We start from the raw sequence: 72,089 nt of genomic DNA on the forward strand, positions 1-72,089 counted from the left end.
CCAAATGAGCCAATTGCCATAGACTTGCCTAAGCATGATGTAGAAACTCAAATACTGAGCCTGACTGTGCACTCCATACCTAGATCCCTGCACGTCAAGGCCTTTTGGAAAGGCACATAAATGCATGCAGTCCTTCCAGTCCTAGCACTGGGAGACATCACTAGAAAGGGGATTGTGGACACAGGGACAGGAGTGAGTGTACTAAGCCATGCGATAATCCAAACTTGGGGCAACCCACCGGTCAAGACTACTAGATTTAACATCACACTAGCAAATAGAATGAAGGTGAAGCCATTCCGAGTGTTGAAAAACTAGCTAGTAAAGATCCCAGGGATCCGGTTCTTTGTTGACTTCATAGTCATGAAGGGAGTGGACCACGACATCTTGCTAGGCCGACCCTAGAAGCACAACGCGAGAGTCATAGAAGACTAGGGTAACGGTCTTATCATCTTGGGCAATTGAACATAAGCTGTGAGAGTGGAGATGGACACTTGGAAGACTACCCCAGTTGACATGGATGCCATCTCCACCATGCAAAAGGGCGATGGACAACCAGACTAGGGGATCCTATGGAGCCCTTACCAAGTATATCCTATGCCCTGAGGATGAACGAGACTGGATGCACGTTTTGGCTACCATTGACCTACCGTTCTCAGATACTGAGGAGTACGAACAAGCCATGAAGGCGATTGATCAGTTCACGGACACACCTTCATTACCAGTGTGCATGATGACCAAGAGTCTACATGGAAGACCCACTCATGCTGCATTTTGAGTCCCAAGCAATAGATGCAAGCTCTAGGAGGTCCTAGGATACTTAACCAACAAGTTGGATGGCAATCCAATGACGACCCTTAAACCACTCTGAGATCTCTTGGATGAGCCTGAATGGCAATGGTCCAAGGTATATGATTTGAACTGGAATTACAATTGGGCCTTACTTCTCGACCAACAAGAATGGAGTAGTTAGAACCAAGAGAATCAGAAGCAACCTAACAAAGACAAATTTGACGACAAGTATGAGGATTGTTGTTTCTTTAGTAGTGAGGGCAAAAAGAAAATCAATATCCTAGAGTACGACACTGGGGGGCATGTAATTAAACAAATACAAGCAGACCCTAGACTAGGCAAGCAAAGTGCACTTGGAGATTGAGTCAGATGTGAGAGCTACAATCGAACTTGGTTGGAGCACACAAGTGCAATTGATTATGAGTGGGCAGGCCTAGTCCAAACCAAGTGATACATCACTACTGCAAACGGACTCACCTTCAGAGCTACGACAACTAGGAGAGAGCCCCTCTTCTAGCGAAAATAGAGAGTTTGATTGTGAATTGGAAGTCAGCTCAGATAGTGATCCTGAAATACCTCGGCCTCCCAAGACTAGATGCACTAAGGGGGACCTACCCGTTCACCTATGATGTCGACGATCAAGGGAGGAATGAAAAATGCTAAGCAGAGAAACGCGGATAGAGGAACAACAAAAACCGCAAGACCTACCAAAACGGTTCATGAAGTTCAAAAAGGGAGATATGGTGATCTTGCGGGGAGCCAAACGACAAGGGTAAGAAAGTGAACCCATTGGAGAACCTGCCAAGGTCAAGGAGGGCAACTTAGCTAGGGAGGGGGAGACCCCATGACCTGTCTTTATAGTTGATGACTTGGCTGAGCAAGATGAGGCAAGTCTCATTACTCTATTGCAAGAGTATGTAGGCATCTTTTCTTGGTCCCTAGAAGAGCTGAAAGGGGTAGATCCGAGTGTAGTGACTCACAACATACCCATGACACCCAATGCAATACCGGTCAAATAGTGACCATATCCCATGAATCCAAAACATGCTCACGCTGTTAAGGAAGAAATTGACAAATTGGTGAGAGTGGGATTCATCTACGAAATTGAACACACAGACTGGGTCTCGCCCATAATCATCGTCCTAAAGAAAAATGGGAAGATTCGAGCGTGTGTCAATTACAAGAAGGTAAATGAAGCTACAAAAAGAGATAATTACCCACTGCCTTACACCGAGCACATGTTAGAGAACTTCTTACACCAATTACCCTTTACGCACTTCTTTTGCTTTTGGAATTTGACTTCTTTGTGGTAGTGCGTAAAGGGAAGCAGCATTACATGGCTGACCATCAGTCTCCCTACGGGAGAAGTTTCTGGACAAGGCATTGAAGATGAACTGCCAATTCCGCTTATCTAGCGAAAAAGATTTGTTTAAAGCTGACTTGATGCCGTATTGGACAGACGACATAGTTCAAGTGTTGCAGTATGGGCTAGTGGAATGACTGATAGAAAATGCTTGTCTTAGGCGGCTTATCTTGAAAATCCAACCCTATCAGTTCATAGCTAGCCAACTTTACAAGCTGGGGCAAGATGGGTTGCTATGGAGATGTGTGTGTGAGCATGAGATGCATGACATATTGATGGAGGCATACGGTGGAATTTCAGAAGGACATTTTAGCGGAGATGCGACAGCTCGCAAGATGCTGCAGTCCCAGATGTGGTGGCCTACCCTCTCTTTCGAGATGTGACACGATTCATGAAGCATTGTGATGAGTGCCAACGAACTAAAGTATGTATCCGTAAAGATCGCATGGAGCTAATCCCAATTATCGCATGACAACCCTTCGAGAAATGGGGGATTGACTTCATTATACCCATTAGTCCTGCAACACAATATTCACAAGCTAAGTACATCATTGTGGCCATCGACTATCTAATTGAATGGGCAGAATTACGAGCTACGAGAAAGAATGACGCTAGGACCACTGCTAAGTTCCTATGGGAGCAAGTGATCTCATGATTTGGCTACCCCATTGAATTAGTTAGCGACCAAGGCACACACTTCATCAAAGAAGATCGAAAATCCTCGCCTTACTACCCTTAGGCAAATGGTCAAGCCAAGTCAACAAATAAAATCTTGGTAAACGTCCTGACCAAGGTCGTCTCTATGACATGCAATGATTGGGATAACAAATTGATGGTGGCCTTGTGGGCCTACCGCATGGCTCACAATATGGCGGTAGGACAGACCCCCTTTAGATTAACATATGAATCCTTCCCTTGGAATTATTCATACCAAGTCTCATGATAGCCCTTCAAGAAAGATGGGATGGGAAGGGGGCATGGACAGAATGCTTGATTGAACTCGAACGCTTAATGGAAACTCAACTTCTAGCCACCCATGCGCTCATATATGAGAAGGTAAGATGCAAAAGTTGGTTGGACAAGCATGTCAAGCAGCACAACTTCAAACAGGGTGACTTATTACTACTATACTCAGTCAAGGGACATAAGCAAAAGCTTAAGTTTTGAGGGCTAGGAACTTTTAAGGTTCAAACCATCAGTTGAACTAGCAACATCGAACTGGAAACTCTAGATGGTGAGGGCATAGGCTTCTTCAATAGCATCCACATAAAGAAGTATTTCCCTCCCACGATCCCATTGTATGAGCCCCTAATACTAGCACCCCCATCCACATACGAGTAGCCACTATCATTGAGGTGGACGGTGAGGATGAGGAATCAGTACCACTAGCTTACCTTATGACGGCCATTTCTAAACACACATGCATCATCAATGCATTAATCGATGGGGGAGCCGATTTTAACATCTTGACTCATGACCGTTGGACCCGAATTGGCAAACTACAGCTGCAGTCCACTAATCTCACCCCTTATGGAGGCCAACCCTACACACTTTTGAGAAAGTGCAAGCTTGCAGTTTCTATCGAGTGTGAAAGCATGCCAATAATCTTCTATGTGTTGCCCAACATTAAGAATGTAGGCATAGAATTGCTGCTAGGACAAACTTTCAAGAAGCAAGCCTCTTGCCATGTTGACTATGAGTCACAGCATATCCACCTAGCCGTGGGCAATGTCTACATAGTTACAGCTTTTAGCAAGGGTAGTATGACTCTTCTAAGTTCATAGAGCCATTGGTAGTGAAACCCACCGCCAAGTATTAGGAGAGGGGTCGAGACTTGTCACAACCTACCTAGCCTTGAGGCCAAAAACGCACTAGAACCAACACTAAAGCTCATGAACCTCAATGGGTTCCTAAGTAGAGAGCACAACCTAGGAATAGAAACCCATGGCCTCACAAGGCTAAGGATCCATACCTGAAACTCAGGAGACCGAGACGAAATTATAAACATTGGCGTATGGTCAAGCCACAATGGGTCCCTAAGGCCTTGTTGCAAGCGCAAGGCTACTATGCGGATAACACCTAGATTTGGTTGCCTAAAGCCCAAACATTCAAAGGCACTACTAAACGCCATCCTCAAGCTTTCCCACATGAAATGTTTCATCAGAACCACTCAAACCACAAGCGACTCAAGCTGCTAAATCCATGGAACCTCTAAATCCTAGCTCAGCAGGGCATAAGCCAATATATTGGTCAAAACCGCAACATGTTAGTAACAAACTGACCCCATCTAGTCCTAGTGATGCTCCCCTAAACTCTCAAACACACCAAGTAGTGCATCACCTATAGCCACAACCATGCCCATCAAACATAAGGCCAAACTACAAACTCATGAGCAAACCAAGTGACAACAATTAGCTACTAACCTCTCTAGATGCTGTCAAACCTCAACCACCTATCGGGGCTTAGACCCTCTTATGAGCGGCACTCAATTCTAACCTTGGCCGCATATTTAGCTGCAAATAGTAGGGATGACTTAGTTGCTTGCCTCCGACACTTGGATGCTACTTTCATGGCATTGGCTAAAAGCTACGATCGACTAGATCGAGGACTCTTGGAAGAACCTATAGCGACGGAAGTGCGAACACTCCCTTGATCTTGGGAGGAGTCGAAATTCATATTCGTTAAAGCTTTCGAAGCAGCTGCAAAGTTAATTGCAACCGAGGTATCCAAGGAACAAGCAACCAAATAATGTCTCATCATGTTTTATAACAAGAGCACGATCATGGCCAACAAACCAAGAAATCGAGAAGTTGCAACGGCTTGTCGACAATAATTTCCTCTTCTTGCAAAAATGGTATGCTCTATGATTGCAATGGGAGCTAGAGGGATGCCAAATAATGACCAATTCTTAACAATGACGTAAAATCAAAGAATTTGAATATGACCCAACCTATGTCACTGCAACTTCATATAGGGTGTTGACTACTCTCCATAATTGACCCATGGAAGACCACATTAAAGAACACCCTTATCTAGATCTCATCCTCGCCGAGGAGAGTTGCATGTTGCCAGCAAAGTGACCTCTAGTGACTTCTTACTTGATGTCCTCACTTACATTACACATGTGGGCATTTGCACTTTCGATATGGACCACTATGCTCAGTTAGAATATAGTCCAAGTTTCTATGCCTGGCTCATGCGAAAGTAGAACACTAAGATTGTGCACTAAAGGCCATTCATCCTCTAACCATTTCATCCTAGGAAGGATTCTTTTCATTGCGAAGGGGGAAGGGGTAAGATGAATCAAACCAAACACATAAAGAAAACAATAAAGAAAAATCACACACTGCAAGGGTAAAATGCAACGACTTGTGATCAAGGAAAAGGTCGGTAAAAGTCAAAATCAATAGACTAATGGGAGGAAAAGTCTACTTTTTCACGCAAGCATTTCAGCTCAACAAGCATGTAGTTGTTTCCTATTGCTTAGTTCGAAAACCACTAATGGTTAATATGGCTTCATGACAGGCACCCATCATGGCAGACCAAGACAAGGCTAGTAAATTTCCTTTTTCAGAGGGAAGAACAAGCAAAGTATGGACTTTTGGTGGAAACACGAGCCTTCAACCAGTTCAAATTCTGGCATATCTTCAACCTAGATAATGTGGCCATTGAAGAAAGGGTGGTAAGATAGATCATCAAGCAATGAAATTTGCATAAATACGTGGAAGCAGTGAGTCGAGGGGTGGACTACTTCCATTGTGTAGAGTTTCTGAGGACTTTCCACAGAAATTGTGGCACCATAACCGTGCATGAGGGGGAGGGAACTCGCCAAGTGTAGATTGAATTGACCTCGGAGCTGATGGAAAAGGCATTGGGCCTAGCAAAAAAAGTAGAAAGGAAGCCACAAAGAGACACATATGCCTTGCTAGGGATGGACAAGGTAAAAGTCTACACCAATGACAGTTGGCTAACATTCATAATCCCTAAATCCAACTCCATGCCAAGATGGTGCACGTGCTATTTTCTAGCCAAAGATACAACTCCATCATGAGCCGCATCAACCTCCCCCTATTAGAGAGTGTCGCACCAAAGTCACTCAATGAGGTCAACCTCAAGGGGTTTGTGAGAAAGACTATTGAGACCTCAGCAAAAGCCTTGGCAACAAGAGAGCAGCTCGTTGAAGGAGAATATCCTACCACCAAAGAGAAAAGAAAAGCTTCATCTTCAAAGGCTACAACCATTCGATTTGCTGGGGTCCTCACTGCAATCATTAGGGAAGCCTTGGGATAGGGGCATGAAGAAGGAGGAGAGGGGGTGGATGAAATACCAAGCAAGTCACCACCTCACTAGGAACGGGAGGCACATTCCAATGAGAGGACACTGAGCGAAGAAGAGGAAAGAAAAGAACAAGAAGAGAAAATTAGCCAGGGAAAGGCTAGGAAAACGAAAAAGACAATTGCACAAGAACAACAAGAATAGGAGACAAGAAAATGCGAACTTGCAAAAGGCCCGCAGGGAGTCCAGAAAGACTGAGGAGGAAAGGAAAAGAAAGTAGGAAGAGGAGGAGGAGCAGCTAAGAAAAAAAGAGGAGGAAGACATGGCCCTCACCGCCGCGCGCAGGTCCATTGAGTAGTAGTCCACGCACGATGGGCTGGAACCCACAAGCCCCATCAGAGACAAAGGGCCTAGCTCAAGAACTTGTGTGCCTGAGTTCGTGCCACTTGCAGTACAAGAAGGCAAGGGCAAGGCCTCGATCACCCCCATACCCACCCTCCTGACGCCCGCCATTACCACTGCCATCTCCACTCCTAGTTCTACGACCTAGGTGGATGCGAGCAACCTAATGACTTGGGTCCAAATAAGGAAATGGGCCAAGGAGAAAGAGAAGGAACCCCCCTAGTAGAGACCAAAAGACCAGATATGGCAGACACTGAGTCAAGGCGAGACCCTAAGAATCAAAAGGTGGTAGGCTCTACAATCTCTGTCCCCGCAACAAAGAGGCCACCCAAAGAATACGATGAGTACGGCTCGTTCTTTGGTGTGTGGCAAAGTGGACTCTTCTTCTTCTCTCCTTCTATTCTCTTTGCTTGCTTGTGTGTGCTTGAGGGAGGGAGTGTGAGAGTCTAAGGGAGTGAGTGTGTGAGGGTAAGGCATCAAGGAGGTGAAGCTCTCCACCATCCTCTCTCTTCTCTTCTCTTCTCCTCTCTTGTTTTGCGCGTGGCTATGGAGGATGGATCTTGGAGGTGGAGGCTTGAGGATGCTTGAGATTGCATCAAGAATCGTGGAGCTATTAAAGCGCATGAGAGAGGAAGTAACTCAATCGGGCATCAAGGTAAGCTCACTACACTTATAGAGAGGGATAGCATGTCGGCTATGTGACAAGTAGCCATTAGTGCTTGCTTGGAACACTTGAACAATAAGCAGTTCGTGGGTCTTGGAGGTTGAGCTTGTGCTTGCGCCTCTACAGAGGGAAATCCGAGCAAGAGGGGAGAGGCCCTTCTCAGGAATATAGAGCAAGAGGGAGTGAGGCAAGAGAAGTGTGAGCATGGGAATTTCTCATCATGAAGATAAGAAGGATACTCTGCGAGCTCTTGAACTCAAATCCTTCATATCTTCTATCTTATTTCTTTGTGGAATTAAGACTCTTCTCGATTTTTCTAAATTCTTGGTCATCATCTTCCCCCTAGTCAATCAAAAATCTGTCAATCTAATTACCCCCAAGGTCCTTCACCAAAATCCCCTTTTGCAATCTCGAAATTAAAGACCATGGCCTCGAAGAAGAAAGTTATGAAGGTCAGGAAAACATGAGTTCCCAATAACGATGTAGACACAATTACTACAAACGGAATGGCGAGTATAGGGATTACAAACGAAGATGCGAATACCATAAACCAAGCACCCATCATGGATCCTCAAGTACTATTTAAAAAAAAAAAACAACTAGCAGGCCTTCATTCCATGAATAGGCAACAAAAGCTGCATTCGTAAAATAAGATTTTATTTGATTCCTACATATAATCTCTATAAAGAATTCTTAATTGTAATTCGAAGGGGTAACTTGGGTCTATACAAGATGAACCTAAGCAAGTATAAGAAATGTACAGTGTCCCTAAAAGATTTAATATTTTAGATTTTGTGTTGATCGAACAAAATATTTGATGGGACGTTAGTCCTCAGTATATAAGAGACCTTGAGATGAAATTGCCAAAGGATATTATTTGTAATTAAACTAAACAAGATTTTCTTTTATTGCAGGCAAGGACCCATGAAACTCCAAGGGATTTATTCTCAAGAATGAAATTCTTGTTTAGATTGAGTCCAAACTAGTCCCCAAGGAAGAGGGAATTGAGGAAGACTATTGGATTAAGGCATTGTCACTTACACTAATTTTATCACTTATGCTAATTTGTCTCGATGTCATTAATTTTTGGAAAGAAACGATTTTTCTTGGAAATAAATTTGTTGAAATTTTATGTATAATGCATTCGAAATAAGATGTTTGTGATTTCAAGCTAGGTACTAATCTTTTCTAAAATCATCATGCTAAAAGATGGATGACTGAGTATAGATTCCTGACTGAGGCAGTATTTTGGTGAGTAGAGAACATTGACTATGGCAGTGTTCTTAATGGTGCTAGCCCTTCCCAAGGCGTTGACATAAATAAAACCTACTCCAAGGGGTTTTACTTTTTGTTTTGTGTTAGTGAGTATAGACCAATCATGACGCAAAAGGTCTTATCATAGAGAACTCTAGTTGGTAGGAGGGGTTAAGGATACTAGGGGGCTCTGATCATAAACTCCTTAGGTTCTTATGAACTGCCAACTACCCTTCGATTTTCAGATTGTGTCCTGGAAGTTCCAATACTAGTTGGGGAACGGAACTTGGAGAGAATAATACCCTTGAACAAGAAAATATTTGTAAAAGGTCATTTTTTAAAATGAACTATTAAGAAGGAATTGCTAAAGGGATGTAACGAATTTATATCAAGAGATAATTAAAATAAGCTATTTTTATATGTTGAACCTAAAGTGGTAGGTAATTAGGTAACTAAAACTACTCTCTCGAGGGAAGTGGGTGGATGGACCGGATCCAGACCTATGGCCGGGTGGTCTCGGTAAATGAAGAGATTTCTTAAGAAGGAATAAAAATCACACATGATGGTCCATTAGAAACTAGAAAGTGTGACTCAAATCACTTTAGAACCCTAGGAATAGTAGAAGGGATTTAAAATGTCATACTTCTCCCATTCACTTTAAACCCAACACAACGTAAGTCCATTTCAATCAATAATTTCTATATGGAATGGAATTTTGATCCGCTAATACTAATCAACTGTTAATAATTGAATTGACCAAAAAGACCTAGGTCGACCCTCGTGGGAATGGCCAAAACTTCCATTGTGGGGGTAGACTCGAGTGAGCCTAGTTGGCAAACTCTGAGGGTTTTCACAAAATCCCAAATAAGGCTTCCTAGGATATCTCTTGATGGACTACTAAGAACGTACCACCAAGGAAACCTTGAGCAGCACGTTATAGTTGGTATAGAGCACACGTTGATGTAGGACATGACACAAGTAAATAAAACTAGTTATATTTACAACATAAAATATCTTTCCCTTGAATAGTAAAATATTCTCTTGTTGATATATGTTCTTGATTTCTGGCAGAAAGACGAACCTTGGAAACTATTCTTGATTTTCCAAGTTATGTTTATGTCTGCAATGTACTTCTCTAGCTTAAGTTGGAAAAACTAGATGATGCAGATACCAGATCAGATATACAATCCGTTACCCTTGTATTACAAAAGGCGATGGATGATAAGCGGAGGGTATTGTTACATTGATGCAAACCGTCTTGCTTACCTCTAGAATAATTTAAAGATGTTAAGGTGGATGGAAGCCATTAAGGTTGCCAAGATTTAACTCTTCTACGAGGCCAGAGTAAACTCAAACATGTTCATTAGAGGGTGACATGTCAAGCATAATTCCTTAGAACGTTACCTTGAATCGCAATACTATGGAAGCTCAAGAGAAGAAATTTCTTCTCAAGCAGTACAAGCCACCGGAGTTTGATGGTAAAGGGAGGGACATTCCAACTGAAGTAGAAACATGGATAGAATCTATGGAAGACTATTTCACTACTACAAGAACTGCACCATCAAATCAAGCCACGATCACCAAACTAAAACTCACAGGAGATGCTCGTCTTTGGTGAAAACAATGGTGCAAGGACCAAAGAACGTCTGAAAGCGCTATCACTTGGGGCAAGATTAAGGATGCAGTATGTGGGAGATATCTTCTACCCACATATCAAGCCGCCCAGAAGATGAATGAGTTCTTCAATCTAAAGCAGTTAAGCCTAAGCCTAAAAGCCTTCTACTCCAAATTTGTATCACTTCTAAAATATGCATCTATGATGGATGTTTCATAGCAAGTATCCAAATTTTGCAATGGTCTAAATCTGCCCTTGAATACGTGTCTTGAATCAATGAGACCATTGGATTTACAAGATGCATTGATTCAAGCAGCTCCAGTAGTTTAGGATATTGAACGAAGGAAATGCATAAATTTGGAATAGAAACAATTAGGGTAAGGGCAACTTGCAAGGTTATGCAAAAAGAGCCCAAGGACAATACCAACCAAACAAGACGATGAAGGCCAAATCAAATGTAGTGGGAAGCTTTATACCCACAAGAAGGAGCAATGAGACTCCAAGGTGCTTCTATTGCAAGGAACCAGAACATTTCAAGAGGTAGTGCCCGAAGCTTGACCAAGGTTAGTTTTGCGGGCAAAGCTAAGATGCCAAGGGAAAGATCCTTGGAATAAACCTAAAGTAGGTCAATAATCACAAAGATCCCACATTGGAATTCGATATGGAAAGAGCCCGAGTACATGCCACTCTCAATAAGAAGTATGTAAGAAGGACATTCAGTAGCCTATGCTTCAAGAAAATTAAAGATCCACGAAAGAAACTATGCCACACATGATCTAGAATTACTTGTTGTAATTCATGCCTTTAAACTATGGAGACATTATCTGCTTGGTAACAGGTTTTCTCTAGTCACTGATCATAAAAGCCTAAAGTGGATTTTTACTCAGCCGGATCTCAATATGAGACAATGCCGATGGATTGAGAGCTTGCAACAAATTGAATTTGAAATCAAGTATAGACTAGGCAAGGAAAATGTGATTGCAGATGTCCTAAGCCGTAAATCATTTCTTAATGCTCTAATCCTAGAAGAGCCCTCTAGGGCTGGAACTCTTGCTACAATGATTTCAATGCCTAGTAACCCTCTCATAGAAACGGCTAAAGAAGAGGTAGTGAAGGATCCAAGCTATCAGAACTTGTTAAGAGAAATTTCTATCAAGGATTCAAATCCAAAACTCAAGACTAAGTATCAAGATTTTTCCATAAACGAGGAGCTTGCCTATTACATGACAAGACTATGTATTCCTACAAGTCAGGAACTCAAAAGGAAAATACTCTAGCTCTACTCTGGGAAGTTCATGATTCCCCATTTTTGGGTCATCCTGGTTATGCTAAGACTCTTAATATAGTCAGAAGAAGCTTCTACTAGGAAAGACTCAAGGGTGATGTACTCAAGTGTGTCATTGAATGCCTAAACTGCCAAGGAATTAAGGCCGAGCATGTCAAGTTGCCAGGAAAGCTCCAGCCACTTGACATCCCTCAAATGAAATGGGAGTATATCAGCATGGACTTCATAGTTGGATTACCCTCAATACAAGGAAGATATAACTCCATAATGGTAGTCATTGATATGTTAACAAAAGTTGCACACCTTATTCCTATAAAAACCAATTACAAGGCTTTCGATATCGCCAGTAGGCTTTTCATTAAGGAAATTTTCAGGTTGCATGGATTACCCCAAAGAATCATTAGTGACTGCAATTCTCTCTTCACCTCAAACTTTTGGAAGAGTTTGTTTGAAGCTATCGGAACCTAGCTCTGCTTCAGTACTTCTTACCATCCCCAAACCGATGGTCAAGCAGAGTGGGTCAACCAAGTTATTGAGGACATATAGAGAGCTTATTGTAATAGGGAACCCAAACGGTGGATCCAATACCTACCCTTAACAATGCATCATTCCATCAAAGTATTCAAATGACTCATTTTTAGGCACTATATGGGAAATATTATCTTACACCATTAAACTTTTTCGATCCAACCCTATGGGTAGAAGCATCTAGGCAAATGTTGGAAGAAATGGATTAGCAAAAGTGAAAGCTATAAGACAAGATATTCAAGCCACCAAGGATCGATTGAAGGCATATGCTGAACAAAGGCAAGAACGTGTTTTCAAACAAGGTGACATGGTTTTTCTACGAGTTTGTCCAAAGAAAACTTCCTTATCTTTGGGGAAATTCAAGAAGCTAAGTCCCAGGTATTGTGGACTATATAAGGTGCTAAAGCATCTAGGACCAAATGCCTACAAGGTGCAACTCTCTAATAACTTGAAAGTACATAATGTATTTCATGTCGGTCTATTGAAAGCATATGTTCCTAACCCAGACCATGTACTTAACGACCAACAAATTGTAATGCCCAATCAAGGAGTCCTTGAACTTCAACCAGAAAAGGTACTTGACATGCGAGAGAAGACTCTAAGAAGCAAAACCCTTAGAGAATATCTCGTCCAGTGGAAAGACTACCCTAAAGAGAATGCCACTTGGATTGACCATGAGTCACTATGTAACCAATATCCCTAGTTTCATTTGAGATGAGGATATCTCAATTCCTCTAAGGGGGAGAGGATGTGATATCCTAACTTTAATTTAAAATCTTCCCAACTTTTTGGACTTGAAGAACTCTAAATCATTAAATAGACAATATTTTGAGAAAAATAACGCGAGGATCGTAGTTCAAAATTTTCTCGGGTTAACAAGGAATATAGCCATTTATCACGGAAGTTATAGCATGAACAAAAGTCGTGAGCCATAAGTCAAAGTTGACCAAGCACATTTAAAACTTGGCAAGTAAGTTAAGTCACAAAAGCTTTAAGCTTTAAAGCTTAATGCTTTATAAAAAAGAAGAAGATTGAGAGGGAGATGATGATGAATAAGTTGTTGCCCCCCTCCCCCCCTTTTTATGAAAAAAATGGTCCACTATTTTTTCCAGTTTTGGCATCTTTGATTTTTTGAGCCAAAATTCCTGAATTCACCTTCAGTAATTCTGCAATATCTCCCCCTCTTCTCAGTTTGACAGGAGGCTTGGATTGAAGCAAGATCATCTGAGAGCCAGGTGAATCAACCATGGCATCTCTACTAGAAGCCTCTTTGGACCTCAAAGATCAAATCACCACCATTGGATTGCATCTTGAAAGCTTCAGATTGTTGATTTTGCCAAGGTCCCTTCCATAAAGAGCTCTTCTTCTTGGCTATAATCCTTTCTCTTCAATTTGGCTAAATATGAGGCATGGGGAGCTATTGAGGGCAGTCCGAGAAGAAAGAGGGGAGAGGCCCTTCTCAGGAGTATAAAGCAAGAGGGAATGGGGCAAGAGAAGTGCCTCAGAAGTGCAAGCACTAGAATTTCTAGTCACCAAGACAAGAAGGATACTCTGCGAGCTCTTGAATTCAAATCCTCCATCCCTTCTATCCTATTTCTCTGTGGAATCAACATTCTTCTCGATTTTTCTAAATTCTTCGTGATCGCCTTCCCCCCTCCCCCATCAATCAAAATTCTGTCAATCTAATTACCCCCAAGCTCCTTTTGCCAAAACCCCCTTTTGTGATCTCGCAATTAAAGACCATGGCCCCGAATAAGAAAGTTATGAAGGTTGGGGAAGTAGGAGTTGCCTATAACACTACAAACACAATTATTACAAACAGAATGGCAAGTATGGGGATTACAAATGAACCTGTGAATACCATCAATCCTTAGGTACAATTTTTAAAAAATAAAAATAGCTAGCAAGCCTTTATTCCATGAACAGGCAACAAAAGTTGCATTTGCAAAGTAAGATTTTATTCGATTCCTGCATATAATCTCTTTAAAGAATTCTTAACCGTAAATTCCAAGGGGTAACTTTGGTCTGTACACAAGAAGATGAACCTAAGCGAGTATAAGGAAGGTACTGTTTTCCTAAAAGATTTAATGTTTTTGATTTTTGTGTTGATCGAACGAAATCTCTAATGGGTAATCACATAGACTCTAATCCTTGGTATGCAAGAGACCTTAAGATGAAATTGCCAAAGGATACTATTCGTAATTAAACTAAATAGAATTTTCTTTTATTGCAGGAAAGAACCCATGAAACTTCAAGGGAGTTATTTTCAAGTATGAAATTCTTGTTTAGATTCAGTCCAAACTAGTCTCGAGGGAAGGTGAAATCGAGGAAGACTATTGCAAGGTATTGCCACTTACGCTAAATTTGCCACTTATGCTAATTTGTCTCAATGTTATTAAGGTATTGTCACTTACGCTAATTTTTCCACTTATGCTAATTTGTCTCGATGTTTGGAAATAAACTTGTTAAAAGTTTATGTATAATACATTCAAAATAAGATGTTTGTGATTGCAAGCTAGGTGTTGATCTTTTCTAAAATCATCAGGCTAAAAAAGATGAATGACTGAGTACAGATTCCTGATTGAGGCAGTATTCCAGTGAGTAGAGAACACTGCAACTAAGGCAGTGTTCTTAATGGCACTAGACCTTCCCAAGGCTAGCGTGAATAAAACCTACTGTAAGGGGTTTTACTTTTTGTTTCGTGTTAGTGAGTATAGACCAATCATGACGTGAAAGGTCTTGTCATAGGGAACTCTAGTAGGCTGGAGGGGATAAGGGTACCAAGGGGCTCTGGTCATAAACTCCTTAGGCTCTTACAAACTTCCAACTACCCTTCAATTTCCAGACTGTGTCCTGGAAGTTCCAATACTAGTTGGGGAACAGAGCTTGGAGAGAATAATACCCTCAAACAAGAAAATATTTGTAAAAGGTCATTTTTTTTGGAAGGAACTATTAAGAAGGAATTGCTTTACTCTATTTTTGTGTCATGAATTAAAGGCGTAAAATGAATTTGTATCAGGAGATAATTCAAAGAAGCTATTTTTATATGTTGAACCTAAAGTGGTAGGTAATTAGGTAACTAAAACTTCTCTCTCAAGGGAAGTGGGAGTACTCGACAAGGATCCAGACCTATGGCCGGGTGGTTTTCGTAAATGAAGAGCTTTCCTATGAAGGAACAAAAATTGCACATGATGGTCCATTAGAAACTAGAAATCTTGACTTGCATCACTTTAGAACCCTGGGGCAGAAGGGATTTAAAATGTTATACTTCTCCCATTCACTTTAATCCCAACACAACGTAAGTTTTTTTTGGTCAACAGTTCCTATAGGGAATGGAATCTCGAGTCGCTAATACTAATCAACCGTTAGTAATTGAATTGACTAGAATGACTCAGGTTGGTCCTCATGGGAATGGTCGGATCTTCCATTGCAGGGTAGACTCGAGCATGCCTCGTTAGCAAACTTCGAGGGTTTTCATAAAATCTTAGACAATGCTTCCTAGGATATCTCTTGATGGGCTACTAAGAACGTACTGCCAAGGAAAGCTTGGGCACATTACAAACTCTAATACATCGTCTACTTGCCTTGTGCTATTTTTTCCTTTTTTTTTTGGATTCCTCAACCTATCAATCCATGGGCTATAACTCCCATTACTCTCTTCAAGGACTTGAGAACCTGACATGTCCTCAATATGTTGATTTCTTTTACTATTATTTGTTGCAATTTTCTTTCCATTATCATCACCATCACTACTCTCATAAGTATCCATCTCAATTGTAGCTGCAAGTCTATACGATGAATAGCAACACCATTGTGCTATGGTGTATATCCATATGTAACATGTCTCTTGATCCCATCATATCTCTCAAACAATCAAAGAACTCATTTAACATATACTCACCCCCATTATCCAATCTCAAGTACTTTATATAGCTTCCAAACCACTTTTCTCCCATATCTTTGAATTCCAAAAACTTTTCAAAAGCCTCACCTTTATGTTGCAAGTAATAAAATCATGTCATCTTGCTGAAATCATAAATAAAAGCAATGTAAAATCTGCATCTTTCACTCAATGAAACATTTTGACATGGATTCCATGTATCCAAATGTACCATTTCCAAGGAGCTAACTCTCCTCCTATTTAGAAATCAGAATCTAGGTTCCTTGCCAAACTATATGTCTTGAACACATGATCATAGTTGACATAACCAAACTACAAGAGACCACAAAAAACCTATCTAGATTGCATTTATTTCAATCTTTGCAAATTAAACACCCAATTCTTCTATGCCATAACTCAACATCCTTGTCTTGTCCATGTCAAGGTCCACATACATAGAACTTTGTATGATAGGATTACCTACATCTAATGCAAATAGCATGCCTTTCTTTGACCACAAGCAATCAACTTGCTTGGTTTTCCATTTCTAAAATCTTCAATGATGCAACCATATTTATTGAACCTGACTGCGGATTTTAGGCATCGAAACGTGCCTAAAAATAGCGGAAAAATGTGGAAAAGCTGGGAAAAATATTTGATCGCGAAGGCGGCAGCTCGATCCAGGACGATTTTAAGCGTCAAGTGCTTGACGGGCGCCCGTGAGATGCTCTGTGAATTTTTGTAATTTTTTCAAGTGCCTGTGGTGGTCACTGAAGATGCCAGGCAGTGCGGGACGCGAAGAGGAAGCCACATAAATTTTCAGAACGCAGTTCGGAGTTCGCACGCGAGAGTTGGCCCAAAACCGGCCGGCCAGGACCTAATATGGCCAAATATGAAAAGGCATGAAGTAGGGGGGCCATTGGGGGTGCCCTTTGGCCCCCCCCCCCCCCCCCCCCCCCCCCCCCGCCCCCCCCCCCCCCCAAATTTTTTTTTTCGTGGCCATTCAAGGAAGTGCCATGGCGGCCGCGCGCAGGGAAAAAACGGGCCCCCCTCCCCCCCCCCCCCCCCCCCCCCCCCCAAATGCCAATTCTATGATGAGAGAGACAGGAAGAGATGAAGACACAGCCCGATTTCTGATTTTTTTCGCCTCCAATCGCTTGTCTTCGCGCACGAAATGGCTGCCCGTGGAAGAAGAGGGGAAACCAGTATTTCTCTCTCCTCCCTCTCTCTCCTCTTAAGCCTAGTTCGCGTATGCAAGAAGGAGATGAAGAATGCTTGATGGATGACGGCCCGGATGAAGGGGGATCGCTCCAACACCCATGATGAAGATAATTTACTGATTTTGGGCTGAAGGCATGGCTGGAAATCAGTCTCGGTGTGCGCAATTGAAAACCCGCAACCCGAAAAAAAAATCGGTAATAAGAATTTTATGAAGAAAATGATGGTTTTTATGCAAAATGCTTTGCCAAAATGTGTTCCTATGGAGTATGATTGGAAGATAAATTTGGTTTTTGCTGTTTTCTTGCTGTTCATAAAAGGAAAAAAAAATCAGAGAAATACGCATTTTATAGTCGTAAATATTCAAACAATACACGCAAAAGCATAGAAAAATGGGAAAAATGGGATTTTTTGAGCATATAAATGGGGAAAACCGTCGATACACATCAACTAATCTTTCAATTTTGTTGCAAATGAACTAAGGGCCACAGCCCACAAACTGGTTTTCATTTTCAGCAATTTAAAAAATACAAGAAAATGAAGAAAATGGCGGAAAAATGATAAAAACACCTTCGGAAAATAGGGGAAAAATACATTTGGGGCTACGGAAAATATAGAAAAATAGGATTTATGTTTGTTGATGTATAGCAAGGCTGGGGCATGAAGTTATGCTTCAGTTCAGCCTTGTTTATATGTTTTAGTGCGTGTTTCCTTCCTTTCTCCACATAAAATGACAAGGAAACCCTAAAAGAAATGAATGCAACGATGCACTATCAAAACGGGGAAGGGTAGAGTTGTGGAAAAAATGGTTAAATGCCGCTGAGCATGATGAATAATTTGCTGATTTTATATGCATCGCATCTAGGACGGAATAATAATGATAAAAATTAAAACCTAGCAGCACGAAGATCACTTCGGTGCTAGGTGTTGCAGCGACGCACAAAGCGATTAGAAAGAAAAGCATGAAAGAGATGTTTTGCACTTGCACGCTGCTGGTTTTTTAAAATGTTTGAGCACTAGGCATCCACCTCTTTGCATGATCATTTAGAGAAAATTAAAAGTATTAGAGTCAGCTCCTGGATACGCATAGCAATTGTTTTCAGTAGGCCCTTGACCCACCGTTGAGAGCGTGAGGTTCCTATGCTGTAGGATAGACGAGGGTTATAGGGGACAGCAAGTGAGGAAATGGTACATTCCTGGATACGACTATTTGGTACCCCGAGTGCACTTTTGTGCGAAGTGTCTATATGTTGAGCGACGCACCAAGGGGCCAATCCCCGAGGTGTAGAAGAGTCGCAGTGGGGTGGCAGTCTTTGGCTGCTAGGAAGACCTCCTTTTGTTGTGCAACGTGGTTTTTTGCCAATGTGATGGAAAGCTCCCTCTGAGGAGTAGTGGGTGAAAGGACGAGTGGACTGCAAACGACAAACGCGACAAGACTTGGAAGGTAAAATATGTATGTGTCCTCAACGCTCCTGGCCGCGAGGCCGAGGGGGTGTTGAGTGTGAGAGATAGAGGTCCGGCTAGTGCGAGAGCCAGTGCCGGCCCATTTTAGGTCCCATCAGTGGTGCGTCTGCCGGGAGCCGCTTAAAAGTGGCGGTTCTCGAATCCTGGTTGTTTAGGGACCAACTAGCAGTTTATGCCAAAGGATACTGAGATTGATCCGTTATTTATTGATAAGCATCGTCTAGCAGAAATCCAAAAGCAAGAAAGAGACGAAAGAGCTAGGCGACGTGCTGAAATTTTTAGGAGATATTCTCCTAAGCGTAGCGGCGCTGAACCCTTACGAGGGAGTGGATCTAGTGGTCTTAGTACCACAAGCAGTAAGTTAGGAGAAGGCGGAAGCTCTAGTGCTCCCCTTCCTTCTATAAGCCAGTCCACGTCAAGTACGGGAAGTGTAACCCCACCGTCCCCTATTCCTAGTGCAAATCCAATCCTTGTCATGGCGCAGCCTATTGCAATTCCAGCAGGGACGACGGATTTGCCGGCTCTAGGTTACCCGATATCCATTTTTAATGGGCTAGTTGAGGAAGATGCGGAACTCCACATTAGGGAGTTTCAAAAGCTGATGTTTAACTGTCGCATCCAAGAAGAAGGACATTTAATGATGTTCTTCAATATGACTCTCAAAGGAAGAGCCATTTAGCAGCAACTTGCTGGAGTAAGATTAGTTCCCTCCAGCGAGGTAGTCGGCAACCCGGGCCTGTTAATCATCGTGCCCAAGGAAATGATTCCCAGCGAGAGGACGGGCCTAAACAAATACTTCAACGACCAAAGACTACAGTGGAGGAGCTACCAAGTGGTAGTGGGGTTAGTTTGATTGAGGCTGTACGCGTTAATGATGCTGAAACCTCTAATCTACGAGCTGTCCTTACAAGAGGTAAAAAGGGTAGAGAAGTCGACAAAGATAAGCCTGTCGACGGAAACCCTAAACAAGGCGACAAAGGAACGCAAGTTTTGGATCCTGCCCTAGAAGGGGGACCTTTGAAGCCCGTAGAGAGTAAAGCCGATAAGGAAGCACCAAAGAAGAAGGTGAAAGTTAAGAAAGAGGCAATAAAGCCAGTTCAGCGACCTAAAGAGCGGATGGTTTGGCGTGAAAAGCGAGCTCTATCGAACTATCATGAATTCGATTTGGCGGGCTCTCTTTGCGAAGTCAAGCCGGATGTGAACCTTTTGCAGCTTATTAAGCTTTCCCCAGGAGTACGCAAGGAATTTAGAAAGATCCTACGTACCGGGTACATCGTAGAACCTTTGGGTATTGCGCGAGTTGGTGATGACTGGTTTGAGCATGCTGAGAAGCATTGCCCAAGGGTTGCAGCCTATGTCGATGGATATTAGTAGATTATGCCATTGTCGACACGAGATCATCTGTTAACATTATGAGTTCTGAACTGATGGAAAGGTTGGGTCTTGCGATTCAGAAAGATACCTCCACAATTCTCAGAATGGTAGATGACAGTTTGAGGCAGCCGGAAGGCTGCATTACTAAGGTCCATGTCACTGTTGCAAATGTAGAATGCATGTTGGACTTTAGGGTGATTCGTTTTGCAGGGCGGCCAAGTTACCAAGTATTGCTTGGACGACCTTGGATCTTGCAAGCGGACTGCCAAGTAGATATACCCGCTGGTCGACTGATATTCGGCAGAGGTGCCCAACGTGTGGTGGTTGATGCTTATCCTGAGTCCCCGCAGAGTGAGCGAGCTCCTCTATCTTCTACAGAATTGGAGACATTAGAAGATTTATCTGCCAGTGAGACATCATCAAGTGATGAGTCCAAAGAAGGATCCACCACGGAGGACATCTATCAGATCACTTTGAACGAGCCGATAGAGGGCCAAGATCGTATAAGAGATGCAGATGTTATCGAGCTAGACCTTGGTACGCTTGATGATTCGCGACCAATCAAATTAGGGTCTATGCTTAGTTCAGCAGAAAGGGAGGACTATGTGGCCTTGATCCAGGAATTCCGGGATATCTTTGCCTGGAGTTATGATGAGTTGAGAGGCATCCCTCCTAGTCTTGCTGTTCATACAATTCCGTTGAAAGAGGGCAGTCGTCCTGTACGGCAGAAAGTAAGGCGTATGCCTTTCGAACTGAGGGACGGGCTGTTTGAAGAGTTACAGAAGCTTCGGAAAGCGGGTTTGATTTTTCCTATGCAACACACGGAATGGTGTTCGCCAGTTGTGATTAGAAAGAAGAAGAATAATCAAATCCGTTTATGTGTAGACTTTAGGGAGCTGAATAAGCAGACAGTTAAGGACTACTACCCGCTGCCATTTATTGACCAAATTTTGGATCAATTAGCGGGTAGGGAGATATATTCATTTATGGATTGCTTTGCAGGATATAACCAAATGGCAATTGCAGAAGAGGACAAGTTGAAAACAACTTTCATTACTGTATTTGGTACTTTTGCGTACCATGTGATGGCCTTTGGTTTATGCAATGCGCCTGGTTCGTGGCAACGAACAGCAGATAAGACATTCGGTGACATATCCCCTGAAGAGTTGAGGGTGTTTATTGATGACTTAGGGGCTGCCACCGTGAGAGAAAGGCAGTTGATCATTTTGAGAAAATGCTTTGAGCGCTGTAGACAATTTTGCATCGCCCTAAACCCACGGAAGTGTGCTTTTGGAGTACCTTATGGGCTATTGCTGGGTCATGTGGTCAGTTCGGTAGGAATTGCGACAGACCCCGAGAAGGTCAAAGTTATAGTTGCCATGGGACCACCACGCACTCCGAAAGAAGTTCATAGCTTTCTGTCTTCGGTTGGTTACTACCATAGATTCATCAACGCCTTAGCAGAAAGAACGTTGCCGCTTACAAATTTATTGTCCTTTAGCTGTTCATTTGTATGGGGTGACCCTTGTAAGATAGCATTCGAGGATGTGAAACAAGAGCTAGCAAGTGCGCCCGTGTTAAAAGCCCCTAAAAGGGGTGAGGTGTTTTATATATTTTCAGCAGCCACGATGTATAGTATCAGCTGCTGTTTAGCCCAAATTTGGGAAAAGAAGTGGTACCACCTGATTGCTTTTGCCAGTCGGAAGCTGGGGGTATCTGAAATCAATTATACTTACATGGAGAAATTATGTCTAGCGATGGTCTTTGGGACCAAGAAATTCAGGCATTACATTCTCTATGAGAAAGTCGTGCTTTATACGAAGGCGGAGGGACTTCGACTATTGATGAATAAGTTACAGCCGCCTGATCGTCTAGCAAAGTGGTTAATCACTTTGCAGGAATTTGATTATGAAATCAAGAGTAAGCCACCAAGGTTGCAAGGCATCGTGGAATGTCTTGTGGACTTTGGGGAGCCGAAAGAATCTGTGGCTGAAGGTAGTGACATGGAGTTGTTATTTAAAATAGATACGGCATCTATTCCCTCCTGGTATGCTGCAATAACGCATTATTTATCAACAGGAGAGGCGGGATCCGAATTATCTAAAGCTGAGAAAAGGAAAATTAAGCAGCAAGCGTTAAAGTTTGCCTTGATCGCAGGTACATTATATCGGCAAGGGGTTGATGATATCTATCACCGGTGTGTGATGCCTGATGAGGTGCCCTTCATTTTGGAAGAGTGCCATGATTCTGCTTGCGGTGGCCATTTTGCTGGACGGCTTACAGCACAAAAGGCTTTAAGAGCAGGTTATTGGTGGCCTGCCATCTTCCAGGATGCGTTTGCGTATGTTAAGCGATGCGATATTTGCCAACGGCATGATAGTCGAGAGAATAGGAAACGACCACTCACCCCTATTATGGCGATACTTCCATTTGAGAAGTGGGGAATAGACTTTGTGGGTCCTATTACTCCGTCGTCGACTATGCAAAAGCGGTACATCATTGTAGCAACTGACTACTTCACAAAGTGGTCAGAAGCACGTGCAACAAGGAAAGATGATGCTAAAGAAACTGCTAGTTTCCTTTTAGAGCAGATAATATGCCGGTTTGGTCCGCCGAAAGAATTAGTGTCGGACCGCGGAACCCATTTCCTGAATAAGGTCATCAAGGGTTTGACAGAGTTGTGGAACATCAAGCATAACAAGACAACCCCATATAATCCGCAAGCCAATGGGCAAGTTGAAAGCACCAACAAGCAGCTAGTGGGCATCCTGTCCAAAATTGTTTCAGAAAAGAAACGGGATTGGGATAAAAAGTTATACGTGGCAGTGTGGGCTTATAATACGACATTCAAACGAGCCACTGGCCATACCCCGTTCAAGTTAGTATATGGGGAGGAGTGTGTCTTGCCTTTAGAGATTGAGCTGCCGACTATTCGGTTTGCCATCAATCATTCTTTGAGCGATGAAGATGCACTTTTTGAGCGCTTGACGACACTGGCACATTTAGATGAGCTTAAGTTGCAGAGCTTATTGCACCAAGAAGTGGCGAAGCGCCGAATGAAGAAGCTACACGACCTCAAAGCCAAGAAATACACCTTCAAGAAAGGACAGCTTGTTCTGTATTATGACGCCCGACGTGAATTATTCCCAGGCAAGCTAGAACCCAAATGGGATGGGCCCTATAAGATCGTTAGGATAGGAAAGAATAAATCTACAGTGTTGTTAGCTGACCTTGAGGGGATAGAATTTAAAAATAAGGTTAATCTTAATAAGATTAAACCTTATTACTTCTGATTGTACTAATGCTATGACTGCCTTGCAGGTCTAGGCAAGATCGATCAAACATCTGCAAGGAAATCGTGATAGAGGTTGATGGGTCGTCTGATCCCTTATTTAGAACACCCATATTTAGAACAGAGGTATCATCAGGGAAAGCTCATTTGGTGGAGTAAAGGATACGAGGTGATTGAGCAAGAAGGTGGGACATTTATTTGGGAGATCAAGGTCTTCTGCCATCACTGCCTACAAATTTTGACGAGCATCCCTGTTGAATTCAATGATGATGGAGGGATGGAGCCTACAGTCCACCTGTTAAATATGTTGAATTTCGATTACCATAATTACGAGTAGAGTCCGGGATGGCAGGATATGTAAACCCTTTATGGACGTACACCTTGTACTTTGATGGGGCGTCCAGGGGTGCATGTAAAAAAGGAAGTGTAGGAGTTGTCATCCGAGACCCCCGACGACGCATTGTCATGAAGTTAGCTGCTTATCTCGGGGCGAATTTTACCAATAATATGGCAGAATACAAAGCCCTGATCATGGGTTTGAATATTGCAAAGAAGGGTGGTATCCGCCAGTTGTTGGTGAAAGGGGACTCTCAGTTGGTTTTAAATCAACTCAATGGGACGTACATGGTACGAAACCCCATCCTTTGTATGTACCATCATACTGCCATAGCCCTGCTAGACGAATTCGATAGAGTGTCTTTTCAGCTGATTCCACGGAATTGGAATCAGTTTGTCGATTCATTGGCTAATCTTGCGTATGAAGAGGACCTCTTCTTTAATTGTGGCCCTTGTCCCGATATATCTATTGATGGTGAGACAGGACCTGGTCGTTTGTGGGGTATGCTTTCTGAACATGCCCTCTTTGGCAGACGATGGTTGATTTGGGTGATGCAGAGGGTAAGCGAGACTCATCTACCTTTATTATCGGGGACCCATAGACTGATTCGACGACATGTGATGCGAACACCTCTTGCGATATACGCAGGAGGGATAGGTCTTAATTTAATGCACCTAGTTTAGGGCTACGAGCCTTTGTTCCCCTGGGAATGGTATGCTTTGATGTCTATCATGGTTGTTTCCAGGTGGATGTTCTGCATAGTATTGTTTTATTTCATTAGGCCAAGAGGGCCGATTCAGTTTTGTAGCAAAGTCATGTCTGATTTCATTAGGCCAAGAGGGCCATTTTCCTGTCTAGTGCAGGTACGTTTAATTGGGTTTTTGTTTTAGTGTTGTGCTGGACAGATTTCGTGTTTTGTGGAATTTGATGGAGCCTGGAGGAGCCTTTGCTGCGATGGAAGCTTCTTGTGGCCAATCCAGGTGATATTTCACCTTTACGAGTACCTTTCTTTCCTGTTATATGTGTATCTGTACTTGTCGAGGGGATCTATTTTTGTTAGGGATCGGCAACCAAGGCATGAAGTCCCAAGTTTAGGCTAAGTATGTTTGAGGGAGGTTGGAGTAGTCATTGCCTCCAGCAACGACATTGTTAGACATTGAAAGACCTGGTTTAGAAGGAAGTCCTAGTGGCCCTGTTCTGCTAACCTGCTAGGCAGCCGTTCTAGGAGTTCTTGTTAGTAGTGAGGCAGTTAGAGAAGCCTGCCAGAAGATAATAATGATGATGCCAAGAAACCCTGAACATCCCAAAAGATGAATATAAATATGAAGGTGTGTAAAAAGGGGTTCTAACCCCTATCAACGAAAAGAAAAGAAATGAAAATATATAAGCAGTTGATCATTGCCTTGCGAGGGCTTGGTAGGTTCCTGGGGACGAGTCAGACTCGGGGCCGATACCTTGTCTTCCTAGGGGTGGCTTCTTGCTGGAGAAAATTGACAAAACAAGGAAGGTTGGAGCGAAAATAAAAGTGAGCATTTGAAAAGGATTAAGTGTCGCCTTGCGAGGGCTTGGTAGGTTCTTGGGTGCCGAGACAGGCCCTGAGGCCGATGCCCTGTCCTCCTTGGGTCACTATGCTCAGCTCCCTCCTTTTTACATGCCCAAGTATGTTCATCCAATACAAGCCCTAAAAGAAGACATGTACTGAAAGAAAATATCCTTTGCTTAGGCTGTAGGAGTCCTCGCCTTGTAGGAGCTCCTAGTTGTGTTGTCTTTAGTTGGTTAGTAGTTCAGACTACCACTTAGGGCAACCTCTTTGATAGTTCTTTTTAGTTTGGCTGTGTTGGAGCAGCTGGTTAGTGACTCGCTTCGGATCTTCTATTAAATGATGCTAGGCCTACTCCTTATGGATGTTATGCCTTGGTTCTGCCAGGGGTAGGGAGAGCATTGTGCTGTGCTTTATTGCATATTTGTTTTGTGTCAGTTTGATGCTCCTTTGGGTGTTTTCTGTGCAGATATGTTCGTGGGTTCGACGGACTGAGTCGTCCTATCCCGTGGTCGCCAATGACTACGGATTTTAGGCATCGAAACATGCCTAAAAATAGCGGAAAAATGTGGAAAAGCTGGGAAAAATATTTGATCGCGAAGGCGGCGGCTCGATCCAGGACGATTTTAAGCGTCAAGTGCTTGACGGGCGCCTGTGAGACGCTCTGTGAATTTTTGTAATTTTTTCGAGTGCCTGTGGTGGCCACTGAAGATGCCAGGCAGTGCGGGACGCAAAGAGGAAGCCACATAAATTTTCAGAACGCATTTCGGAGTTCGCACGCGAGAGTTGGTCCAAAACCGGCCGGCCGGGACCTAATATGGCCAAATATGAAAAGGCATGAAGTAGGGGGGCCATTGGGGGTGCCCTTTGGCCCCCCCCCAAATTTTTTTTTTCGTGGCCATTCAAGGAAGTGCCATGGCGGCCGCGCGCAGGGAAAAATTGGGCCCCCCCCCCCAAATGCCAATTCTATGATGAGAGAGACAGGAAGAGATGAAGACACAGCCCGATTTCTGAAATTTTTCACCTCCAATCGCTTGTCTTCGCGCACGAAATGGCTGCCCGTGGAAGAAGAGGGGAAACCAGTCTTTCTCTCTCCTCCCTCTCTCTCCTCTTAAGCCTAGTTCGCGTATGCAAGAAGGAGATGAAGAATGCTTGATGGATGACGGCCCGGATGAAGGGGGATCGCTCCAACACCCATGATGAAGATAATTTACTGATTTCGGGCTGAAGGCATGGCTGGAAATCAGTCTCGGTGTGCGCAATTGAAAACCCGCAACCCGAAAAAAAAATCGGTAATAAGAATTTTATGAAGAAAATGATGGTTTTTATGCAAAATGCTTTGCCAAAATGTGTTCCTATGGAGTATGATTGGAAGATAAATTTGGTTTTTGCTGTTTTCTTGCTGTTCATAAAAGGAAAAAAAAATCAGAGAAATACGCATTTTATAGTCGTAAATATTCAAACAATACACGCAAAAGCATAGAAAAATGGGAAAAATGGGATTTTTTGAGCATATAAATGGGGAAAACCGTCGATACACATCAACTAATCTTTCAATTTTGTTGCAAATGAACTAAGGGCCACAGCCCACAAACTGGTTTTCATTTTCAGCAATTTAAAAAATACAAGAAAATGAAGAAAATGGCGGAAAAATGATAAAAACACCTTCGGAAAATAGGGGAAAAATACATTTGGGGCTACGGAAAATATAGAAAAATAGGATTTATGTTTGTTGATGTATAGCAAGGCTGGGGCATGAAGTTATGCTTCAGTTCAGCCTTGTTTATATGTTTTAGTGCGTGTTTCCTTCCTTTCTCCACATAAAATGACAAGGAAACCCTAAAAGAAATGAATGCAACGATGCACTATCAAAACGGGGAAGGGTAGAGTTGTGGAAAAAATGGTTAAATGCCGCTGAGCATGATGAATAATTTGCTGATTTTATATGCATCGCATCTAGGACGGAATAATAATGATAAAAATTAAAACCTAGCAGCACGAAGATCACTTCGGTGCTAGGTGTTGCAGCGACGCACAAAGCGGTTAGAAAGAAAAGCATGAAAGAGATGTTTTGCACTTGCACGCTGCTGGTTTTTTAAAATGTTTGAGCACTAGGCATCCACCTCTTTGCATGATCATTTAGAGAAAATTAAAAGTATTAGAGTCAGCTCCTGGATACGCATAGCAATTGTTTTCAGTAGGCCCTTGACCCACCGTTGAGAGCGTGAGGTTCCTATGCTGTAGGATAGACGAGGGTTATAGGGGACAGCAAGTGAGGAAATGGTACATTCCTGGATACGACTGTTTGGTACCCCGAGTGCACTTTTGTGCGAAGTGTCTATATGTTGAGCGACGCACCAAGGGGCCAATCCCCGAGGTGTAGGAGAGTCGCAGTGGGGTGGCAGTCTTTGGCTGCTAGGAAGACCTCCTTTTGTTGTGCAACGTGGTTTTTTGCCAATGTGATGGAAAGCTCCCTCTGAGGAGTAGTGGGTGAAAGGACGAGTGGACTGCAAACGACAAACGCGACAAGACTTGGAAGGTAAAATATGTATGTGTCCTCAACGCTCCTGGCCGCGAGGCCGAGGGGGTGTTGAGTGTGAGAGATAGAGGTCCGGCTAGTGCGAGAGCCAGTACCGGCCCATTTTAGGTCCCATCAGAACCTAACTTATAGCCCTTAATTATCCATTTTCCCAATTGAAGAAATTTTTTTAGTGATGGTTATGCATATATAAGACATCTCCAAGCATAGTCTCTATCCCATTTCTAGCCACCAAAGGGGTATTGCTAATGTGAATAATCTTTTACAAGATATAATCTCCCATAGCCACATACTCTTCATTTTGCATTTTTTGCTTTCTATCAAACCATTATGCATGATGTGTCATATGGTTTGTAGCTCTCTTGATTCCAAAAACCAATCATCCTCTCTAAGGCGATGTGTCATGCTACCAAGTATATGCTTCATAGCAAAATGGTGATCTCTAGGTGATGAAACACCTCTAGAACCATAGCTTGTATACCCATAACCACCAATATAATGACCATACTATGTCCTTCCACCACGACCTTTACGTTGAGATGGCAAGCCCAACATGTGCAGGCATTGATGATGGACTATTTGGTTAAATGGGTATGCATGTCTACACTTAGTACACAGGTGGTCATTCTTATCCTCGCATGGCCACTAACTCATCACTTATTATATTTGATTTGTTATACCTACCTATAGCTAGCATAGTTAGAGAGCCTGTCAACTAGTATAGTCAGTTATGCACTATTTGATTTAGTAGGCCACTTTTCTATATATTGTAGCTTATCTATAGTTAGTGTACTTTGCATGGTGAGAGGGAGAAGAAAAAAAACTAGCAAGAAAATGTTTTGGTCCCCATCTCTCTTCTTTTGTTCTTGAGTGAGCTTTCTCTTGCGTGTGTGCACCGCAATAGCTCAAGTAAGCCTCTCCACCATGTGATTCATGACATGGTATCACATCAACACCATTGAGAGAGACTAGTTTTGAAGGCTAAAGTGACGGAGAAGGAGCAAGGATTCAAGCAAGTAAGAAATGGACAAGAAGTTCTCCCATTATCTCTCTCTTTCCCTTGGATAGTATCTATGGAGACATCAAAAGTAGAGCAAAGAGAAAATCTCAAATTGTTATGAGATTTAATATACAAAACTATAACGGTGTATATTCTATAAATAAGTCATTTTCTAGTACACACATTATAAATGTTAAATCTATAAGTTTTGATGTATTTGTCAAGGAGCAAACATAACAAGGCTTATTTGCAAATAGGTTGCACATTGTATGTATTGTTGAGCAATTAGTAAAAAAGGTTGGCTAATGTGTTGTTGTGCACATTCTATGAAAGATTGCATAAGACTTGCTTACTATTTAGTACTCAATTTTGTTATAATGTTTTGAGAATAGTGGAAATCCAATTATTGAGAAGCTAGACAAGAATAAATGCCTATCATAGAAGTTATGTGTAACGAACTTCCTTATTAGAAAAGGCCTCTTCGAGTTTATTTCAAGTGAAAAAAGAAACCAGAGCTAAGAAATCATGCAACTACAAAAGAATTAAAGGCATAAAAAGAATACAATGCAAAAGACAAAAATGTAATGTATTGGCTATATGCAATCATTAATAACAATATGTTGGGGTATATCAAAAATGTAAAAGCTTCACATGTAGCTTAGACAATATTTAAGAATATATTTTTAATAAATATATAGGCACGAAAGATTCAACTCAATCAAAAGTTGAATACATTGAAGAAAGGAAAGATGTTTGTAAATGAATATGGTTTGAAGGTGAGAAGCATTGCAGATGCTTGAGTAACTATTGATGCAATGCTTGATGATGATGATTTGGCTTTGTCTACTTTAGGTGGCCCTAATAATAAGAAGGTCTAGAAATTATCTATTATGGATGTATTTATATGATAATCATTTCCAAATTTTGCTGAAATAGTCTTTATCATCATCACTAAAGAGATCAAAATGCAAGGTAAATCACTTGAAAGAATTGGTGAATAAATCAAAGAATCCTACTCAAGTTCAAGAAGGAAACATGGTAGATCCTCTTTAAGCTGCCGTAGTATGGGTCATGCTAGTAGTAACTGGCAAAATATGTTAAATTAACAATTTAGTGACATGACATGTAGACCTTAGAAGGCCATGGTGATTCCAAAGATAGAGGGAGCTCCAGAGAAAGACGTGGATGGAAAAATAGAGGTTCTAATAATTTTGGGAATTGTTTGTCATTACTGTGAAAGAACAAGTCATATTGCATCCCATTGTTTTGATAAGAAGGATGATGTTCATAGTGGTAAGTTGTAGCAAGGAAATTATGCATCATCTTCAAGAAAGAATAAAGACAAAAATTAGTGTTTTTTTATCATGTAGCATATGATGAATGCTGATAGGAAAAGGGATATGTGATGATGTATGATATATTGATTCGAGTGCATCTTATCATATGACTAGCCATGGTGAATGGTTTGGAGAGATGTAGGATTTAAAAAGTCTAAGTTATGTAGAGATAGGTAATGATTCATTCATGTCATCCGATTTCACATATTGAAAAAGTTTTTTTGTCCTTGATGATGGTTTGATAAAGTGCCTATAAGATATTTTGTATGTGCCATCCATGACAAAGAATTTGGTATCTATTGATCAAATGGCTACGCAAGGGCTGCATGTTAGTTTTAATGCAAAGAGTTTTTTTACTGAAGACTTTAATGAGAAGAGCAAGTTGATTGAAAAAGAAAGAAAAGTTGGTTGCATGTTTACTTTAGATACTAGAATCCCTGCTATAAATATTGCTATGTATGCTAAAGGCAAAGGTGTAGTTGTAGACATTGAAATATGGCACAAATGTATTGGACATGCAAATCTCAAAATATCAAAATTAATGCAATCCAAAGGGTGATTACAAGTTTTCCTTCGTTCAAAGTTATAGAATCACATAAATTTTGTGAAGTATGTCAATTTGGGAAGTAGGCAAGGCAACCATTTTCACACGATAGAGATGTAAGCAAGAATATACTTAATGTTATACATACGGATATTTGAGGGCCTACCAAAAATATATCTCTTAGTGGCAATAAGTATTTTGTTACATTCATTGATGATTTCTATAGAAAAAGCTAGGTATATTTCATGAAGGAAAAGAGTGAAGTGTTTGAGTACTTCAAAACTTTCAAGACTATTGTTCACATGTAAGTATATCCCACAACAAAATTGAGTTGCAAAAATGAAAAATATATATTGCATAAGTTGCATAGGCATTGATGGCAAGAAAGAATATGTCCAAACATTTTTGGTCTGAGGCTATTCATATTACTATCTACATTATGAACAGGTCCCCCACAGCTGTAGTTCATGATATGACTCCTGAAGAAGGTTTTACATACAAGAAACCTAATGTATCACACTTAAAAATATTTGGTTGTATTGCATATGTTCATGTGCCTGATGAGTTAAGAAAGAAATTGGACCCCAAGGCTAAAAATTATATTTTCATTGGATACTCTAGTGTTGAGCAAAAAGGATATCCTTGTTATAACCTTGTTAGTTGTGAGTTTTGTGTAAGCAAGAAAGTTATTTTTACTAAGATGAGCAATTGGTATGTATCAAGTGGAGATGCATTGGATGATGTTGATGATTATGACAGCCATGTGTAAATAGAAAAGCAGGAATCATAGACTCTTAGTAGACTAGAGACACTTCTAGTAGTAGATCTATAGTCAGTTCTTGGTTTGGGAGACTAAGAAGTAATCCCACATCTCTAGGTGCATCTACTAGTGTTGTAGGTAATGACAAAGGGAAGAAGAAAGTGTTAGATGGTAATAATGCATCTAATAGCCATGCAACTCTTGATAGAGACTCTAGTAGCTCAAAGATTTTGGATGATGAGATTGGTAATCCTTCACTCAAGCAAGACACTAAGTGTGTAAAGATTATATGGTAATGTAAAGAATCCATTGAGTGATCCAATGATACACAAGTCTAGCAAGGTGAGATACCTTGTTAGAAAATTTGGTTTTGAGAATAATATAGCTCATCATTATATTTATATGGTAAAGGTAGTTGAGGATGTTGAGTCCACTTATTTTGAGGAGGCTATTAGTCATGTTCATTGAAATGCAACAATGAATGAGGAGATGGCTGCATTAGAGCCAATAGGACTAGGGATCTAGTATCATTGTCCAAAAAGAAAAAAGCTATTGATTGTAAGTGGGTCTACAAAATAAAGTATAATGCAGCTGGTTCTATTAGTAGGTATGAGGCCAAGCTGGTTACAAAAGAATATGCATAGATATATGACATAGATTATCAAGAGGCATTTGGTCTAGTTGCTATCAGATGTGTGATTACATTGGCAGTAACCAAAGGTTAGAGTTTACAACAAACGAATGTGAAGAATATCTTTTTGCATGGTGATTTTACAAGAAGATGTGTATACAAAGCAACTAGATAGTTATGAGGGTTTAGAGCATCCCCCATATGTGTCTAGGTTAAAGAAGGTACTCTATGGGTTGAAACAAGAATCTAGAGTGTGGTTTGACAAGATCAAAGAGTATATTGTCAACATTGGATTTTATGTTTCAGATGTATATCTCTCACTTTATGTGAGAAAGTGTGATGTAGATTCGGTTGTCATAGTCATCTATGTGGATGACTTGATGATTACAAGTGATAGTGACAGTGGAATTACTAATGTCAAGGGCCTCTTGAAAAAAAATTTTGAATGAAGGATTTTGGTGAGGTGAGGTACTTCCTTGGCATTGAGATAATTAGATGCGCTGATGGTATACGATTGTCCCAAAGGTAGTATGGCTTGTATATGTTATCAAAGTATGGTATGATGATATGTAAGCCTCTTTTAGTGCCATCTAAAGTTGAATGTTAATGTTGGAGATGAGATAGAAGATCCTACTATGTTTAACAATATAGTAGGGACTTTAATCTATATGACTATCACATGGCCCCAGATTTGAGCTATGATGTTGGACTTGTGAGTCAATTTATGCAGGTACCTAGGAAACCTCATTTGGATACAAACAAACATATATTGAGATACATGAATTTCACCTTGCATTGTAGACTTTTTTACAAGGCAAGTAAGGATGTAGAAGTGTTTGGTACAAAAATGAAAATTGGGCTAGTAGGAAGTCTAATAGAAGATCTACCAATGGATTCACATTTCCCCTTAGTAGTGCAACAATTACTTGGAGCAGCAAAAAGCAACTAATGGTTTCTTTATCGAGTACATAGGATAAGTATAGAGGTGTTGTTATGGTAGCATGTGAGATGGTATAGCTATGAAAGTTATTGGGTGATTTGGATGTGTAGGAAGGTGGTCTAGTTATCATTCACTGTGACAACATGAGGAACATACAATTAGCAAGGAACTTAATATTCCATGCTAGGATAAGATACATTGACATGCATTACCATTTTGTGAGAGAGAAGATATTTACAAGAGAGATTAACTTCGTATATGTTAGCACACAAGGTTAGATAGTTAACATTTTCACAAAGGCATTGGGTGCAAAGAAGCTTCAAAAATTTTAAAGCTTACATAGAGTTGGTGAGGTACTTGAGCTTGAGAGGGACTGTTGAGATAGCAAGTTGCACATCTACACTTAGTACATCTGCGGTCATTATGATCCTCACATGGCCACTAACTTGTCACTTATTATATTTGGTTTATTATATCTACACAACTAGCATAATTATAGCACCAATTGACTAGTATAATTAGTTATGCATTATTTGACTTAGTAGGCCATTTTTCTATATATTGTATCTAATCTATTCTTTTTGTATATTGTATTGTGAGAGGGAGAAAGAAGAAAAACTAGCAAGAAAATTATTTTTCCTCCATTTGTCTTCTTGTATTCTTGAGTGAGCTTTCTCTTGTGTGTCTTATGTGTGTTTGGCACAGTAGCTCAAGCAAGTCCCTCCACTATGCAATTCATGACACAACTTGAGACAACATTCTGCTTATGATAACATTTCTTCACAAAATGGCCAAACTATCCACAATAATGATAAGCACCATCTCTACGAGAATTAGACCATCCTCTACCTTTGGAAAAATATATCCCATTGCCTCCTCTAGGCATAAAGTCTCTGTGACCAAAAGAGCTAGGACCATGAGTAAATCTATCTTCATAACCATATGAAGATCCTCTAGCTCTAGATGAGCTATCATAACCTCTCTATACACTATCTTAACTAGCAATTTTTCCACTACTAGATAAATTAAGGCCTAACTTAATTTCTTCAAAGAAATAAAGCAACCAACTCCTCATAGTCAGGTATGGAATCGACTGTCACAAAAATAGAAGAGGCAAGGGACTTATGCGAAGGTCCAAGTCCATTTAAAGTAACAAAAACCAAGGCATCATTATCCATATGTGCATTAATTGAAGCAAGGTCCTTCACAATCTACTTTATCTATATAATATAATCAGTAATGCGTGATTTCCATGCTATGCACCATGCAATCTCTGCTTTAGTTGTATCTTTCTTGCCTCCCTACAAGTGCCATATACTTTCTCAATTATCTCCTAAGCATCCTTATATGTGCTAGCTTTCTTGATATGCAAGAACAATGTCTTTGAAATGCATATAGATATCCAATGTAAAACCTTCTTATGTTTACGTGATCAGCCTTTGTAGGCCTTTTTTTGTTCCTCCATAGGCTCTTCAGCAAGTTTAGGGCATGCATCTTTATCTATTATGAGGTTCCATAGACCTCTCTCTATCAGAAAAGTTTCCATGTGATAGAACCACACACTGTAATTATCCTTAGTCAACTTATCACGAACAATCTAAGTAACTTGTGTCATTTTTGACATTATAGCAATAAAATTTTAGAAAAAGTAGCAATACCTAGTGTGTCAAACTACTGTTCAAGGGCATAAACAAGTCCCAAGCATCAATTACTCAAATCTAAGACAAAAAAGCATTAAAAATAACCAAGAAAATGCATATAAATTGAGCTTCAATGATATGGATATCATAAATGTATTACTATCAAATATATCCATACATAATGCCCATATATCATATGTCAGTTGTCTAGCAAGAAACATTGAAAATGAAGCTCAAACGATGCATGTAAGGCCTAAAAAGCATCAAATACGAGTCTAAATTTGACCATTTTTCCTATTATTGTTCTTCAGTTTTTAATGCCAAGAATGAAGTAGTTTGGGACAAGTTAAAACCACATTAAATTTTTCTAAAATTTTTGGATAAAAATTTCCCTTCAAATCGACATTTGAAAGTTGTATAGAAACTGACATTTTAGTCCTTGAAACAACTAAATATTTTCTGCTGCATTGTGAACACAAGAACTGTGAGGTGGTTCAAACTAAACTAGTCTAGCCCACCTCAATGTGAAATGTGTGTGAAATCACTACACAAAATATCTAGTTCATGCCCATTCAGTGTGAAACCAAAAGTCAAATTAGTTCGTCATGGCCTATAGTGTGAAATGAGATCAATTGAGAAGAGGGCTTAATAAAATTTTAAGCCTTAGATTAAAGGTAACTTATCGAATAGTAGCTAAATCATTTACTATTTTTTAAAAATCTAAAAGGATCTCGGGGATGCTTTTGACATCACCAGATCTTGCGAAAACATCCTTGGGTCCTCCGTGATTGAAAGTAGACCTTTAAGCTCTCTTTAGCTCAAAGCCAAATAAGATTTTCTTCTCTTTTCTTCTTTATTACAAAGCAACAACCCCCTTACTTCATTGATAAGTAGGCTTGGTGCTTTGTTTGTAAGCTACCCCTATGCTTCTGAGTATAAGCAGGCTCCCTGCTCGAGGAGCAAGCTGTGAGCTTAAGCAACCCCCGAGCTTTCGACATCCAATACATGAGCTGATTCAAAACCAAAAGCAAGAAAACCATTGCTCTAATCCATTGTTTGCAATCTTCAATGGCTTTCCAAATGCATTCAAAGAAAGAAATATTACCCTAGATCCGAGTTTCAATTGCTCTTTGAGTCTATGTACATATTTTGAGTTGATTAGACAAGGATTCATACCTCATTTAATGGGGAACATCAAGCTTTGAATTTGATGTGGACCTTGATTGATTGCAGTCCTCAATCCAATTCTTGTCTCTCTCACTTTCATTTTAATACCAATTGAAACGATTCTATTTAGATGCACAATGAAAGGGAGATGACACAAGATATGGAGGCTCAATCCTTCTTATTTTTATTCTCCTTCATTCTTCTCTTCTCACAATACACACACTTAAGTATGTCCCAAAGTGGATAGATACTTTTGACTTAAGAACACTTTAATACAATCTCTTTTCCACTTCAATGTAGCTATAGGATACGACTTGGCTATTTCTCAACAAAAATATCCATGATTATTTACAATAAGAAGACACCAAAGTTATCCAATGAAGAAGTATAATAACCTATGACCATTTCTAATCAGTTTGCAAAACCATAGGTGATATAAATAATATTATCATGTAAGCCAAAAATAGAATAGAAGTACCCTCATGCCATTGCTCAATCCATACTATTGGATCCAAAAGGGAGACTAATTTTTTTTATTTCCTTCCATTTCTTTAAGTCTTGAATAGGAAATTCTCAATTAATAATTTTGCACTTTTTTTAATAGATATCACTTTATGATGATGATGGTGTCCTAGCTCATTTTGGTGGCACAAGGAGCACATTTGGGCAATTTTTTTTTTCTTTGACTAAGTTGATTATTAATGTTACAAACAAATAGTACTTGAATTTGTTAGGGATTGACTCTACTTTGGATCCCCTCTCTCTCACTTTTCATTGTACACTATGGATTAAAATAAATCCATTTCACTTCATATTGTCGTTCTCTTAACACAACATTATATACAAGTATCAAGTAAAAGGAGAGAGTGATAAATTAGAGGCCAGGAGAGCATGTTTTGGCAAAGGGATCACTTAGATTTGCTTACTCACAAGAATGCCATCGCTCTCAAGCTCACTTGCATACTAATGCCATCAACCTCAATGATCATATGCATGCCATTAGAGTTTGTTGGTAGTCAATGGGAAGTCAATACATAGTCCTTTGGCCTTTTCATTGACCACACTTGTAGTCCATCATCCTAACTAACAATAACTACAAAGTCATAGTATTCTAACCAATAATGCATACGTAGTCATCATTGGCCTTACAATCCCTTCACTTTTATGTACATGGTTTTGTGAATAATCATACACGATGTTGTATTTGGAAGGTTGGGCTTGAGAAACTACAGTATATTCGATAGCTTGGGTGGGTTGGATTTAGCCACACAAGCTTCTCTCATATAAGGAAATTCAAGATGCACACAAATATAAATACACATGAGTATCTACTTATAATGAAGATGGCAAGGGGGAGAGAGAGAGAGAGAGAGAGAGAGAGAGAGAGAGAGAGAGAGAGAGAGAGAGAGAGAGAGAGAGAGAGAGAGATTTCAATAAGATATTCTAGATGTAATTAATTTGTTATTATAGTAAATAAATATCAAACATGTATCAGACAAAGTACAAGATCACAGTGTGCAAAGTACACCATTAGTTGTCCATCAATCTCACTTTGAAGCATGGGTACCTAGCCTTGATTGGAACATATTATTTGTTGTGAACAACACACTATGTGTCCTTTTTTTAAAAAGCAAAGGGAAGTAGCCACTTTGGTCACAAAACATGAAGTGAGTGAGGTGCAACTTCAAAACTTTGCAAGCCCATAATTGCACAATGCACGGCTAGGGGGCTTGGGCAATTAATAGTCATTTTGAATATAGCCATGTAGACCCCAAGCCACATAAACAATTGTAGCCACTTTTATGAAATTTTTTGTAAAAAACAAGCCATTACATAGATGACCCTAAAACATTCACAGAAACATCAATATATGGGAAATTAGATAAGCCCAAATGAATACATATTGTGAGAGGCATTCACAAATAGCTTTTCTTCCATACATTGCTTCAAGTTTATGTTGTACATGACATAGCCTTATCTTCTTGATTGGCTCTATGGATCTACAATAGAAAGGGATTAAAAAACCAAGATATAAAAGTGTTTCTGGTTCTACTCCACAACTAATATGCTAGTAATAGCCTCACTAAGCTTATAACAACTTCATTAGAGATTTAAAGAAATATCAGCCCATGAATATCCACCATAACATTTATAATTTTGTCAAATTTTCTTTAGAATTAGAAATTATTTTTCATTATTCTAGATATGTTGGCTAACAAAATAGAGCAATAATTCAATTTCTAAAGGTTTAATACAACTAAATGCTAATATACACTTGCCAAATTATTGTCATGAATCAAATTGAAATTTGAAACCCATTGAAATGTAAGAAAATGACTAAGATTGTGTTGCGTTCTTGACAAGTCAATTTCTATGCATCCATGCTAAGTAAAGCAAAAAGCCATAACATGTTTAGTTGGATGGTAGAAATTCAAGTACATTTAAATAGTTGATTTGATGGCAATGATAACAATGATTATGATAACACGATGATTGTCCTCATGGTTGTCATTGTTTAAAATCATCACCATCATTGTCAATTATGTCAAAATGAGGAGGATGATGGTAACAATGATGCTATTGGTGGTACTAATGATGTCAAGCATTTTTTAAAAAATTTTGGTAATGTTTCGTTGCATACCTAAGGGGTGAATAATAAGGACATGCAATCATCATGCATGATGTAAAGAGAGAACAAGAGCAATACTTACCCAATCAAGAAAGATTGGATTGTGTCATGTAGAACATAGACTTTAAGAAGCTATGCAAGGATAGCTATTTGTGAGTGCATGTCACAATATGTACTTGATTATGTGAATGTTTGAGCTAACTAAAATTTACCAAAGTAGTGTTTTTTGAAATGGTCATGGAAAGGGAGGGCTCTTTCATTATTGTGGCCTTGATTAAACAATTAAAGATGAGTTATATTAATGGTGGAATAAATATGTGTAGCATGACCTTAAAGAGTGGTCCAACTTTTGTAGGTTGAACTAGTCACCTAAGCTCTATAGATTATACGATACATTTCTACCATTTTCATCTTCATGATGTGGTCTACAACCTAGCAAAATAGAAGGCCTAGAGCAAGCAAGTTCCTTAATGCCATACCTTGGAAAACTATAATAATACCACTTTACTATATACAAGTATAACTCCAAACCTACATGTTTCACAAGCTTTAATTTTCTCATTGAATAGTGAATATTGGCACATATATATATACATAAAGTTCACTTATCCTTATTAGAAAATTTGAAACAATGTAATCATTGTCATCATAAGTCCCACGAACCCACATGTTACTGAATTCCACAAGTCAAAATTTCAAGGTAAAAAGCTTTTGTCTCTACTTTTTGCCTTAATATTCAATACTTTCATGTCTTCTTAAAAAGAAGTGGTGATGGCAAGGGATCTTTAGGAACTCATAATTAAAAACCATTGTATATTAGGGAGGAGACATAATAGGGTTTTCCATTATCCACCTATTATATTGGTACATGAACTTGTATAACAAGTTATTTCATGGTGTGTGCTCATGATAATGATGGTACAAATGCATCTTCTTGAATTGAATCTTAGGGATACTTTGCAATAGGGACAGTACTAGGATTTGAAGAAAGTACTGCTAGTGATTTCCTCTGCAAAAGGAAGCCCTAAATATTAGAATTAAGTTAAGAAAGATATTATTTAGCTCAATTTTCAAGCCACAAAGTTACTTCAAGTAACCCATTCTATGTCATTGAGGCACAATGATCAAAATTACAATCCCACAACTCATTCAACCAAGCTAAAAGAGATCATTGTTTGTCTGTAGTTATGGTGCATTATATACCTTTGTATGTGAAAAATGTTACAAATGTTGATATGCACTATGTAGTTTGTACCTAGTAGGTGCAATATGCATGCATTAAAGTGCTTTCGAGTTGAAAGATTCTTGCCATTCTTTTTTATATTGTTCATTATTATCTATGTTCATATGTTGTTGCCCTACTAGCTATGTTTAGTTATTGTTCCTCTGTCTTTGTAAGAAGTTTAACTTAATTAGTTGGCTTAATATTTGATTTTAAGAGCCTTCCTAGTTGGGTTGAATTCTCATACGCTACCATCTATTATAGCATTATCTTACTTGCAATGCAATTTTTTGAATGTGACACAACAATTCACAATTGAAATGTCAAGACTACCTTGTTCCTTGGGAGGACTCTCTTTCTCACTCACTCTATGTGTGTGTGTGTGTACGTGCGCGCGCCACGCATAAGAAGTTTTAGACAAATTATCACTATAATTCCTACATTGAGAATCATGATGATAACATCATGACATGATGATAACATCATGACATGATGATAACATCATGAGCTTTTGCAAGGGAGGGGATGCATACTTAGCTAGGTGTGATTGGGATAACCTTGCGCAAATCGAATGTAGCTATATATGTAGTGCCTCTCGAGTAGAAGAAAGGGGGGGGGGGAAAGGGAAAATGCCCCTTTTCTCACACGGGAAAATATCAAAAACTTCTTGTAATTGGGGGTCCTCTCTCTCTCTCTTTATGTGTGTGTTTGTCTATATTATACACACACACACACACACACATATATATATATCTATATGTGTGCGCGCGCATGTATATGTATACACTTTGGTACGTGTGGGAGGTATAGTAGCATGTTACCTTGATGTAGTTGGCGACACGGCCGGACTTCTCCCGCGTGTAGATGGCGGACGCCGCGGCCTTGAGGACGACGTGGGGGTCGGCGGAGTGCTTGACCTTGTGGCTCATGTACTCCCTGGAGGAGTCGGCGGCGGAGTCGCTGACGGTCTCGCTCATGCGCTGGGCGGAGCGGGCCACCTGCAGCAGCTTCTCCAGCTCCGCCTCGTTAAAGGCCACGGCGGCGTCGCAGTAGGCCTCCACGGCGGCCTGCGCCGCCCCGCACGCCGCCCTCTCCCGCCTCTCCGCTACCTCAGCCGCCGCGAACGACGCCTCCGCCGCCTCCGCCAGCCTCTCCACCGACTCACTCAGCGCCGTCGGTAATGCCATCCTCCCCGGCCCGACTGCTTCATCGACGTCATCCTTTTTTATATTTACGTGCTGCTTCCCTCCCATGCTGCTTCTCCTCCTGCCCCCCCTCCTCTCTCTCTCTCTCTCTCTCTCTCTCTCGTAGAGACGCGTCATTCAGATTTCAGATTACGCTCTTCGCTTCCTTCGATAGGTATTAGCGCTCCGGCTATCCCTATATTAGAGAAATATATTTACAATATTGGGTTTATATTGTGGAATCCTATTGCTTATATACCTTTTCAGATATACCAAGAAAGCAATGATTATATCCAACCATTGAGACTCTAACAGATTATGACACACTATATATAGATCTTGACACACTATATATAGATCTTGAATGTGAGGTTCTCACGAATCTAGAGAGGCCATGTGTCTTCCATCTTCTACCATTGCTGTAACGCCAGGTGTCCCTCCTTGAGGGACACCACACCTCTCCCAAAGGTAAGCCAAGTGAAGTGTATTGGATGACTAAAGTGTGTGGCATGTTTTGACCAGTGGTAAGCCAAGTGAAGTGTATTGGATGACTAAAGTGTGTGGCATGTTTTGACCAGTGGTCTTCTCTTCCCACTAACACCAAGGAACATCTTTTGGTGTGTATTTTGGCACCAATGTTTCCTTGCTTTGCTTCTTTTTGGAGTTGAGTTTTGTTTTTGGCCTAATTATGCTTCTACACACATTGTTTATTCTTGTTTCCTCTACATACTAAGATTTGTGCTTGCACTGCCTCCTGGTGGGATGTAGTGCCACATCATGCTCTTATTCTTGTACCTCATTTATGTTTACACTCTTTTGTTCTTCTATTATGTATCTTCCATTCTAACTCTTTGTCTCTTGTTGTATGTTTGTAGGTTGTCCACAATTTTCCTGGCTTCATTGTGCAGCATCCTAGAGAGGTTGTATTTGCTTTTGACTATTTGTGACAAATGCTTTGAAGTATGGTCTTAAGGCCTGAATATGAGTTGTTATCACTGTGACCTTTTGCAGTGCCTTGCCCTGTATGTGTAAGTTCTTATTTTTTCTATTATTTGATAGGGGGACTAACCCTCAATGAAGAAAAGATTCTAATAGTTCCGGCTTCCTAATGGGGAAATATATATTCACTAAATCCTTTGCAAAAATCCCTATTTTGATGTTGTTGAGTGTCATAGCTTCATTTTTGTCTTTTTCCTAAGCCTACTACAGGTTTCTATGATGAGCTAAATGCAATATTGGCTTGTGTTGCTGACAAGTAAGTGTACCAATCGATTGCATCTTTGTGTTTTGGTTGCACTTTCACTAGACTAAGATCTAGAGGAAAGATAGGATCTCGTCCAGTCAATGCCCTAAAGGGACTTAATTTTGTGGATGCTTGCACATATGTTTAGTAAGCTTGTGTTATGAAGGGTAAGTATTCATTTCATCTTTGATGTAGTGGGTCAACATACATTGCTACCATCTGTTTTATTGCTTTATTTAACCTTTCAATTAATCCATTCATTGGGGGGTGATAAGATGAAGTGAATACATATAATTTCATCCCCATGCTTTGTATTAGCACTTCCATTACTTCACTTTTAAAATGTTGTCCTTGGTCTAAAAGAATTATTCTTGGGCATGAATGTTGTAAGATAACTCTTTGGAGTAGACAAAGAGCTATACTAGTGGTTGTGGTATCTTGTAAGGCTTGATTCTCACACTACCTTGTGAAATAATTTTTCAAAACTACTATGTATTTGTTTCTTGATATTGTTTTCGAGAATGGACCAATAAGATCCCATCCCACAATCCCAAATGGAGTCCTTGGTGTTATGGCTATAGCTTACCATAATTTGTAGGTCTTTTTCGGGGTTTATGCATATCCTTGCAATAGAAATTATGAATCCATGAAATTTCAAGCATGTGGCTCCCCATTCGCATTTGTGTGGTTATAATTGTGGATTGCACTTTTTTATTCTTTCGAAGACTTGTATAAGTATTGATTTGTGCTCTTCCCATGTTTTTGTGTGTATTAAAATATCATCCAAGTAGATGGATAATACCTTCTTTTCTACCAAATCTACAAAGATTTTGTTTTTCATCCACTGGAATATACTACTAGCATAAGTACTGATTTATGTTTTCAAAGATTTGTATAAGTACTGATTTGTACTCTTCCCATGTTTTTGTGTGTATTAAAATATCATCCAAGTAGATGGCTAATACATTTTTTCTATCAAATCTACAAAGATTTTGCTTTCCATCCACTGGAATATACTACTAGCACCACTTAGACCAAATGGCATGCATTTGAATTAATATAGGCTTGACGTTGTGCGAAAAGCTATCTTATGAGCTTCTTCTTATGCCAATGGTATTTGCCAACATCCGGATGCTAAATTTAGGGGTGTAAAGTAATTAGACTTACCCAAGGTATCTAGCAAGTAATCTAATCTTTGCAACGAATATACATCATGTTGTGTTATCTTATTTAATTGTCTGAATTCAATACAAAAGTGGTATGTGCCATCATCTTTCTTTACTAGATGGGGTTTCAATGTCCAATCACTTGTAGATGGCTGAATAATTCCATTTGCGAGCATATCTTTAACAACTTCATTGATGTAGTGGTTCTCTTTTGGGGATCTCCTCCTCATTGCCATTTTTATTAGGCTTGTTGTCTTGGTAAATTCATAGTGTTAGTGGCTTTCTTTTTCTTAAATAATTCTTTGAATTATTGTAGTTTTTCTTTTATGTCTTTTGTTCGTGTTTCTTGTGGAACTAGTGATTCCTTTCGTGCCAATGACTTATGCACAGTTGATGTTGTGTTTTTAAAGTGTTATGATAGGGATTTTTGGTCTTTGTGCTCTTAGTGTGTGGTTTTTGAAATCTAGTTGTGTTTGCATCTTAAGTAACCAATCTAAGCTAGTATGATGTTAAAAACTTGTCTGGCTCTATTGTGACTACCTAGAGATCGTGTTTATGCCCTTTGTAAATTTATGCAATATTTTGTAACATCGCCCTGGTTGTTGTAGAAGAAATTGTTTGGTTTTCCTTATTGATCCATTGTTGGTAATCGTCATCTATTTGTAACATTGTTTTGAGTGTTTTTCATGTATGGTTGCCTTCGTATTGTGCTTTGGACATTCTGTACATCTATAGTTGTTTGTGTTTGAGTGTTAGCTTCAATACATTGAGTGATCTATATTTCTTGATGAAAAGATGTTGGTCCTTGATCCCTCACCCTTCTTTAGTACATCACCGAGTAGACTTGGCCATTAAAAAAATAGTTTCATCTCTTCAAGCATTGTGGGATCTACACGAAGTGTAACAACTGGTTTAATTTTACTGCAAATCGAGCCATGGGTTTATGCTATTTTTGCTTGAGGTTTTCTTTTTATTGCAAGGCTATCTACATTATATTTTATTGTGTGAAATCTCTTATGAGAGCTTTCTTCATTATTGACCAACTTCTCTTGGCTTGTATAGGTTGCTGCATAAACCATGTTGCTCTGATGCCTTCAATAAGTGTTCAAATTTCTAGTGACTTTCACTCGTCTGACCATGCATGAAAAGTGGAAATATTCTCAAAGTGATCTAGCCAACTGAGGACATTTTCGATCGGTAGTCCAAATGATTTTAGTCGGAATTTTGGATCTGTTCTATGCGTTGATTTGTTTGATTACTTGCCAATATATTTGCTAAGGTCTGATTAGTGTGATTCCTTTGCAGCATTAATGAAGATATTGCATGAAATATCTACTCCATGCTTATTTATTGAGGATCTAGAGTGAATTTTTTTTTCATAGTGGCATCTTTGTAAGGTGGAGAGTTTGGATGTGCACGTCGTGAGCTTGCTCATTGACTACTTTGTGAGGTTGTAGCCTGGCTTTTTTTTCAATAGATTTTATAATGGAAGATTGGCGAATAGAAGAGAAAATTTAAAGGAGCTTTTCAGAGGAGCTATGTGGATGAAAAGTGTATGTAGCAGGGAAAAGGACTTGCAAGAGCTTTTCAAGAGTGGTATGTTGAGAGAAAACGAGGGCAACAAAGAAATGAAGGATGTAGAAGGGGTTTGCGTAGGATTTTAACCCACCGTCTCCACTAATGTGAAGTAATACTATAGTGTTTTTCACCCACCCTTGCTTTCACTCTTTCTCCTTCCTTTCCCCCTCTCTTGTACACCTTTTTAGATACACCAAGGAAGCGATGGTTACATCTAGCTATTGAGGCTCTAACGAAATATGACAGACTAGAGACCTGGAGTGTGAGGTTTTGGCTAATCTGGATAGGCCACATGTCTTCCATCTTCTACCATTGCTAGAATGCCATGTGTCTCTATTGGTGGGACACGACAATATTGTTACAACTATGGAAAGAGAGTGAGAAACAATACAATGTGCTTTGAGAGAAAATAGAACTCCTCTTCATTTATAACCAACCCTAAAAATTGAAAGCTGCAATGGCTTTCAAAGAGTCCTAGGCCTTCATATGAAGTGCTTTGCTTTCATGAAAATTGCAAATGAAGGCCAAACCCTTAAATTGACCTTTATACTTTGAAGGTCTAAGTTTGGAAAAGGCTTCTAATTTTTTAAAGTATGATAAAAATTTTATGCCTTCATTATATATATATATATATATATATATATATGGTCATTTGATGAACTGTGATAGCCTATATCCTAAGAATTGAGATGGTAAATTTGGACCCTTTTCCTCAAGGAATTCCTTATATGTGTACCCTCTATATCATGTGTGTTCAAGGCCTATTTGCAAATATCCTTATCTGTGAATTTTTCCTTAATAAAACATAACCCTTTTCTATTCAATATCTAAGTAACCCCTTTATATGGGACCCATCTGTATGTTAAAAATGTGTAAAAATGGTACTTAAAAAATCCATGAACCCACGTGATACATACATATATTTATGATTGAACTCCCAAGCCCTTTTCTCTCTTGGGCCTTGTCCTGATCTCTAACCTCTAGGCTACTTGGCACCACGTGCCCTTCCATTCGAGCCTTGAATGGCGAACCATGATCCTTTCCCTTTTGGTTTTGCTTGAGATAGCCTCAATTCTTGACTCTCCACTCTGTGAGCTATGGTGCTCTAGCCTCTAGTCATGGGAAAAATAAAATAGCTATGGATAGGTATACTCATGGGTCCCCCAAATTTTGCCATGTTGGTTGGGGGACCCATGAGAGCACGCCGCCAAGAGCATTTAGTTGTTGGAGAGCCCTTCTTGCAGGAGACCCTTTTGCCCTTTGCCAACCTACTCTAGTCCCACCCTCCTAGAGCTAGCACCTGCTACTACAAGCCCGAATGGTCCCGAGCTCCCACACCTACCATGAGCCCCCCCCCCCCCCCCCCAACGTAGCACCCTACCATGAAATATTAGCATATTATTATTACTATCATATTCATTTCTTAAATTAAACTAAACTACAGACACATAGATCCATATTATTATAATTTAGTGCCTAGGCATATGATTAATATTATTATCACCAAGCATATGATTAATATTACTATCATATTAAATTTTTATATTAAACTAAACTATGGACACATAGGTCTCACTAAACTATATTGGCTATCACATCAAAGACAAGGAGGCCCATGCGAGTAGCACAACTAATTCTAACACATGATGGTTTAGTGATAGCCAATATAACCAATTTTTTATATTGAAAAAAACTATAAACACATAGGTATCACATATGATTAATAGCCAAATTTTTCTATTGAACAAAACTATAGACACATAGGTCTCATTAAGCATATGATTAATAGCCAATTTTTTATATTAAACTAAACTATAGATACATAGGTCTCACTAAGCATATAGTTCATATTGCTGTATATATTAACTTTTGTATTAATAGACACATAGGTATACTAAACTATAGACACATGATATATGATATAGGTTAGCTAAGCACTATAGGCAATATGCATATATAGTAGATGATGACATTTGGGCTTTGAATTGAGCTTATTGGCACATGCAATAGGATATCTCCTTAATAGATATGCAAACCACAAAGCTAGGGAAAGTCCTAGTTTTTGCAAAAGAAGTAGTGTGCACATAGAGTTGGAAAAGTTAGACTACCTTGGGACTCATTCAAACCTCTCATGCACTTGAGATTGCAAAGTTTTTAGTACACATATTCGAGATAAGTTAGGACTAATAAGCACCATGGTAGCTTAGATGTTTTCACTCTAGGGCACTTAAGACAAGTTCTAACACTTAGGCAGGAACTTGAGACCCATAACACATCACAAGGGTACACAACCTTTTACACAAGTAAGTAGGCATATGCCCCTTTCAATTGCACTTTTGCAAACTGTGCTTCCTTGTTTGCAAAACCATCATCTTAGGGTTTACACCAAGGATTAGTTGGAACTTTAATCTCTAACTTGGAATATCCAAGCACTTTACCCTAGGCAACACATGCATCCACACTTCTTTTAGGTACATCCCTCCTTAGACACCATAGATTCTTAAAAACCCTACATACATACACCATCAAGTCCTTTTCCTTTTGCAACTAAACATTGGGCAAGTTTCAAGTGCTATTATGCAGGCTATATTCAAAAACAAGGAAGTCACACACACACACACACACACACACACACACACACACACACACACACACACACACACACACACACACACACACACACACACACACACACACACACAGAGTCAAAAATAAGGAAGTCACTTAAGACCCCCCCCCCACACGCACGCACGCACGCACGCACGCACACACGCACACGCACACGCACACGCACACGCACACGCACACGCACACGCACACGCACACGCACACGCACACGCACACGCACACGCACACGCACACACACACGCACACACACACACACACACACACACATTGGGATACTCTCTAATCCTGGCCTAGGCATTGTCATAACTTTAGGGTTTATAGCAAATAGGATATAACATTAAAAGCTCTCCCATCAACTGTAAAAGACGACTCAACTTCATTTATATAGAACTAAGGTTTTTCCCTTGAATGACCATAACCCACATTATAACTAAGATCTTATCACATTCATGTATCACACTTGCAACTTATGTATGTACAAACAAGATGTGATGCAAAGTAAACTTATTTACAAGTCAAAAAGAAATAATTGGAGTTAAATAAGAACCAATTTGACGATATCATCATGTTTGCACTAGAATTGCAAGGACATCCCATTGAATTAAAATCAAATCAAGCATGAATAAGACCATAATCACATTTGAATAAGAATTGAACTAAGTTGATGGCATATAGTCAACATGGAAGAGGAACTTGATACATCAAACTTTTGTCTTGGCAACATCCTCATGACACCCAATCTGATTGTCCAAACATCCTTGTACTATAGAAAGCTTATTTTTCTTTTCTGAAATTGGGAAATCATGTATATTGGATGAATGTGGTTGTCGCCTAGTAGCTCAAGCATATTTTCAACAAAGGGTTTTGCACGCTTCAAAGAATTACCAAAACCATCATTTATTGGCACCCATTCATCACATGGATGTGGCCTTGTCTCTTTCAAGCTCCCTTTGATTGGTTTCAAGCTTGCAAGTAAATGAGTTTGCAATCATTCAAGGTGTAGTTTCAAAGTAGAGTCTCCCTCTACACAGATCACAAAAAAACTTCTCACTCTAACATAATGAATATATATGCAAAGTATTCACACTTGTATGTTAGATTTACTTGCCAATAGCATAGCCTCTTGAAATCTCTCATGTATAACTTCCATTGTATTTCCTAAAATCAAATGAGCACATGATGGGTCATTAAACAAAGTGAAAAACTTGTGCTCATTTAAAAAAATCTTAAGTATCTTCATGGGTATATTATTCAAAGCTTACGACCAATAAAGTGTCTTACCATGTGATCGTGGGGCATCAATATTATGGACTGCATGTATCTCCTCTTCTACGATGTCATTCTCCATAGATGCCACATGTAAGTTAGGGAGGATGAAGGTGGAAGTATGACCATAATTCCCCGAATGCAAGAATGATGTGTTATTATCATTGAAATTAGATACTAAATTATAAAAATCACAAAGTTACCTTCTATATTCTTATGGTACATGTCCATGGACTTAGTGACAATAGTATTGATATCAATACTAGCCACCATTATAACCTTGATTTGATGCTTGCACAGATTTCCTTTCATTTTTGCTGAGTTACAATTACAATTACATTCTATTATATGGAGCTTGTTAATAATTCATCTCAAGATTGTGAGGGATGTCATGTAACACACTGCAACTTGGCAAAAATAGTTAATGCATTGTACCTAGATGGACAAGGGACCGATATCTATTGATGTATTCGCTATAGAAACAATGGAGGAGGTCCATTCTATTACATTAGTGGAGAGGACAACACAAGGAAGACTTCAAATAATGTATAGAGCATCTCTATGACCTTAAACCTTCTTGCATTACCTAAAAGTTTTGCTTCTTCTACACATGATGATACAAAGATGAATTCCATGTTGCAACTAGACATTCACCCTCAAACAGAATAGTTGATGCATGTTGTTACCACACTAATGCATCACATCAACCACATTAATCGAACATTAGTCTCACAATGTTGGATTGTAGTCACAATACCAAAGATTGACCCAATTTGTAATATTCCCCGCCCATGGGGCATAGGAACCCCCCTAAACTTTCATAAGAAAATAATTGAAATTTTTTTAATTACACCCCCTGTCAATGCCAACAGCTGGCGGGGAGGGAGGGGGAGATAGCACGATGACAACGTGGAAGGTGTCACCGACGTGGAAGACGAGGGAGATGATGACGATGGAGAGGGAGGAGGCCACATGGCCTGCCACCCCCTCCCCCTTTGGACTTAATGACCAGCTAACACCCAAATTGGGCCCCTGCTGCCATGCAAAATAGGCAGTGGTCATGGCCACCACCACTCAACCTTTTCCCCACACCCCCCCCCCCCTTTGTAAAGGAAAAAAAAGAGAGGTACCACCTCCTTCCCCCCTTTATTGTTGAGAGAGAGAGAGAGAGAGAGAGAGAGAGAGAGAGAGAGAGAGAGAGAGAGAGAGAGAGAGAGAGAGAGAGAGAGAGAGAGAGAGAGAGAGAGAGAGAGAGAGAGAGAGAGAGAGAGAGAGAGAGAGAGAGAGAGAGAGAGAATGTGTGTGTGTGAGATAAAGAGAAAGAGGGAGAGAGAGAGGGGGAGAGAGAGAGTGTGTGTGTGTGACATAGAGAAAGAGAGAAATAACCTTCTAAGAAGGTTCTTCTCCCCTTCCCCTCCTTAGAGGGTGTCCACGCATGTTCCTTCTTTCCCCGTTGGCCACGAACCCATACCCCATTTTTGCGAGATTATCCCTCAATCGCAAGCTCCTTTCGCTGCCCAGTTGGCCCCATTAATCAAGTACAAGGTGCGAAAGTCTTTTGCAACTCGCATCTAAGGGAGAGGAAGATCGAGAATGGCCCCCAAGTGGAAAATGTTGCGTGTAGATGGAAACCCCACAACGAGCAACGAAGCCTCAGACGAGGGAATCACTGCCAATCCAATTACGATACCAGTCGTAAGTAATGTATCTCCAAATTAATAGATGCTTGCTTTGATTCCCACATGAGGAGCATTAGACCTGTATTATGCCACATGAGAATAGGACATTGAAAATGATAAACTGCATCGGAAGTATTCGAAGGATTGAATTCCCCAAATGTGTGTATCAAGAGAAATTAATTGTATTTAGATGCTATGCGATGAATTCATAAACAACATATAAGGCTTCAACCATTGTCAACTTCCCATCCTTGCAATAGTAGGTGCATTTTCATCACTTTGAAGGTTTATGTTGCAACTTGCATGCCTGATGGATTGCATGCCAAGCAACTTAGCCTAGAAGAGAATCATTTTCAAAGCTCTAGACCTTTGCCCAAGCTCTCATTAATAGCTCATGTTTCATAGATTGGGAATCTTGATGTTGTGCTTAGCTAGTACAAACAATGATCATAAGGATTAAAGACTAATATGCCTTGGGATCCGTCTGATAACCACTAGGTTTATCAATCCAATTTTGGGGATTGGGCTAGATACATACAACAATTCCGGGCCTCAAAGGCAAGTAGAGAGCTCAAGGGATTAGGAAAACCCGAGTTAAGTAAAGACCATTTCTTTTGGGGAAGAAGGTTGGGTTATCGAACAATGTACGTGATATATAGGACTTACGTCTTGTATAGTGTTAGAAACCTTAACTTATGCCTTAGCTGAAGGAAGGGAGTGTTAAGTAAATTTTGCATAATATCGCTCTTAGATCCCAAGGGGGAGAGCAATCACAACTATTCTTGCAAGGTTTGGAAAATAATACCATTGTTTTTGTTGGTTGATCGAACAACACCCTAAATGCTTTTACATTTAATTGTTTGTTGCATTGTGGTTGGATGATTATTCCAAGTGTTTGTGGTTGATGGTAAATTCATGGGCGGGGTCTGTGATGACAAGTTTCCATGGGGATAAAGGAATGTTTTCTTTGAAAATGATATTAGGGATGATTGCCTTGGTTGTTCTTGATTCCTAATTGGATTAATTAAGGAAATGTTATTTTGTGCAGTGGATCATCTCCAAGGTCGACCGCGGATTAACCCAAAAAGGGCATTGCTCGAATCACAGGCCGAAGATCGAGTGGTGAAAAGGCCAACCACGGAAATTATGTTTCACTCCTAGGCCACTTGGGGTCAGGTGGAGCTTTGGGCACCCCTTGCTAGTTCGGAACAGAGTTGAAGGTGAGCCCAATGTCTATGGCATTAGAAGATCCTATTCTAGATAATGGATGTAAATTATGGTGCCATGTGATTTGGACCAGGTACTTCTGCAAGGCAGAAGGGAAATATAATTTCTCATGTATGGGCAAGAGACAAAGATTAACTTGAAGATAAGTTAAGGAACTTGTTTGACAAAAGGATTGCTTGCTCTATTTTTGTCTGTGTTGTAAATTATGTGAGCAACCCATTCCCTAAAAGGCCTAATTAAGGAAGCTGATTTTGAATATCACACATAAATGTGGTAGGACCTAATTAGAAAACTAAAGCTATCAAGAGAAGCATGTGGGCGGAATCCCTGATGGGTTTGTCCTATAGCAAGGTGGCCCCAGAGAACTTGGAGGCTTCTCACAAGGTTTTACCAACATTTAGGTATTGTTAAGTTAAAACCCAATTCATGCCATTTTAGGGGACCGGAATGGGACTATGCCCTATGGGTAGAGAGGTTGAGCAACACATCCCTCTCGTTTCCCATTATCTTTGAACTGAGTGTGGCATGGATTCCCTTTGGCTTGGGTATCTCTGCATAAAGTAGGATGTCCAGGACTTGTCGATGCCGAAATGCTTTTAGGAGACCTTGACCACTAGGAACCTAGATTTTAGGTCAATCCTAGTGGATTCAACTGCGAATGCTCCATTGTGAGGCAGACTCGGAAACCCTAGGTGACAAACATGGTAACATTCCATGGGAGTGCCAAGCGGCGTTGCTTAGATTCGTCTCTCGATGGACCACTAGAAATGAGATTGGATAGCCAATAGGCAGCACGTTACACAATCCTATGGTCTCTGCCTACCAAAAGGCTTTTACAGTTTGCACACTTAAGACATTCTCTCATCTGTGATCACTTTGAAATCATCATAATCTACCATTATTGAACTAAAAATAAAAAAGCATAAGTTTCAACCCTCTTTGTTGGAATAGGACCACCAACTTAGTACACTCAACAATACCACAATACCAAGGTGAGTTGGGTTCACTTGAAAGTAGTCCTCGCACAATAGAATTTGACACAATTAGCATTATAGCAACTCAAGTTTTGTGAATAGTAGCCAACTGTACATAGGTCTAGATTAAAGAAATCAATGAAAGGGGGGAATGATAAGCACTTTAACCAATGGGTACTTAATTCTTTTAATGGATTAAAATAATCTATGTGCATGTCTTACATGAATTTCAAAAGCAACAAACCTATTGTCTTGCAATACCTTCATTTATATCTAAAGAGTCCATAGTTATGCCTATCCAACAAAGATGCCAAAAATCTAGACTTGAAAATTTGAAAGGACCAATTCACAACAATTTGAAATTAGCAAAACTTACTGACTAAATGTGAGAGCTCTTAGCATCTAGAAATTGTGATTAGAGAGAGCTTTACCTATACCAATGGAAGCTTAGAGAAAAATATTGCAACCCAAAAACTTGGATGAGAGCTGAGATTAGCTTAGATTGAGAGCATGCAGACACGACTCTCATAGAAAGTGCTTTTGCATGCCCTATAATAAATGTATTGCAAGTTTAGATGTTGTCTTCCACCCAAGATTGTGATGATAAATAAATTACAAACTTGTCCACCTTCTCACTTGTAAAGTGCAGCTCTGCAACACTCAAAGGGACCTCAAATCACCTCATGTTGTCTTTACCTTTTATGACAAAATAGCAATCACTTTTCAAACCTAGCATGGCAGAAACTTGTCTAGCTGAATCCTTCCCTATCACTCTATTTAGACATCAAGTAATATTTCCTACTGCACCAAAGATGAGTCTAAGTCAGATAATTGCCAAAACCATGACCAATTGAGATAACTCCAACTATATTGTTAGATAATTAGACCACTAATAACAAAGTTCTCTATCATTTCAAATCCACAACAATAGACTTCTCCTCAAAGTTAATAAGCCAACAATAGACTTCTCCTCAAAGTTAATGGGCCAAAAATTGAATTTTACACTTGACATATTTTAGAATAAAAAAGTATATCTTCATGACATGAATGTCAATGAAAAACCATGTCTAGATCATTACGTTTTAAGTTAGGATACAATATATAAGAACCAATTAGAACCAAGCATATGTGGAGCATATTATTTTTGTGTGTGAGAGATGTGAGATAGAATAGATTTTTTTTCCTTGGATCTATGTGATTGAACATCCATAAAACCAAATGAATCAAAAGCATTGTTGTAGACGACTAAAATAGTCCTCAATTTCCCAAAGTTATCACAAAATCCAACTCTTAACAGATCTCTAAGCAAGGATATGCAAATCTTCATTTGTTTAAACCTAACTCATACATTTATATGCATGACAAATCGTGTAGACCTCTAATAATAATATCGTCTCCCAAGATAAAGCACACAAGAAATAGGAAACAAGAAGGCACTCAATATGTCATTCTCTACCAAGATCAAAACCCTCTAACACTAGCTTTAATTTCCTTCAAAGTGAAAAAATCCAAACCACAGATTGGCACATTCAAACCCTTCAAACTGAAACAATCCAAACCACAGACTGGCACATTTAGCCTCAAGAACTCAAAGACAACTCTCTACAGCACCTCTCTCACTTTTAATTACTACAAATCATTTTTAATTATTGCACCATCATGCAATTCCTTACTCCTCTATTCCTCTTCTTCACTCATGCCACATGAGTTGAAATGCTCACCCTTTTTGTTGATATTATTGCAAATCAAATTAACTCTCTCAGCTCTCCCCAAAATAGCCCCGAATTTCCCCCCTCTTAACTACTATACAACCTCTAGTTTTCACTCCCTGCTATGGTCACGATTTTCCTTGACTACTTTGATCAGTTTTCAGCCTCCTTTGAGAAACCTATCTACTGCAAATTGTCAAGTTTCCAGCATCTATTGCTTGCAATTTCAAATTTTCTATATGTATTTGTATTTGCTATATTATTTTATTCATTGTCTATTGCACTTAATGCTCCTCCTATATTTGTTTTTCTATACAACTACATGCTTTTGTGAATTTAATATTTCTTCCAACTAGTGGGTAGCATGTTGAGGCTTTTGGTAGTGATGCTTGGTTGTTTTCTTCCTGGTGATTCTCTATTTTGCAAATTTTTAAATGATTAGTTGTCTTTCCACTACAATTGAACTTGTGCCAGTGTAGTTTGCCAGGTTGCAAAAGCATGGCTATGTTCACGGACGTTTCTAGAATTTGTCTTATTATGACTTGTATCTTGCCCAAATACCAATGGGACTACCTCATCCCAAGTGATAGTCTCTTGGCTATCAGAATTGAGAAGACTGGTGTAGAACACATCATATGTTAATGATGAAAGATGTGAGAGAAGTGTCATAGCTAGGTCCTTCAAAGAAATGCCTTGACCAAGGGATGTAATGTAAGAGTGGGGAAGAATGTGAGAATGATAATACTTTGAACTTAACGAACTTGATAAATTATCACCATGATATATATATATATATATATATATATATATAGAAAGAGAGAGAGAGAGAAGTTGATACCACGATGAGAAACCAATCCCTCCCCCTTTATAGGAATTTATTGAAATAAAACCATGGGCACCAAGTGCCTAAACCATGTTATACAAAAGGATTGCTTTGCTACTGTTTAGCACAGCACAGAGGAACGGAAAATGGAGCAGAAGTGCAAAAAAAATGAAAGCTTGGAAATTTGAATGATTTCAATGACGGTGTCACCTCGAGAAAAGAAAAGAGTAAAAGTGCGCCATTAAATATGAAGGCGCTCTCGAATCTGTGTAAAAAGAGTGACGAGCTCACTCCTTTGCAAATTGTATGCATTAGTGGGAACGGGATGAGTTGGAATAGTGGGAAACAGGAAACGAGGGCCTAGGCTAATGGCCGGCCATGTAAAAAAGTGTGGATGACCACCCAAAAGGTAGGGCATGTATATAAAGTTCAAAAGTGAATGAGAAGCCCATTCTTGGGTGTGGCTAAAGCTTCTTCTTCCTCTTCTCTTGCTTCTTACCTTCATGCTTGTGCTTGAGTGAGGGATTGAGGGAGTCTGAGGGAGTGAGTGTGTGAGAGTGAGGGATCGTGGAGAAGAAGCTCCCCATCTTCTCTCTCCATCATTCCTTCCCTTCTTTTTTTCTCTTGTCTCATGTGGCTATGGGGGATGGAGCTTGACGGAGGGGGCTTGAGGTTGCTTGAACTTGCCACAAGGATCGTGGAGCTACTGGAGTGTGAGAGAGAGGAGGGGGCTTGATCGAACATCAAGGTAAGCTCACTACACCCGCAAGGTAGGTATTGCATGTCGGCTATGTGAGAGGTAGCCATGGCCGCTTGGCTTGAAACACTTGATCAATAAGCGGTCCTTAGGTCTCAGGGTAGAGCTCCGTAGCTCCCCAAAATTTTGGTTCTGTTGCTGGGACTGACGGAATCGAGCCTGGAGCGCCACGCGCATCAAATCGAGCATGGCAGTAGGGTTTGCAGCCTGAACCGGTGCTCGAGATAGTTAGGAGGTTTTAATCCCTGGAGCAAGTGAGTATTTTGATTTGCTGTGTTGAATGTTAGAGTAGAAACATCTGTCTTATTTCTGTTTTTGATTTCTATTGCAATAGGTTAAGGGTAGGATAGGAAAAAGAAGGAAACAGAAGGGTTCTGCTATTGGAGACAAGGAAGTTGGAGTGCAGATTCAGACATATGGCTGGAGGAGTGTATGAGATTAATCTTTGAGTCTACAGTAGACTCAGGTGAGGTAATTAGGGGCCCCAGGAGACCAAGGGAGGCCACATTTGACACCCTGCCTTCTGAGAAGACTGTGAGCTTGAGAGCCCGGGATAGAGCGAGAGATAGAGCCGCTGGAGATTGTGAAGTGTTGACCGATCGAGTGCCCCATCGCTTCGAGGTATACTAGACGTTTTCCTCTGTTGCTCGCATCCATTTGGAAAGCATGGCACGATTTGATAGAGTAGGCATTGACCTAAAGGCACCATGCGCAACTTGCGGGTCGTCGTCTGCGCCGCCAGACCAGCGTATCCGATTCCTAGAATAGGACTGTCTGATTTCGAGAGTCGGACAGTCCGACTCCCATAATCAAACCAGCCGAAAGAGAATTGGACCGTTGGTCCAATCTGACTCTTATATTCGAATCAGTTGAAAATCGGACCACTGGTTCGATCCGGTTCTTATAATTGGATCAGCCCATCAAAGTCAAGCCACGTGTCCTAGTCCCAAACTTGAGCCACTCAACCCATTGCAGTGGTCGAACCACCCCCGTCGACTAAGGGAAGTTGGACCTGAGTAAGACTGGACCCTCCTGTCCGATTCCCAGAATTAGACCATTCCGTCCGATTCCCAGAATCGGACCAGTTCACTAGAGTTTGAATAGAAGGTTGTTTACTTGGGCCATAGTCCTGGGTACCTTGGTCATGTCTCTGATCCCCTAGGGAACCCAGTTTATTCTTGGAAGCTGGAGACCAGACAGGGTGATCGAAGATTCACCTCGAATAGCTGGACACCAGGCAGACCTAATTTGGAATTGGACGCGACGTTCGACGACTAGCCAACCAACCAACCAACCCTGAAGCAGAATATGGAATGCATCATGGTCTTTCTATGAGACTTTAGATTGGCCAGGACCTGCGCCTAGAGCCACATCAGGCTACAAACGTAAGCAGTAGGGTGGAGTCTGCATTAGGCATTTAGTGCATCCTCGCCTCACCTTTTGATTTCATCACCTAGGGTGCACTACAAGGGAAGGAAAAGCCTGCTTCCACACTGAGCACTAGAAATCACAAAGCACAAGTTGTGGGTAATATTGACGATGGTTTTTAGTAACAAGGAGCTCAATAGGGAACATAATAACATCAAGGAACCCACTATTAGGAGAAGATCCCAAAGCATAGCTGGCTACTAGAGAACCCCATCAGTAGGGCCCTAAGAGGACACAAAGATCCGAAAGGCAACAACATAGAGAATCGGACGCTGCCAGAGTTACTCAAGTTGATCGATGACCTTGTGGAGCTGGAAGTGGGAGCAATGTTAGGATCACAAGGTGGACAAGGAGAGGATCAACTGGACTTGGGAGAATTCCCAGTCATGGTACAGGAGTTAGTCAACGAGTATGACTTGCTAGCCATGATGGTAGTTTAGGGTAGGCTAGTAGAGGAAGTGGTAGCAACCTTAGAAGAGGAAAGAAAGGCAATCAGAAGGGCGCTATAGAGCATGATTGCCTATAACCACGAGCAAAAGGCTAGGAAACTTCAACAAGATGTGGATATGTACGAGGCCCGGCGCGTACTGGAGCAGCAAAAGCAGGACCAAATGTGGGGAGAGAGCGGGCAGTAGAGGCTGACTTATCATTAAGTGAGCTTGTAGCCAGGTGACTCATGGACAACACGTCCGTTGAGCAGGGCATAGCAGCCTTAGCCACAGCCTTACTCTCGGGATTAGGGGTCACACAAGGGGCAAAGGGGTGCAACAGCCTTAGCCACAGCCTTACTCTTGGGATTAGGGGTCACACAAGGGGAAATCTAGGATCCCTGTAGTGGCAAAACAACTAGATAAGTATGAACCTAGCAACAACCCATATAGCTTTGTGGAGCAGTTCGAACAAGTTTGTGAAGCAAACGGCCTCACAAACCCTGCACAATGCTCCCAAGCTTTTGGGCTGTGCTTAGGTGATAAGGGAAGGGTTTGGTACACTAGTCTAGATGCAGCTGAGCGTGTGAACTTTACCCATCTTAAAGACCACTTTATCAAGAGGTTCTCTGAGGCAGGATACTCTGACAACCTCATCGTCCGATTGATGAATGTCAGTCAAAGGGAAAAGGAGGACGTGAGAGACTACGTCACACATGTACGTAGCCTTTTCAAGAGGATCCCGGCCAATGAGCGACCTAACGAGAAGGTTGTGTCTACAACCAATACCTGCCAAACTTGGCTCTTCCAATAGGCATAATTTGTACCATCAAGCTTAGTGATATTGAAGATAGCACTGTCAGTGGAAGACGATGCCATACTGCAGTCCAAATGTGCAAGCTGTTCAAAACTGCTTGCTGTTTTCTGTTGTAAACAGTCAAAATACCACCAAAACCAAGGCAAAATGACCACAAACTAATTGCTAATGATATTTCGCACCAAGAGCCATCAAAATTACATAAAATCAAGATAATTTAGCATGAAAATTCCATGTCAGTACTTGCATAACTACTTGCTATAATAAATTATAGCCATGTATAATGAGAGAAAATTCTAGGAAAAAAGAACACCAAGTCAACCATTGACTATCAAAGCATAACATCAAGGCATAAATCAGCATGTGACAGTCATACAAACATCAAGCAAACACCCAACCATATCAAATGAATGTGTTAGTAAGTTGACACACCCTTGTATAATAGAGAAAAGTGTATACAACACTGGCAAGACCTAACACAAAGAGGTTTTGTACAAAGCCCAAATCAGTCCAAGTACATCTGTGAGGACCACCACATATCAACCATGCAACATCCAAGTGAAGATCCCAGTCTCAAGTATTCGAATGCTCAAGTAGTATAAACCGCCTGCTCAATGTATGTTAAGCAGATCAAGATGCTCCCACTAGCACAAAAGCCGTAAATATCAAGCAAAGAAGCTCAACAAGGGCATATGATAGCACCAGTGCCAGAAGATCCAAGATCAAGCATCAATAAGACCTCATGAGCATATAGGTTGTGTTGCATCCGCACATAGCATCCATAGACGTCAAATACATCCAAGCTGTAACTCTAGCAAGCCAAGAAATAGCCAAAGTAATCTGTTGGTAATCAAATGTCAAGCCAAAGTAAGGCTCAGTAGCATCCAACTCCAAACAATGTAACATGCATGTAGTAGTGGCATAGGCCAAGCATGTCGAGACCAGTCAGATATAAGCAAAGTACATGCCATAAGTACATCAAAGATGAAGATCCAAATGCTATGCAAAGAAATCTCAAGCTCAACCAATGATTCGAGAGAAAATCCAAGCTCTATGTTGATCCTCGAGAGTCACTACATCAATGTATACATCCAAGACATAGCCCGAATGCAAGGCATATCCAAACATAATCAAAAGAGCTTCAACCCTAAATATTCCAGCAGCAAATAAATGTCCAAAAATGAGCAAACATTTTTTCAATCCAAGCTCAAAACCATAGACAAACCATAGGCATACTTTCCCATATGTATAAGCACCAGTCGGGCATAATCGAGCATCGAATGACTATGTAGCATGAGCATAAAGTATAATGACAAAGGGGTGCCCTTTTTTGGGCTTCCTATGGAATGTGTGAAAAAGTCAATGACTGAGTAAATTCAAACCCAAAAGCATCTCACATCATAGGCATACATTCCCCTAGCATTCGGGGCGCAATCGAGCAACCAATGTCAATGCCAACCGAGCATAAACATAAAGTGCTGATGTAACACTATTTGTAGCTACTTGTGGACTGTGAAAAATAGTATCGAACTGAGGTAAATCAGTCCACAAATCAATTCCAATGATAACCACCAATGTCGAGCATCAAGGGGGTGTTTCCAAGTGCCAAATGAAGTGTTTTCAAGCTACCAATGAGTGCCAAGGGAGGGATGAAGTAAAAAACGAATTTTTTGCAGGTCTTCAAGCTGGCCCAAACTGATATGGGTCCTATGGAAGGGTTGGGAAAGGTTAAGGAAATGTTGGGGGAATAGTCAAGGACCCCCAGGAGCTGCCTCTTGAAGGGCAAAGTCGCTGATAGAGAGTAGGTATCACAAGAAGCAAGAGGACATGGCTGCCCTACTTCAAAAAACATGTGGACTGAAGTAAAATAACAAAAAAGAGAGCTCCAATACCTTTGAAGGAATGTCTCAGGGTTCCCAAATGGGTTAGGTAGGTGCTCGGGAAGCCGGGGAGTGACGAGATCTCGGGAGAGTCGGCTATGGCTGCCAGGAAGGAGACCCAATTAGTGTAGGCAATCAATAGGAAGCTAAAGACACCACGAATCAAGCTCGAGTAGTCATGAATCCATGCTTTGATATCAGTTGAAAGGTGAGAAGGATCAAAGCTTGCTTGGAAGAGCTATGGCAGGAGAGCAAGAGCAAAAAAGAGAGAGAGACCAAATGGGAACTCCAATAGTCACAATGTGTGACCGTATTCAAACTATCACTAAAAGAATAAAGAATAAAGTGACAGTGATGGGCTCCCACCACTTGCAGTGTGCAGTGCGGATACTGTCAGTGTAGTAATACACGGGCGGCTAGGTAGAGGCGACTTTACTCCCAACGTGATGTTCTTCTTCGAGCGGTTCATGAGAACTTTGTAGGGATTTGTGTGACAATGAGCTTGTCTAGAGGGCAACATGACTAAAGGTTAGCTAGTGTCGGAGGTATTGATGTATATTTTGGAGTGGACACAATGGATTCAAATAACAATATGATGTGGATGCTAAAGGATGATGATAGACTAACAAGAGATGTGGTGGTTGGAAATGGGATAGAAAAGAGGATGGATAGTGCCATGGAGGAGAAAGTGAATGATTTTTGTATGTTGCACCATACATCCATGGAAAACTGGCTCGATAGTAGGTATGGGCAAGACAAAAGAGAATAGGATGAAGCGTGACCATAATTTTTGCATAGCACATGCCATCAATCTACAAATGTAAAAAAGGGGATAAGGGGATGACCACCCAAAATGGATTTAGGGTTTTGTATATAAAGTTGAAAAGTGAATGAGAATCTCATTCTTGTGTGTAGCCAATAGTAGCTCTCCTCCTCCTCCTCCTCCTCCTCCTCTTCTTCTTCTTCTTCTTCTTCTTCTTGCTTACTTGAGCTTGTGCTTGAGAGAGGGAGTGTTAGAGTGTGAGGGAGTGAGTGTGTGAGGGTGAGGGACTGTGGTGGAGAAGCTCTCCATCTTCTCCTCTCTTCTTCTTCTTCTTCTTCTTCTTCTTCCTCTTCTCTCCTCTCCTCTCCTCTCCTCTTCTCTTCTCTTTTCTTTTCTTCTCTTCTCTTCTCTTCTCTTGCTCAAAGCAATGGAGCTTGGAGCTTGGAACTTAATAATCGAGCTCTCTTGAAGCTTGCACTTGGATTGTGGAGCTATTGGAGTACTCAGGAGAGGAGGCAACTCGATCGGGCATGGAGGTAAGCTCACTACACTCGTAGAGAGAGATAGCGCATCGGCTATGTGAGAGGTAGCCACTAATGCTTGGCTTGAAACGCTTGAACAAGAAGCAGTCTGTGAGTCTTGGTGATTGAGATTGAGTTCACCTCTACATTTTGGTTCCATTGATGGGACCAATGGATTCAAGCCTTGAGTGCTTCCACGCTTTGAATCGAGCATAGAAGTAGGGTTTTCCCCGAACCAGTGCTTGAGGTAGATAGATAGGAAGTGAGGGAGTTTGAAGAGGTATTGGATCTCCTTCGCAAGTAAGTTTTTGATTTTTTGGATTTGGAAAGGTAAGTTGGAGTAGTGTAGGTGTTTGCTTTGTGATTTGGATGCATTAGGATAGGAAAAAACAAAAAAAAAGGAAAACTGGCATTAGAGTTTCTACTGTCATAATAGGGCAAGAGGATTTGATTTGTTTGTTGATTTGTATTTTGGAGCTTATTTTGCTATTCAATGTATACAAAATCCTTCATTAGGATCTATTCTTACATTCTAGAAGTTTGTGCAACCCCTCACCAAAATCGTTAAAATCGAGTGATTTTCATCATCCCTAGAAACTCATCCGCAGGAATTGAACACTATTACTAGAGTCCAACACCAGAGTCTGATTCCCAGAATCAGACTCGGGACTGCAAGTCCGATTTTTAGACTCAGACTAACCCATCCTATCTAATCGGACACACCCTATCTGATTTCAAAAATCGAATATCCCATAATCCGACACTTCAAATCGGGCCATCCAAAATCAAACGCTCAAAATCGGACTACCTGGGAATCGAACGCATGAAAATCGAACATGAAAATCAGACCATCCATCATTGGATACCTATCAAATCGGACGTCTGACTCCCAAAATCAGATGCACAAAAATCAGACACAAAAATCAGAACACACTTCAAATCGAACACCTATCAAATTGCACGCCCGACTCCCAGAATTGGACACATGAAAATCGGACGCACAAAAATCGGACCCCATAATCGGACCAACAAATGATCGAACCACCCAGTAGGCTGATCTGACCAACTCAAAATCAAACATCTAATTCTGATAATCAGACTCTTGATAATCGAACCTCTGAGAATCAGACAGAAAGCTATCAAAATCGGATAGGTGGAAAGAATACAAATTTGACACATATAAGCCTTGAAACCAACCTAGACACCGTATAGAGCTGAAAGCACATCATAGATCTATCACCGAGCTGAAATCTAGAGCAAGTAGTTCAAAACTTGGCTACGAACGAGGTCCTTCAAATTGCGCATGGTATTTAGTGTAACAGCCCTGCAGTCCCCCTCGGACCCCAACAAAGAGGGCTCTGCTCCCTCCACACCTCCCCCAAGTAGGCTAAAGAGAAAATGCACATCGTGACAGGTCCTCCAAATTAGATCCTAGTGTAGCAATGGCTCTACACAAGCATAGATTCTTAGTTGAAAAATAGCAATCAAAATCCCATACTCAAACAAAGACAAACAGAGACCCTAGAACCTCAATGGGTCAATCTAGCCAACAAGGACAACAAGGCTACACCGCAAAAACACGTATGTGTTACATTTGGACTACATCTAGTCAAGGTGGAATGTAATAAAATCAAGCTACAATTGCAAGGATGACTAGACATGACAGTCTTGATGATAGATGCACCTTGAACGGCACTGCACAAACAACCCAAGACATCAATAGAGAATCCACATCTGGTTGTGCAATTGGGGATTCAAAGGCATATGTCAAAAGGCTAGAATTTATAAGCCAAGACCCGGTTGGGGATTCAAAGGCATATGTCAAAAGGCTAGAATATATAAGCCAAGACCCGGAAATGAAGACATAGTACTGCTTGCTTATCTTAGGGTCAAGCTCACCACAAAAACAAAGCATAGTGTCGATGCTCTCATCGATGAAGGAGTAGATTTTAATATCTTGACCTATGAAGTATGGAATTGACTAGGCCAACCAGAACTCACACTAACTAGTGCAATTCTTAATCCTTACGGGGGACACCCACAAGCACTTCTAGGGAAGTGCAAAATCCTTGTAACTATTGAAACGGAAATCTTGTCTATCCTATTCCATGTTCCTCCAAATAGTGCTGATTATTGTGGAAAGGAAACCCTCCTAGGAAGACCCTTCAAAAGGGCAACAAAGTGTGAGGTTGATTATGTAGCATAGAGAATACACTTGACACTACTGGGTATGAGGATAATCATAACCTTTAGTAAGGGTGACCTCATCCAACCTCGAGGGAAAGACAATGAAGATTCTGACATACTAGGCAAGCCTAGTAACAAGGGCAAGGAATTGTTGAAAGAGTTGATACAAGCACATATTGAACAGTGAGAACTAGTGAGCGAGGCCATGCTTGAAACAAGAAGTTCAAGAGACAATGCCAAGGATAGGCTTTGGACTTACAAATATCGTAGAAGACCACAAAAGAAGCCCAAGTCTTATAGATGAAGGTATCAATGGAGAGCTAGCACAATGCCATGATGTATATCCAAAGCGTTGCTACATACTCAAGGGTATTGTGCAAGAAACCGATGGATTTGGATACCAAAACTCCTTCTAAACCACCTCTATCAACTGAAGGCCACATTTTACCAAAAGCAAAGAACTGCAGGAGGAAATCTAAACAAAAATCCAAGTCTCAAGTCAACCATGTTGGAGTGACTGAGCCCCTTACAATTGAAATCAAGAAACCAAACATGACTATTCGAAAGATAGATCCTCAGTCTAGATCCTCAGCCTAGCGTTCTTAACAAGCGGATGTCAGATGTAACCGTCGAGTGTGCACAAAGACCACTAGTGTCCAAGGAGCCTTTGACTTCCCAAGAGGATAATGAGCACCACAGGTAGAATGTTGCTCATGATAAGGCTGATTGCTCAACAAAGCAAATGGCAGAATTGTCTAATAGCAACGAGAAAAACTTCTAGTAGCCAATGCCAAGTCCACCTCGAAGTCCCAAATCTCCTACACCCTCTTTTCCTAAACAGACATGGGAAGCACAATAGTAGTCATCAAGTGCAGCTGCTCAATCCCAATATATATCTCCATCAGAGCTTCCAAATGTCCAAGATGCGGGACACGACACCACCCTTAGTTCTCAGCCTAAGAATATGCATGTGCAATCCACTATGACTAGCTCAATTGATGCTTGAACTACGCAAGTGAATGCACAAAGGGCAACAAAAGACATGACAACTTCTGATCTACTTGAGGACTTGACACCGCAGTCGATCAACAGTAATAGCCAGTCCATTGAACTAGCCACTACTACTTCCAATCAGGAATCATTGCCAATGCAATCGAATGAGGGGTTAAATGAAGGGGAATTAGCTGAAGAACTAGACTCTCCAAGAAGAGAGGTATTTGAACCCTCACAACCTAGCGAGGTTGTTCATTGGAGGCCGTAGCTGTGTCTCATGAGGACACACTAGAGAAAGAGAATGTTGAGGCCAAACTAAGCAATAAATGGCTCACCTAGTTAAAGGTCCTGATTCTTTGAAGGATACACCTCAATTGCCCAAGAAAAATAGGAGAAAAAAATGAAAAAAATGACACTTGCAAGTGGTTGTAGATGCCAAGAAGATTGAGACCAAGAGTACTGAAAATCTTAGAAATAAAGCATCGAGTCCACCCATGAATGAACCCATTGCCATCTCTCCTAACAGCGGCAAAAACTCAGACACATCCATGTGTTCTGATAAGTCAAAGCAACCATTACCATGAATGATTTCTTGCAACACTCAACCCACTAACAACAGAACTTGCATTGACCAATCAAGAGTGGAGGCAACGCTGTCACAATAGGTTGAAAAAACTATATTAGTCACATGTGAGGAGAACCATGACACAATAACAACAAAGCCTCATGAGAAACATGAAAATCCCAAGGAAAAAAGAAATCCTAGCATTGACCAATCTTGCTCATCTAGGCCTGAGCCCCCAACTATGCTAAAGCCTAGGGAAACTCCCAGAACCTTGCATGAGATAGCAACCGAGCAAGCCCTCATCAAACAGAGAAGTGTCACAAAGTGCTTGACTGAGTTGGATGCTAAACTCAAATTATTCGCACATACCTACATCCTTGTGGACATGGGCACATTCTCTAGGAAGCAGCTTGAGGAATATTTGTCATATCCCCTATCTTGGGAAGAGCAAGAATATCTTAACGAGCATTATGATAAGCTCCTATATGAATGCATGCAACTCATCTCTGATGAGGAAGGTGACGAACTACGCTTAACTGTGACATTTAATGAAGTGCTTTGCCAACCAAATCTCTTAGAGATAGAGCAACTAAAGCGACAATTAGAGGGTCAAAGTCAATTTGAAAATTTTTTGTTTGAAAACCGCACTACAATGGCCGAACTTGGAGCCTAGATTACAACAGTCTCAGAGAAGTGACTGGGTCTCAAAGAGACCTGACCTATGTGGCGCCAACTTCCTTTCGAGTGACTATCATTCAGAATATGGACTTAACTGGAACTAGCCAAGAAAACTCTCTGATTGATTAAATTCTCACTGAAGAGGAGCTACATATTGCGAGTAGACTCGGATAAGGTACCATACTCAATGTTGCAAAATATATGTTGTTATTGAGTAGGCTGCCACGAGTACTAGATGCATGTGCCACACTCCAGTACAATCCTCAGTTCTACAATTGGTTTTCATCCTCAATAAACAATGTGTTTTGTGACTATGTATAGATAATCCCAAAAAAAACAAAGCCAGCACACACACAATCAATGATAATCAATTGCAGGTGATATGCATCGAAGTCAACACCACAGGATTCAGATGAGTGATGCCTCTCTGAGTTGTAGCACCTGTTCATTATGGTTGAAGCATATGACTTGCATGTACTCTCACGAGTTGCCAAGTGAATGCAGGATGACACAGGTCTCTGTAGTACGAAAACGTTCAATGTCCTAGTCACCACAAGACCACCAACCCCACAAAGAACCATTATGGAGAAAGTGACAGAAATACCAAGAACAAAGAGCCATGACAAAATCCCCACAGGAAGAGAAAATCACCCTTGCAGAAAGCACACATTGCATTTGAGCATGGCCCAAAGCATAGTCATTGGCTACTCTCTCCTTCTTGGCCAAACTCTACATTGGGGAAGGAGCCACACTCTCAACAATGACAAGTGATTCAATTTTCCAAATACTCTATTCCTTGTCCATGCACAACTCACTCTAGTTTCTACCTCAATTGTAACAATGTCTCACATGTTACAAAGAGGTTTGCAAAATCTCAAGTGTATCTCTCCATCTCAACAATCGTTCCTCTAACATCGAGGCTAGTAACAAAATCATCTTTGTAATATCCATTTTTCACAGCCTTTGGATCTCAACATTTCTCAATCCAAATGAAAGGTTGATAGTCTCAATATGTTACATGGGTTGTATTGATTTCATCCAAATAAAATAAAATAAAAAATAAGAAAAAAAGACACTCATGATCACAACACAACACCTAGGGGCCCTCAAATTAGGTACGTTCAGCGACCTTGGTTGGCTGGCTCCATCCCTAGTCCCCTAGCCCTTTACACATCCCCCACAATTGTTTAGGGCAACTCAAGGGCAGGACATACCTAGGGAGCTTGTCTCTCACCTATGGTTAAGACTTGTCACCCTAACCCATTTGCATGATTCTTTTCACACTCCATCTCAATACCATTGCGATCAATAGTGGTGAGCAAGGTATGAAAGAAAATGAAATGTACACCATACTCTTCAAACAATACACGTAGCCACTAGCTACCAAAAGCTCAGGTACGTCAATGAGCTCAATTATGCTACATTGTGTTGTCAAAATCACAGATGATGTCTCAAAAAGCCTTCTTGTGTACTTCTCCTCAACATTGACATTTCTTTTCCACCCCATTGAACCATTGCTTTATCCACACATTGCTATGAGAAACAAGACCACCACCAATCACCTAACTACGTACTATTTAAGTATGCATGTGTGCTCACATAATATCTGCACCACAATCTATACACAGTTTGGGTCCTCGAGTATAGGGCAATACTCTTAGCTTTCGACTTGTCTTCCAAACTAATCAAACTACATCTTGTGCATGATAAGAAGACTAGCACTAACCCCTAGGGAGAGACAATGTGAGAGGTTTTCAAAAGCAAGTATCGAAGACTCCAATGAAAGTACAGTAAGCTCTTCACTAACACTCAACTTTGAACTCTTGTACTTTATCATCATGCAAGCCATCAAAGAATCGTCACATGCAGAATCCCCCAAAACCAACACATGTGCCAGCCATGGGTTGTTCCCAACAAAGAACATTCCTATCACCAACTCCAACAACCCTTTCACCAGCCAACCAGGCCAACAACGTGCCCCCAACAACCTTCATCTGCACTACCACCAAAACTCCTCCAAGGCAAACCACAATAGTCCCTTCCATCCACATCTTTGATGCATGCCATTGCCTGCTACCTATGACGGTGAGTGCCAAGGACTGCTAAGAGGGGGGTAATGTTAACCCTCAAATGAACAAGGTGGAAAATCTGAAAAATCTAAAGCAAAAGACAAGGCCAAGGCAAAAGTGAAATGGAAGATGAAGGCACACTAAGAAAAATTTGGAAACACAAGAAGTGTAGAAAAGTCCTAAATCAAGGAGAAAGGCACACAAGAAAAAGTTCAAGTCAATACTTTTATAAAAGAGTACAAGGCACACCGTGATTTATTTTAAGAGCATCGAGCTCTCACCCATGAAAATTGTAAAGGTAGATGGGTGGTAGGAAGGAAGCTAAGAAGATAGGAGGACCCGGCTATGTAAAAAACGGGATAAGGGGATGACCACCCAAAAGGGATTTAGGATTTTGTATATAAAGTTGAAAAGTGAATGAGAAACTAATTCTTGTGTGTGGCCAAAAGTCGCTCTCCTCTTCTTCTTGTTCTTGTTCTTGTTCTTGTTCTTCTTCTTCTTCTTCTTCTTGCTTGCTTGCTTGAGCTTGTGCTTGAGAGAGGGAGTGTGAGTGTGAGGGAGTGAGTGTGTGAGGGTGAGGGACCATGGTGGAGAAGCTCTCCATCTTCTCCTCTCTTCTTTTATTTTATTTTATTTTCTTGTCTTTTCTTTTCTTTTATTTTCTTTTCTTCTCTTCTCTTCTCTTCTCTTGCTCGCAGCAATGGAGCTTGGAGCATGGAGCTTGAGGATCGAGCTCCCTTGAAGCTTGCACTTGGATAGTGGAGCTATCGGAGTGCTTGGGAGAGGAGGCAACTCTATCGGGCATGGAGGAAAGCTCACTACACTTGTAGAGAGAGCTAGTGCATTGGCTGTGTGAGAGGTAGCCACTAGTGCTTGGCTTGAAACACTTGAACAATAAGCGGTCCGTGGACCTTAGCAGTTGTTGAGCTTGAGTTGTCTCTACAATGAACTTACAAATTCAATCTTTAAAGCTTGATGTGCAAGTTGACATGATCCATCGATAGGGTAGACATGCCACAAAATCTCGTGACAATAAGAATTTCCATGCTGCCTATCTTTGAAATCCATGACTTATACTTTGGGTTAATCACTTCAACAAGTGTTGTAATATAATGTACCCTATTAGGAATATGCTATAAAATAGAACTTCATGCGCATTCATTCATGTTTCGAGAAATATGCAATGTCGGATCTATCATATGCAACCAATCAATCAATGTCGGATCTATCATATGCAACCAATCAATCAATACTCCACACAAAAATAATGTATGCACTGAAGAATTGTGCCTAGCATGTCTACATGTGCTCATGCATCATGCAATATGCAAAAAAATTTCCTTGATTAAAATTAATCCTTATCCTATCATCTCAATACTCATCAAAAAGATATGACATACTCCACTCTATCCACCCATAATCTCACTATTGCTCAGGAAAATAATGATGGTCCTCAATATGTTGATTAAGAAAATAACCCATCTCACAATTGGCGGCAACCTTCACGACCCTCAAACTCATCCAACTACCTTACCCACTCAACTAGAGGTTCCTAACTTGGTGATGAAAATCCCAACTCTCGTGCATGCAAGAAACTATGTGTGCTCAATAATGGTGCTCTCTCAAGTGCTCGTGCAACTAAGATTTACGGCATATAGCTGTAGCGGGTCTCATGCCATGCTAGTGCTCAACAATGGTGCAAATTTTGCTTCAACCCAACCCATTACATGGAAATTTTTGGTAAGAATAGTAGATGATCCCCGAGTGCAGTGCAACAATAAGTGCACGTGAACCCATAATCCTTATGATGTGTAAGAGTCTCAACAAGATAACATAACTATTCCCCAATGTTTAGCAACCCATCGATAAATTCCAGCTCCAATCTGTCCAAAAAAAAACCAAACTCAACCAAGGCCATCAAGTTTCCACACTCAAAAATCCAAACAAAACGACAAAAATAAATTCTAGGCTAGACAAGCATTGAAAATCTAACTAGAAAACAACAAAACAAACAATCATGCAAATATCTAAGCTAGCAAAAATCAAACCTAACTATAGTTTCACTAGGGGTTTTCAGTTTTCACAAAAATGCTTGACAATGCTTCACTCGATCGACGGAGAGGATAGTTGTGATGGATGCCTAGAAGACCCGCACACTTCCTCTCCTTGTCAATCTGGGAATGGTTCTGGGGGTGCTGTGGAGATGCAGATGTTGTGACCCCATGGCCAATGGCTACTCCTCACTCTCTTATTAATTCTAAAGAGAGTGGCTCAAATAGGTGATGTCGAGACACCAATCAGTGTCTCCATCTCATCGGTCGAGTGGAGACTTATCACCTCCAAGGTTTGCTACACCTATAGGAATGTCTACTCCCTTGACTCTAGATTTCGCTTAGCTGTCTAGTATAGGGTGGCATCCCTATGGGTGCTACTCTGAGAGATACCACCCCTACAAGTACGCCAGATGGATAGGGGTCTCTTGGTTATACCCAAGAGCATAGTCATAGGTGAGAGAGGGCACATCTAGACGTACCCTTCAAGATATAGATACCTAATGGATGAGAAAATTGATGTCGTGCTCATGAATGATGAGGAAAGGAGGGTAATGGAATACATGAGAAAATTGTGCCAATTTAGGCACAACATTCTAGCTCATTGAAGAAATATATTGAAGGGGATCAAGGACTATGTGGTAGCATCCTTGCACGAGAAGTTCTCAACACCTACAATGATAGACTAATTTTCCACATGATGGATGATGGATTAAATGCTTACAAACATGTCAGATAAATGATCAGATGCACACAAGAAAATCAAGAGTGGCACTCCAAAGCTTGAGTGTTGTATATAAAGGATTGGTAGAGACTCATGGAGGAGGCCACAGACTCTCCAGGATTATGGTGGCAATAAGAAGAGGCAGTGAGGGCACAAGTAGAGTTAAGGGTTATGCATCATCTAGGGAGTTGTGTACATAAAACATATTTGGAGAATTTTGTAAGTTTTCTTTTGGTTGTATTCACTTTCTCATTTGGTATACTACTTGTACTAATAACCTTATTTCTAACAATATTACTTCTTTTTCCTTACAATACTCAATCACAAACCATGATGCTACAGGTTTGGAGACTTGGAATAGGGAGGCACGGTCTCACTACACTCATCAATAGATTATATGTGTGTGGCAGTGTAGTAAGTCATATCTCTTTTCTGTTTTCAATTATTAGTTTTCTCGTGATCCATTATGTATTGTGGCTTAATCTTTGATTGTTTATATTACAAAGTTTATTCAACGCTCCATTGCATCAAGACGAGCTCCCAAAGGATGATGAGTTGTAGTACTCGTTTGGATTCGTGGAGCACAAATCCTTTCCTTTTCATGCCCTATGATCCATATAGGCTATTTGTGTGTAGCTTTCCTTGGATATATTTCTCATCCTTTCTACAATATTTATAGATACATTTCTCACTTTGTACTCTCCTCCCAATCATTTCATGTAGTTATATGAGATATCATCATCGATATTGTACTTATTTGAATTTTGAATCAATGACTCTTTCTTCCTAGCATCTCATGATGTATATGTTTTGATGACAATTGTGTACTCAAATTATAAATACTTTATGGAACATTGTTCAACACATGGGGCTAGAATCTTTTTTCTTCTCTACAATTGTCACTATTAGCATCGTAAATATACTTACACACATCATTATTTGCATTGATAAATGCATTGGAAAGTGTCATTATATCTGTATCGCTATGTGCATCACTATTCACATCATAGATAGCAACAAAAATAGTGATGTCTTTGTAGAGACATATATACTGATGATTTT

The 72,089-nt window shown here is 40.4% G+C and overlaps 1 protein-coding gene across 1 annotated transcript; it reads right to left on the minus strand.

Annotated features, from left to right (window-relative positions):
• Positions 1 to 39,176: 39,176 nt before the first annotated feature.
• On the minus strand, positions 39,177 to 40,990 carry LOC148030074 (uncharacterized). Its single transcript, XM_087687199.1, has 2 exons — positions 40,511 to 40,990; positions 39,177 to 39,476 (listed from the first exon to the last, which is right to left on the minus strand). The coding sequence occupies exons 1-2, from the start codon at positions 40,940 to 40,942 to the stop codon at positions 39,414 to 39,416; spliced, it is 495 nt and encodes a 164-aa protein (XP_087543325.1). The 5' UTR covers positions 40,943 to 40,990; the 3' UTR covers positions 39,177 to 39,413.
• Between the last annotated feature and the right edge of the window lie 31,099 nt (positions 40,991 to 72,089).

Source organism: Lygodium microphyllum, chromosome 10 (assembly GCF_053477565.2).
Source record: "Lygodium microphyllum isolate KBCC chromosome 10, Lygodium_microphyllum_v1.1.10, whole genome shotgun sequence".
NCBI lineage: Eukaryota > Viridiplantae > Streptophyta > Polypodiopsida > Schizaeales > Lygodiaceae > Lygodium > Lygodium microphyllum.

What these genes read in the sequence shown, in the direction of transcription:
- LOC148030074 (XM_087687199.1), bottom strand. Translation starts at nt 40,942, where the DNA reads ATGGGAGGGAAGCAGCACGTAAATATAAAAAAGGATGACGTCGATGAA. An exon ending in GTGTCGCCAACTACATCAAG is followed by an intron (nt 39,477 to 40,510) that starts GTAACATGCTAC and finishes TTCCTTTTGCAG; the next exon opens with AGGAAATCACTAGCAGTACT.